The 71,926-nt window shown below is 44.1% G+C and overlaps 5 protein-coding genes across 5 annotated transcripts; 3 read left to right on the top strand and 2 right to left on the bottom strand.

The window, feature by feature from the left end:
* Positions 1-2,724: 2,724 nt before the first annotated feature.
* LOC129346159 (olfactory receptor 1L1-like) lies at positions 2,725-3,660 on the top strand. The gene has a single exon (XM_055003460.1). It carries the CDS (start codon positions 2,725-2,727, stop codon positions 3,658-3,660), a length of 936 nt encoding a protein of 311 aa, XP_054859435.1.
* An 8,347-nt stretch (positions 3,661-12,007) lies between these two features.
* Positions 12,008-12,943, top strand: LOC129346158 (olfactory receptor-like protein DTMT). Its single transcript, XM_055003459.1, has one exon. The coding sequence runs from the start codon at positions 12,008-12,010 to the stop codon at positions 12,941-12,943; it is 936 nt and encodes a 311-aa protein (XP_054859434.1).
* Positions 12,944-21,759: 8,816 nt separating this feature from the next.
* LOC129346002 (olfactory receptor 1L1-like) lies at positions 21,760-22,698 on the top strand. The gene has a single exon (XM_055003252.1). It carries the CDS (start codon positions 21,763-21,765, stop codon positions 22,696-22,698), a length of 936 nt encoding a protein of 311 aa, XP_054859227.1. The 5' UTR covers positions 21,760-21,762.
* A 7,031-nt stretch (positions 22,699-29,729) lies between these two features.
* On the bottom strand, positions 29,730-30,665 carry LOC129346000 (olfactory receptor 1L1-like). The gene has a single exon (XM_055003250.1). The coding sequence runs from the start codon at positions 30,663-30,665 to the stop codon at positions 29,730-29,732; it is 936 nt and encodes a 311-aa protein (XP_054859225.1).
* A 13,568-nt stretch (positions 30,666-44,233) lies between these two features.
* On the bottom strand, positions 44,234-63,072 carry LOC129346001 (phosducin-like protein 3). The gene is made up of 6 exons (XM_055003251.1): positions 62,943-63,072; positions 51,737-51,869; positions 50,176-50,266; positions 48,980-49,123; positions 48,466-48,674; positions 44,234-45,347 (listed from the first exon to the last, which is right to left on the bottom strand). Exons 1-6 carry the CDS (start codon positions 62,946-62,948, stop codon positions 45,202-45,204), a joined length of 729 nt encoding a protein of 242 aa, XP_054859226.1. The 5' UTR covers positions 62,949-63,072; the 3' UTR covers positions 44,234-45,201.
* Between the last annotated feature and the right edge of the window lie 8,854 nt (positions 63,073-71,926).

Genomic DNA, 71,926 nt, shown 5'->3' with positions numbered 1-71,926 from the left:
CAAGTACAAGGCATCAGTCTGCATTCATGTTCTGGCTTCCACACGCCAGGAGGAGAGGCTCGTCCCAATCTAAATGTCAATGACTGTGAGCTGCTCTTCTAACGCTGGAAAGGGCAACTCTGCAGCTCTAGCTCGCTCTCTCTGGTTGTGGCAAGTCCCTTGTGGGTCCCTTGGAGCCAGTCCATGGGAGAACACATTCAGGAGGGCTTGCTGTAGACACTACTAAGCCCTTAAGGTGGTGTCTATGAGCTCATCCCTAGAGCATCTCTCACGGGGATCCCAGTGGTGCCATTCTTCACGCCCCGAGTCCTGCATTTCACAGCCCCCAAGTCAAGTAGACTTCCCATGAGAAGGATAGAGTGAACATTCAGCAAGCTGGTCTCAGCCATTCCACCATCTCTGCTGATAAACACCCAGGGGGTAACCTGCTTCGATGCAGATTTACTAAGAACTCAGTCCCGCTCTGCTCCTTAGGGCTTGCTGACTGGACTGTGCCTCTGGGGGTCCCTGCTGAGCCCAGGAACCAGGGTCTTGGAATTTCATCCCCAAGCACAAATTCAATGACACCACTGATAGGGGCCAAACAGACTTTGAAAACTTCTGGCAGAAGTACCACATGTCCCCTAGCAAAGAGTCCAGTAGCACCTTTAAGACTAACCCACTTTATTGTAGCATAAGCTTTCAAGAGCCACAGCTCTCTTCGTCAGATGTCAGCTGTGGCTCTCAAAAGCTTATGCTACAATAATATGGGTTAGTCCTAAAGGTGATACTGGACTCTTTGCTATTTTGCTACTGCAGACTAACATGGTTAACTCCTTTGGATCTATGACGCACAACCCCTAGACCTTATGCAAGTACAAGGCAACAGACTTGTATTTATGTTCTGGCTTCGACATGCCTGGAGGAGAGGCTCTTCCCGATCTAAATGTCAGTGACTTTGAGCCTGCTCTTCTAACGCAGGAGGGGGCAACTCTGCAGCTCTAGCTCGCTCTCTCTGGTTGGGACAAGTCCCCAACCACAAGGGTCCCTTGTGGGTCCCTTGGATCCACTCCACGGGAGAAAAAATTCAGGAGGGCTTGCTGTAAACACTAGGCTAATTTGCTGAGCCCTTGAGGTGGTGTCTGTGAGCGCATCCCTAGAGCATCTCTCAAGGGGGAACCCGGCAGCGCCATCCTCCACCCTTGAATTCTGGATTTCACAGTCCCCCAGAGCCCAAAGGCATGAAAAGCTGGTGGTGCCGTTGAATCAGCGTCTACTCATGACACAGCAAAGCATGCACCAGATCTGCTCAATAGAAGAAGCTCCCTCTGTGAAGCTCCGTACATCCTTCAGATTGGTGCCATCATCGGCACACAAACAATTCCGCCTCTTGCTTCTGCAAACCTAAAACTTATTTTGGGCTGCATTAATTTGCTGGGTAAGTAGGAATACTTCATGCACTTTAAGGTTTCTCCTATTAAATAAGGGCCAAGCTACACATGACGAATGACACTTGAACAGCAAGTGGATTGAGTGGAGGGCAAGTGAACAGGGAGAAATACACTTGCCGTTCAAGTGTCATTCGTCATGTGTAGCTTGGCCCATAGTCTACCAGGGAACAGTTACCAGTTCCCTATGTGCAGCTCCATATACCTTGGCAGTATTATCAATGTACAATCAATCATCAACAATATCAACATGCATGCAATTCCTGCTCTTGCTTCTGCAAAGAGAAAGGATTTATGGTGGTATTAATTAGCTGGGCAAGAAGAAACACTTGGCACATTTTAAGGTTTCTGCCATCAAAGAAACCTACCCAGCAACAGTTACCAGTTCCATAACAATATGCAGATACGTTCTCTGGCTTGGGCCAGAATTTCTGGGCACACATAAATGTCAGATTAATAACCAATTCAGTGGCTGTTGTTTCTCCCAATGATTTCTGGCTATTGTATTCTTGTGAGGGCACACAAAATTCCTAAGCAAATTTCTAGGTTTACTTAGTTACTCAATGAAAGTTAAACTTGAAACTGGTTTAAGTCTATCACGTAGATGACGCTCTATTACCCAGTCACTCACTACATTAAGCAGGTCAGGTAGAAAATTATACGTTATATGCAAATACTGTAAGGAAGCCTAAACGATACTTAGGGAGAAGAATTTTTCTTTTATTTAGGCTATAAAAAATAACATAAAAGCTATAGACAATAAACAAAGAAAATAAAAAAACATTCTTAAAAAAGACACTAATAATACATAAAAAACGAGAGAGAAAAAACTAGAACTACAAATTGAGTTCCAATTTTATCTGCGACAAATATACATCATTTTCAAAGTCACACTTATTCTAAGTTAAACCTAAGAGCACTCTTTTTTCTATTGTTCATGATTCTTAATCCATAAATCCAGACGTGATCAAGTCATTATTATGTATTGCATGTAAAAAGTCAATAAGCGGTTTCCATTCAGTCACAAATGTAACTAGTATCTTTTCTCTAATCAGTGAGGTAAGTTTTGTCAGAAAGCCTAAAAGATATTTAAACAAAAAAGGTGGACCGAAGTTACAGAGAACAGAGACCTATCGTGTCCCGTTGCATTGCTGCTCAGAACTGCATCCTACCCAATGGATGTGTTTGCTGGGTAGTTGAGCTCCTTCTACACAGAATGAGTAGCTAGTGGGAGGAATGAATGCCTTGGAATCTATCAGCCAAATCTAGTTTACTTGTTATTCTCACCCCAACAGCAATGAATCGCAAGAACATCACCCAGGTCTCTGAATTCCTCCTCCGTGGTTTCACATCCCAGCCAGAACTCCAAAAACTCCTCTTCCCGTTTTTACTCTCCATGTATCTGCTGACCCTCTTTGGGAATGTGACGATCATCTGGCTGATCCGATCCGACACGCAACTCCGCCAGACCCCCATGTACTTCTTCCTCAGCTTCCTTGCAGTAGCGGATTTGGGGTTTTGCACTAGCGTCATTCCCAAGGCACTAGAGAATTTGGTGTCACAGGAAAAAACCATCTCCTACAGTGGGTGTCTGACCCAGCTATTTGTTGCCATCTTTATTGGCAATGCAGACAGCTACATTCTGGCTTCCATGGCCTACGACCGCTTTGTGGCCATCTGCCGCCCGCTGTACTATTCCACCATGATGAGCCATAAATGTTGCCTCCAGCTGGCCGCAGTGTCCTGGACAATCCCTTTCTTCCACTCTTTGCTTTATACATATATGATATCCCGTGTTGAGTTCTGTAACCCTGAGGAGATTCCTCAGTTTTTCTGTGACCTTTACCCTGTTCTGGACGTTTCTTGCTCTGACTCCTACACCATAGATCTAGTACTGATGACGGAGGGGATAGTGGAGATCCTGGGGCCATTTGTTCTCATCATCATATCCTACATATTCATTTTCTACACCATCTTGAAGATTCCATCAGCCGTTGCAAAGCGCAAGGCCTTCTCCACATGCGGGTCCCACATTTGTGTGGTGGTCATGTACTTTGGCGGCATAAGCTTTGTCAATTTCAAGCCAAATTCCCAACTCCCACAGAAGAAGGACACGGTGGCAGCTGTCATGTATACCCTGGTAACCCCCATGTTGAATCCCTTCATTTACACCCTCCGGAACAGCGAGATGAAGGCAGCCATGAAGAGGGTCTTTAAGACGCATTTTCATTAATTCTGAACAGCTGAACTAGGAGTAACTCGGAGATCGGTCGTTGGGTATCCCAAGGGTTGTAGATTCCATTACACACATATGAGGATTCTCCCATCCCACTTTACTGAATGACTCTCCTCCCCAAACCTCTTAACCGATTTCATGAATAGTTTTGGGGAAAAACATGCAATATGATTTACATTTCTTTAAAACATTTTCCATGTGTTGCTACTTAGCATTGCAAAACAGATAACTATCAAAGGTGACAATCGCCAAACCATTGTTTCTTAAATAATAAAATGGATCTATAGGTTTCATGATAGTACAGAGAGCCACGTTCACTGACAACAGACATCACCATTTGGGCTGTTGCTTAAATTTTAACAATATTACTTGCATTACCCATCCTACCCTACCTCATCTTCATAGGGCAGTCAGTTACTTCATAATTTTTTTTTAATTGTTGGAGGACATGCTGGGCTATTATATTGCCATTTTTCATTTTATACCATCCAGGTTCAGGTTATATTATATGCTTCCAGAATGAACCTTCCTATTCAGTTTGGTGTAGTGGTTAAGAGTGCGGGACTCTAATCTGGAGAACTGGGTTTGATTCCCCACTCCTCCGCTAGAAGACAGCTGGGTAGCCTTGGGTCAGTCACAGCTTCTAGGACCTTTCTCAGCCCCACTCACCTCACAGGGTGATTACTGTTGTGGGGATAATAATAGCATACTTTTTAAACTGCTCTGAGTGGGCATTAAGTTGTCCTGAAGAGCAGTATATAAATTGAATGTTGTTGTTGTTGTTGTTATTCTCTATGGTACTTTTCTCTCTGAACCATAAAAAATATTTTTTTCCTCCCTCTAAAAGATTTTTCTCCACCTAAGTGTTAAAATGACCCCCACACCCCATATTTAGATTCCTTTGACAAAAATCTGAGGAACAGTTTCTAAGGCTTTCCCTCTGTTGTCACCCTTTGTTATCCCAAGTAATGTTTTCCTTAAGACATCACAGCATCCTGGTCTTGCAGCTTGGCTCTCCAATTGCTGTCCAGTGGACTTTTCAACTGTCACTTGTCCAACATTCCACAAAGCTGCCTACATTTCCCATCAAACCTTGAGGGAAGCTGACAAGCATCCAACCTGTGTCAGGCATCACTTGTAGTTTGGCCCTAAAAGGAACATGTGAGTGGTGGTGGAACTGGGTCCATGGTACAAGGGAAGAAAGGGTTAATGGTACCCCATACCATCTCTTCAATAGAAGTCCCCTCCAGCTGATATTAACTGCAGAGGGGAAGAACATGTGTAATACGGTACGTGTTGGTTTTCCCCACTATGGGGGATAGAAACATTCATTATTTACCCCATTGCATTTTCCCCATCCCCCCCCCCTTTTCTGGGGACTCCCAGCAGTTTTCCATACCCAACTTAATCTAAAAAGTATATCATATAAATTCTTATAATCTATGATAATAATGTAATAATATAATATATATCTATATTATACCTATCAAATCTCTTTAATTATCTTAACAATCTACACTAACTATGGGCCAAGCTACAAGTGATGAATGACACTTGAACAGCAAGTGTATTTCTCCCTGTTCACTTGCCCTCCACTCAATCCACTTGCTGTTCAAGTGTCATTTGTCATATGTAGCTTGGCCCTAAATTGCTTATTTTAGTTAAAAATATAAAATGGGGGATAGAAATGTTGAGAGGAGATTTGGAGAGATGGATTCAATTCTACCAGCATCTCCTCCCCTTTCAGTCTTAAGGAAAATAGCAGGAGATCCCGTATGGGCCAAATTTTCACAGGCCATAGCCATGGGAGCTACTGGTGCAGTTGATAATTTTAGACATGGGACTTGAGAGGCAGCAGACAAAAGGCCAAGCTACAAGTGACGAATGACACTTGAACAGCAAGTGTATTTCTCCCTGTTCATTTGCCCTCCACTCGATCCACTTGCCGTTCAAGTGTCATTCGTCACTCGTAACTTGGCCCTCACATGTATTCCTCCCTGTTTACTTGCCCTCCACTCGATCACGTAGTGGCCATGTGACCATTTTCAAGAGGTGCCGGAACTCCGTTCCACCATGTTCCCGCTGAAAAAAAGCCCTGGTTATGGGGAAGTTGTCCAGAGCAAGCAGTGGAAAGGAGGCCACATGCTCCACGGACCCTCACCAATGATGGAAGCCAGGGGGTCTCAGCAGGGGCAATTCATTAGAAGTCTGCCCCATACATAGTGTTTCTGCTATATTCTGGCCCAATTCCTAAAGACTCAGAGCCAAACTACAAGTGACGTCTTACACAGGTTGGACACTAGTTGGCTTCCCTCAAGTTTTGATGGGAAATGTAGGCATCCTGGTCTTGCAGCTGTAATGGAGAGCCAAGCTGTAAAACCAGGGCGCCTAAATTTCCCATCAAAACTTGAGGGAAGCCGACTAGCGTCCAACCTGTGTAAGACATCACTTGTAGTTTGGCTCTAAGACCTACTGAGCCCTGATTGGGGCAGGGGGGACCCATGGACATTGGATGGAAGACCACAAACATGGTTTTGCCTTTGGGTCCACTGCAGAACTTTGAAACTGGGACTGTAGCAAAAATTAGCTGCACTGACTTGCGCTAAATCCAAAGAGGTGAGATTCTGGTTCATTGGGAGAATGGAAAATAAAAGCCTGTTTAAACTTCTGGATTGTATATTTTTGTTTCTTCCATTTAAATTTTTGCTTGCACACCACGGACTTTCTTTATAAAAATAAAGATTTTTGAAAATCATTTTCCCCCTCCCTCTTTTTGCTGTGGCCTCTATGTAGATGGGGACATCAGGGAAGCATGCTGGTGCCACTGTGTGTTGACTGGCTACTTCCAGCTATGATTGTCATGGGGGGGGGGGTGTTTGGCATGGAGCTGTGATTTGTGGTAGAGCAAGACTATGGGCCAAGCTAGAAGTGATGAATTACACTTGAATGGCATAGTCATCGAGTGGAGCACAAGTGGAGCGCAAATGAACAGGGAGGAATACACGTGAGTCTGTCCACTTGCCATTCAAGTGTCATTCGTCACTTGTAGCTTGGATCTATTACAGGGCCAAGCTACACATGACGAATGACACTTGAATGGCAAGTGGATTGAGTGGAGGGCAAGTGAACAGGGAGAAATACACTTGCCGTTCAAGTGTCATTCGTCATGTGTAGCTTGGCCCACAGAGTCCAGTGCACTTGCTATGCTTGCCCCACTTATGGGGCTAACACGGGACTAGTTGTACTATTGGTGCACCAGGAGCCAGAGCCAGAGATTGGGCCTGAAGATCCTTGGAGATAAAAGCACTGGGCAAAAGTCATTGTCAGCCTTGCTCAGCAAACCAGAGGAATGGCACACAAACTTTTAAAAACTTCTGGCAGAACAGCCACATGACCTCTAAGCCTTATGCAATTACAGTGCATCAGTGTGTATTTGCTTTCTGGCTGTCACTTCCCAGGAGGGCTGTTCTTGCCAATCCAATGACAGTGATCCCGAGCATGGTCTTCTAAGAGGGTAACTCAGGAGGGAGCTACTCTGCATCTCTCTTGCTGGCGCTCTCTTGTTGTAGCAAGTCTCTTGAGGGTCCCTTGGAACCACTCCATGAAAAAAATTCAGGAGGGCTTGCTGTAAACAACAGGCTAATTTGCTGAGCCCTTGAGGTCATGCCTGTGATCTGGACCCTAGAGCATCTCTCAAGGGGGAGCCCAACTGTGCCATCCTCCACCCCTGAGTTCTGGAGATCACAGTCCCCAAGAGCTCAAAGACGTGAAGAAAAGCTGGTGGTGCCATTGCATCGTGACTTCTCATGCCACCGCAAAGCATGCACCAGATCTGCTCGACAGAAGAAGCTCTCTGTGTGAAGCTCCTTGCCTCCTTCAGATTGGCAACATTGATGACACACACACAATTCTGCCTCTTGCTTCTGCAGACTTAAAGCGTATTTGGGGCTGTATTAGGCAGCTAGGTAAGTAGGAACACTTTATGCACTGTAAGGTTTCCACCGTCAAATGGAGTGCTACCTGATGTCTTCTCTACGAAGGATAGCCTCTTAGAATCGACCGATGACAGAGAAAATCTGGAACAACGTCCCTGGCAATATTCTGCTGGTGAATGGATGTTTTGTGCTGATTAAGGAAACAGGAGGGAGTGAAGGCTAAGGAGTTCTGTTTTGGCTGTGGGTGATATCGGGAGACAACACAATGCCTGTCATACTGAAAGTGAAATGACCCCAGTTCATTTTCTAGGTGGCCTGTTAAATCCCCTCTGAATTTCCTGTCTAGCTTTTGAGACAGGCAAACAGAGGGCCAAGCTACACATGACGAATGACACTTGAACGGCAAGTGGATTGAGTGGAGGGCAAGTGAACAGGGAGAAATACACTTGCTGTTCAAGTGTCATTTGTCACTTTTAGCTTGGCCCTTTGACACTGGAGTTTTCCTAGAAGGATGGGATGATACTACTTCTCTCTATTAGAACTTATTTCTTTAGAAAATGCCCCTGCCGCCTTACTTAGAGACCAGGTTGTGGGACCTCACAGCTAAAACAGTACACTACAGTATAGTTTATTGTTACAATCCGAGATGTGGAAATCAAAGTCATCGAGACATATACATTAAATTCAGGTGAGTTGTAAAAATATAGGATATATAAAAATATACTATACATAAAATATGGTTCTTAATTAAAATTGCTAGGATAAAACCATATTCTTCTGTCTAATTAAGCAAGCCAGGGCACAAAATCTAGCTACTGTAAAAGATATTTCATTATGACAGTCACCAAGCAAGAATGAAATATCAAACTGATTTGATCTACCAGAAGTGGAGTAATATATACGTTCCGAATGTTCTGTTGAAACTGACAGTATAAGAGAACAATGACAGTACGATGAAATACACAATCATTGAAATAAACCTTTAAGAACAAGTCGGCAAACCAGGACTCGCTCTAACTGTTATGTTCCCCCTTCTAGGGGCCAGTGGTATTGTTTGTGGAGCATATAGGAAGCAAATGCTACCACTGAAGAAGATGCCGCCCCTTCCTGCTATGAGCCAAGGTACAAGTGACGAATTACACTTGCCTGTCAAGTAAACAGACTCACGTGTATTCCTCCCTGTTCACTTGCCATTCACTTGCGCTCCACTTGATCAAGGGGAGCACAAGTGAACAGGGAGGAATACACGTGAGTCTGTTCACTTGTCATTCAAGTGCCATTCATCACTTGTAGCTTGGTCCTATGAAAAGGGACCTCTCCACCACATCCTTAATGGTGATTATCATAAGGCAAAGGCAGAGGGAAGGGAGGGCAGATGAAATTAGCACTTTGCAGGGGCATATCAGTTGCCCTGAGCTTTCGCCCTACGTGTTTCCACCCTCAGCTGCCACACTGGGGTGTGTGGTTACCCCTCTGACCCTCCGTTGCTCTTTGTCACAACTACTCTCTTTTAATTGTGTGGTAAAATATGCTGTGTCTTTAATTTTCTTGCTATTTCTCTCTCTCTGGGTATGCAATGCTGCCACCAGAAATTTAATTCCAACCTGATTAATTAATCTTTCCTCTAGTATTATGCCCAAGCGCTAAGACTCCTTCGTTGGACTATGTGAGGCAGTTGTGTAGAAATAGTAGGTAACTCTGGGTTTAACAATAAACAAAATAAAACTTGCTTTGTACAAGAAGCGTATTGGTTTCAGGATGTTTAGCAACTTTTCTTCAGTCAATAAAACAGAGTATGTTAATAAAATTAGACGGAGGTGTCCCAATCTTTCGTTTCACAATCACTCTTCTCTCTCAAATCCTCCTCCTTTCTCTTCTGAATGTACTTTGCTCAATCTTTATTTTATTTTGCTCAGTTAATCTCCCCCTTTTCACTCAGGTTTCTGTCAGCTTCTTCCTCTCACGATTATAATTCTCTGACAGTATTATAATTTGACTCCCTCTAGTCCCTAATATGTTGTCTATGGTTGATTCCGCACATGTTGGATAATGCACTTTCAGTGCACTTTATCAATCATTTGAGGTGGATTTTTTGTTCCGCACACACAAAAATCCATTCCAAATGATCTATAAAGAGGATTGGAAGTGCATTATCCAATGTGTGCAGAATCACTGTATAACGGCCAAGCTACACATGACGAATGACACTTGAACAGCAAGTGGATTGAGTGGAGGGCAAGTGAACAGGGAGAAATACACTTGCTGTTCAAGTGTCATTCGTCACGTGTAGCTTGGCCCTCAGTATTCTACTTTCCTCTGAGAATCTTAATGCCTTTCACAGCACTGTGTGGGATTCTAATCAGAAAACGGCTTTTTCCATGCTCTGTATACTGCTGACTCCCTAACTATTAACAATTACTCTCTTTCTCCACACACGTCTTAGCTCTGCCCATACACTTTCACTCACCAACCAACCAATCTTTCACCCCCTTGTTCTTCTACAACTTACCAAGCATTTAAATAATCACACAAAACTTAAAATAATACACTATTCATCTGACATTTCCCCATTTCCAGGGAGACATATCCCCATTTCTGCTGTTCCACATGGAGATATTTTGTGTCCGAGTGGCAGCAGAAAGGGGGAAACTCTCCTTCCCCACATTGTTTCTGCACTGGGAGGAAAAACGCTTGGGGAAAAGGCAGGAACTATTCCTCCCCCAGAGGTGGCTGTCCAAGCCCATTTTTTAATAGTAGCCAATCCCCAAGATGACGGGTGTCTGAAGGCCAAACTACAAGTGATGAATGACACTTGAACGGCAAGTGGATTGAGTGGAGGGCAAGTGAACAGGGAGAAATACACTTGCCGTTCAAGTGTCATTCATCACTTGTAGCTTGGCCCTGAGTAGAGCACAGGTTGTCTCCGTAGAGAACTCGTAAAAGAAGTGTAGAGTGACTGTTATTAGTTACCACTAACAATAAAGAATTTTCATAGAGTCAGAAGAAAGAAAAAGTGAGAAATTAATGTGATGTCTAGGGCATTCGGAATGGTTTTAAGAAAGAGGGAGGAATGTTTAGTGTGCCTCGCTTTGATGACATGGACATTACCCAATAGGTGCTCAGCAAAGTACAACTGCCCAGTCACTAATTCCACAGAAATAGGCAGATACGCTTTCTTGCTGGGGCCAGATCCCTGGGCACAGATACATGACAATCACAATTCCCAATCTTTGTCATGCTGCTAGTGTCTCGGTTTCCTCGATTACTCGTGGTCATTAGCTTTGAAACTGGATTAAAAGTGCAGTACAGGCAGCCTCCTGATAACCAGTAGAGATGGGCATGAACAGCAATACGAACAAAAAAACAACCCAATCTGCTGTTTGTGAACAAGGTGTTCGTGAGGCCCCATTCTACACGAACAGGTGGTCATTGCAAGCCTCATTCGTTGCTGTTCGTCAAGCCAGACAGGTCTGGCACCTGCAATCTATTCCCTTGGCAACTTAGGCAGCGATTGTCTGAACTCTGTCTGAACTCCTGCTGTTGCCCTGGAAACCCCAATCTAAGCCCAATTTAGCTTGATAGGCAGGTCTTCCTTTCAAGTGGGGAGCTCCAAATTTGTTACAAGGGAGGCTCTGGTTTTGCAGACAGTGCAGAGGGAGAGAAAGTTGCTGTTGGCATTTTAATAGAGTGCATTGAAGCTTGAATTTTCTTTGAGTGTGGTGGGATAGGGATCTACCCCTTCAAGTTCCAGGGCTGCTGCCAGGCTCTAGGGCCAAGCTATTATTTATTATTGGTACCTTTCCTGGTGCCTGCTCAGGTCAGGTTTCTGGGAGTGGTGCAGTAGGCATCTTGACTTGGATGATGGCTGAAGGAGAGCCTGCTGGCCCCCACGAACAGCCAACCACGAACATGTTCGTGAACAGGGCCATGTTCGTGGTTGTTCGCGAGTCCCTGTTCGTGAATGGCAACGAACAATGAACATCATGTTCGGGTTTTTTTCTGTCTGTGCCCATCTCTAATAACCAGTCACTGGAAGGAAGGAGGTTGGGTAGAAAACTATATATTACATGCTGTAAGGAATCCCAAGGGCTGCTTAAACAAAAACAAATAGGAGAGAAGTATTATGATCTGACAAATAGGTATTCAGAGCATGGAAGGGAGAAGGATTTGGAACAAATTAGGGGAGTAGCAAAGAAGGGGAGAAGCACCTCGTGCCATCCCAGACTCTCTACCAGAACTGTCCCTTCTTGAATGGAGATGTTTGCTTGGCAATTCAATTTCTACTATGCACACTGGGTACTGAGATGGTGGTAGAAGGATTCTGTGTCTAGGAATCCATCAGTCAAAACTTTGGCCACAGGCCTCTCTCGTTTTTTTCTTATTTTCATTCTTACAGCTGCACAAGACTAATGAATCACAAAAACTCAACTCTGGTCTCCGAATTCTTCCTACGTGGATTCTCATCCCAGCCAGAGATTGAAAAACTCCTTTTCCCACTTTTCTTCTTCATGTATTTGCTCACCATCCTGGGGAATGTCACGATCATCTTGTTGATCTGTTCGGATAGGCACCTCCTCCAGACCCCCATGTATTTCTTCCTCAGCCACCTTGCAGCGGCTGATTTGGGTTTTGCCAGCACCATCGCCCCGAAGACGCTACAGAACTTGCTTTCTCAGAAAAAGACCATCTCCTACTATGGCTGTCTGGCCCAAATGTTTTTCTATATACATATAGGCAATGCAGACAGCTACCTTCTGGCTTCCATGGCCTATGACCGCTACGTGGCCATCTGCTGCCCACTAAACTATTCGACCATTATGAGCCACAAACGGTGCCTCCAACTGGCCACAATGTCCTGGACAATTACTATGTTCCACTCCTTGCTTTATACTCTTCTCATGTCCCGTGTTGAGTTCTGTGACCCTGGGGAAATCCCGCACTTTTTCTGTGACCTGTATCCCGTCCTGGATGTTTCTTGCTCTGATACCAAAGTCATTGATCTAGTGTTGCTAACCGAGGGGATAGTGGAGATCTTGGGGCCATTTGTGTTCATTATCATTTCGTACGCCTTCATCTTCTTTACCATCATGAGGATACCATCTGCCACCGGGAAGCGCAAGGCTTTCTCCACGTGCGGGTCCCACATCTGCGTGGTGGTCATGTACTTTGGCGGTATAAGCTTTGTTTATTTCAAGCCCAATTCTAATCTTGCAGAACGCCACGACACCTGGGCTGCTATGATGTATACTATGGTGAATCCCATGTTGAACCCCTTCATTTACACCCTCAGGAACAATGAGATGAAGGCCGCTATGAAGAGAGCTGTCAGGAGGCATTTTCATTAATTTTGCAAGGGCTCAACTAGCATTTTTGGGGAGATTTTTGATTGGGTATCCCCTGGGGTACAAATCCTCCTGATAAACATACATCCTTGCTTCTTAAATAACAAGCATATTGGATGAGGGATACACTTCTGGGTAGCAGTACGTGTGAACAAGATCTTGGGATATGGGTGGACGGGAAGCTAAATAGGAGCAGTTAACGTGATGTAGCAGCAAAAAAGGCAAACACAATGTTGGGGTGTATTGACAAAGGATATGATCCAAATCACAGGATGGGAGATAATGTGACACAGATTGCTTCTATTGGTTTTGATCTTCATGAAGTCATAGAAATGCTGGTTTTCTTTAGATTTTGATAGTTTTAGATGTAGGTTTAGCTTATTATTTTATATTTTTGAAGTATCTTCAAAATGCATTGCTTGCCTCTTTTTATTTTATCAATTATAGTATATAGATATGTTAATGTTTTAAAATTATTCAAGAATCAATACATTGTTCTCTTAACATCAAATATCCAATATCTGGTAGTTAATGTTAAATTATTATGTGATTTCAAGCTAACTTCCTTATATAGTTTATTAAATGCCTGTTGATCTAATGGTAGGTTAGGACTGAGAGAGAAAATATTCCTGAATATTATGAATATGCTGCATATTTGAAAAGCATATCTTAAATGTTATTTGTTTTGAATAGTAATATGCATTTTAAATTCTTTTTCTAATTTCTAAATTCTGATCTTATAAATTTCTAATTTTCTCATTTTCTGCTCCCTTTCCTCTTTTTTCTTTCTGTATCCCTATTTTGTTTAAAAAAATAAAAAATATATTAATTTAAAAAATCCAAATCAGAGGATGTCATTGTCCCACTATAAATCATGTTGGTCTGGCCCCACTCAGATTATTGTGTGCAGTTGTGGAGTCCTCACTTCAAAAAGGATATGGATGAAATGGAACAGGTGCAGAGGAGAGCAACCGGGATGATCAGGGGCCTGGAGACAAAGACCAAGGCCATTTCCACATGGCTTACCTTCTTCCAGAAAACAGCATCTTCGAGCGCAAAATCGAGCTAACAAGATGCTGTTATCGCACGAAATCGCACAAGACGACGCTGTCTTCCACGATAACAGACTCTTCTTGCACGATTTTGTGCGGTAACTGTCTTCTTGCACGATTTCGCGCATGAAGACGCTGTTTTCCAGAAGAAAGTACGCTGTGTGGAAATGGCCCAAGCTAACAAGGAAAGACTTGGGAATGTTTAGTTTGGAGAAAAGGAGGAGGGACATAATTGCTTTCTTTAAACATTTAAAAGACTGTCACTTAGAGGAGGGAATGGAGCTGTTCTTGTTGGCAACAGAGGATATGACTAGTAATAATGGGTTTAATTGCAGAAGGGAAGGTAGCGGCTGGACGTTAGGAAACTCTTCACGTTAAGAGTGACTGAGGGCCAAGCTACACGACGAATGACACTTGAACAGCAAGTGTATTTCTCCCTGTTCACTTGGAGCCCTATGAGGAAATACTGAGGGAGTTAGGGTACGTTTAGTTTGGAAAAGAGGAGGTTGAGGGGAGATATGATTGCTCTCTTTAAATATTTAAAAAACTGTCACTTAGAGGAGGGAATGGAGCTGTTCCTGTTGCCGACAGAGGGTACAACTAGCAATAATGGGATTAAACTACAGGAGGGAAAATACCATATGGAAGTTAGGAAAAACTTCATGTTATGTTATGTTCAGTGGAATCTGCTAGGTATTGGTGGGTTCCCCCTCAATGGCAGTCTTCAAGGAGCGGCTGGACGGATACTTTTCGGGGATGCTTTAGGCTGTTCCTGCATTGGGCAATTCTATGACTCTATGAACAAATGAATTGTCAGGCTGCATGAAAATACGTAGACGCGTGTTTGCCGATCTCAGAAAAAAACGTTTTTCTTAAATTTTACTGACATTTTACCACTTGTGTAAAGAAAGCACCTAAGCAGGGTTACCCATCCTACCATAGCGTATTCTAAAAAAGCCGAGGGCTGAGCCAGTGATTTCTTTAAATGGGATTTTTTTTAATGTTGTAGGAAAATGGAACCTGGCAAATTATATCCTCGAATTCCCCCCCCCATTTTATGCACAACAGATTTAAGTGTGTGGGACGAGCTCCCAGCATAAACTTTCCAATTCCTACCCTCTCCCTCCCCCATGCCATTTCTCTTCAACCACCTGGTTTCTTTAGCCATGACACAATCCTTTAGCCAGCTTCCTTCCTGCCGCACTCATCTCTCTCACTATCATGGCTCAAATCCTTGCCCTGTTCCACCCTCCAGTGTGAACACAATCACTACCACATACCCCCCCCCCCCCGTTCCCCTATTCTTTCCATCCCTTGATTGCTGCTTGTGCTGGACTCGAGAGTGACAAAGAATGTGTGACTGGATGCCGGGCTCCAATGTGGCAATAAAACGGCTGGCTGGCTGACTGCCATGCTGGTCTTTCTCTGAAAGGAGTAAGGCCTAAAACCAAAAAGCCTGAAGTGGGGACTTTGGCAGGTGGGGGCAATGTGGATACCCAATCAGGGATGAGAGGTGGAGAGATCCACACCTGGGCTGCTGTAAGCCCATTACCACAGGAGGAAAAGTGACAGTGTGTTGTAGAAGACTGAAGCTAAATTATTACACATGCTTATTTCCTTGCCTTGATGGGTTATCTAGGCCTAGCAAGACTGACTAGAGTAAAAAAAGAAGCCATGTTGGAGCACCTTGAGCAAGTGGCAGCTGCACACAGCTGTTGACACAGGCCCTGTCTGAGTCAAGATGCTTGACTGGAAACCTGCCCATATTCTCTAACTAGGAGCGGTTTCAGAATTCTCTTTCTAAGCTCCCTGCTGACTAGCAAGGATGATAAAATTCCTTAGTTTGCATATATGAAATAAAATATTCTACTCAATTCAATGGCGGGGGGGGGGGGTCCTTCTTGCCCCCATGTGGACACCTAGACCCAGTCATCAGCCCTATGCAGTATGAAGGAATACATTTCCCAACATGCCCGAGGGATCCTATATAGAGTTAGCCAGTTGCTCCTAAGCAGTAATAAAATAAAAATAATATCATAAACCACCTCCCCTTATGTTACCCGAGCATGAGACACACTGCCTGGCTAGGCAGAACGATTCCGAACCTGGCTGGAGTTGGAAAATTCCTGGAATGTGATCTGAGAGCCAAGCTACAAGTGATGAATGACACTTGCCTGACAAGTGAACAGACTCAGGGCCAAGCTACACATGACGAAAGACACTTGCCTGGCAAGTGGATTGAGTGGAGGGCAAGTGATCAGGGAGAAATACACTTGCCATTCAAGTGTCATTTGTCACTTGTAGCTTGGCCCTCAAGTGTAGTTCTCCCTGTTCACTTGCCATTCACTTGCGCTCCACTTGACCACATAGGGCCAAGCTACACATGACGAATGACACTTGAACAGCAAGTGTATTTCTCCCTGTTCACTTGCCCTCCACTCAATCCACTTGCCGTTCAAGTGTCATTTGTCACATGTAGCTTGGCCCATAGTGATCAAATGGAGTGCAAGTGAACAGGGAGGAATGCACACGAGTCTGTTCACTTGCCAGGCAAGTGTCATTCGTCACTTTAATCAGGGACATGATAACTCTTCCCTTCTGCCAATTGTGTGTCATCAATCACCTTTTTATCTATAGTTCCAAGCTGATTGATTGTTGATTGTTGGACTCTTTGTGTGCCTTATACAGGCACCCTATGGGCTTACTTGCATGGAATTGAATCGACTCCTGATTACCAGATTCTTTGAGTGTACACTATTGTTGTTAGCTTTGTATCGTCAATTTGCTTTATTGCACTGGTCACTTTTTATTATGTTGATAGCATGATGCTACATGATATTGTCCTTCTGGGAGATTGGATTTTTGATGTTATAATTTCTACCTACCTTAAGAGTTAATTGTGCACTATCTAATCTTGTAGTGTGATTTATCTATAGTTAGACAGTTATGGTTCCCCCCCCCCCTCGTGAGCTGATTATTGCAACTCTTTTTCTTTTGGGTTCCTCTGGGCATAGAGCAGGGGTCAGTGAGAGAGATGAGGCTGGGATAGCTGTGAATTTCCTCCATTGTGTATTGGCTATACTAGACGGCCCTTGCAAACACCGAGTCATTACCGACCCATGGGGGGACGCGTATTACGATATTTTCTTGGCAGACTTTTTGTTATGGACTGGTTTGCCATGGCCTCCCCCAGTCATCTACACATTACCCCCAGGAAACTGGGTACTCATTTTACCGACCTCGGAAGGATGGAAGGCTGAGTCAACCTTGAGCTGGCTCCCTGAACCCGGCTTCTGCTAGGATCGAACTCGGGTTGTGAGCAGAGATTGGACTGCAGTACTGCGGCTTACCACTCTGTGCCACAGGGGTCCCTTCTAGCTGTATGTTTATATGTCTGGAGATAAGTTGTAGTTCTGGGAGATCTCCAGACTGCACCTGGAGGTTGGCAACCTTATTAAAGATACATTGATGATGGAAATTGAGACGTAATCCCTGCTAGCAGATTTATGTGGACTTGGAATGCATGGGAACCCCATGCATATTCTCCTAGAAGGTACAGGTTGGGGAGAGGACCCTTCCAACCTTACTTGGCAAACCAGTGGGCTGGTGGCAACTTCAGCGACAAAGGCATTTTAAAATAAATGTTGAAAGTTTATACCTTTTGGTACTACTACCATGGCCACTAGATATTATGCCAGTAGAATGTGCCAGGGTCCTGACAACTTGCTGGCTTTTACTGTGCTGGGCCAGTGGGCAATTTGGCTATAACCCCAAAGATGACAGAAGGAACAGGAGCACGGTCTTTTGACCAGAAACTAGCGCGGATATTTTTCAGTACTAATCTGCATTGTCTCTCCGATTGTGGCAAGTCCCTTCTGGAATTCTTGTGTGGAAACTGTTTTTCTAAGGAGGGCATGATGTAAACAGAAAGAAAACGGTGAAGCCCTTGTGGCTGAGCCTCAGGACTACTCCCCAGAGAATCTCTCTAGAGAGAAACTGGTAGACCCGTCCTCCTGCCTAGAGTTTGGGATGTCACAACCCACAAGGGCCCCACTGCAGGAACAAAAGCTTACGTTGCCACTTTTCGACCACTTCCTCACCGTCCAGCAAAGTACCTGCCAGATCTCAGCAGGAAGAGGAATCCTGCAATTTCCAGAAGGAACTTGAAAACTTATCTTCCGGGCCTACTGATAGCTTTGTGTGATATTCCCTTCATTCTTCAGATTAGTAACAGCGACAGCACAAATTCTCCTGCTGCTGCTGCTGCTGCTAGTAGAAAGTAGCTTTTGGACTGTGTTCATCAGGTAGGTAATGGCACTTCGTGCACTGGAAAACAACTTGCATTAATAAGCCTACCAAGACTTTCTTCCTCTGAGAGCCAGTTTGGTGTAGTGGTTAAGAGCAGCAGGACTCTAATCTGGAGAGCCAGGTTTGATTCCCCACTCCTCCGCTTGAAGCCAGCTGGGGGACCTTGTGTGAGGGTGAAGCTACATGTGATGAATGACACTTAAACGGCAAGTGTATTTCTCCCTGTTCACTTGCGCTCCACTTAATCCACTTGCTGTTCAAGTGTCATTCGTCACTTGTAGCTTGGCCCTCAGGGCCAAGCTACACATGACGAATGACACTTGAACAGCAAGTGTATTTCTCCCTGTTCACTTGCCCTCCACTCAATCCACTTGCTCTTCAAGTGTCATTCGTCATGTGTAGCTTGGCCCACAGTCAGAGTTCCCTCAGAGCTCTCTCAGCCCCACCCATCTCACAGGGTGTTTTGTTGTGGGGATAATAATACTTTGTAAACGGCCGTTTACAATAATAACATTAATAAACGGCCGTTTAATAATAACATACTTTGTAAACGGTTGTCACAGAACTTGTGACAACATTTCGGGTATCTGGGTAGGGAAATTCCTGGATATTTGGGGGTAGAGTCTTGCTTCAGGGGATCTGATCTCTGTTGTCCGGAGATCAGTGGTGATTCTGGGAGATCGCCACACCCCACCTGAAGGTTGGCAACCATATGGTGAATGGATATTTTGTGTTGACTAAGGGCCAAGCTACAAGTGACAAATGACACTTGAACGGCAAGTGGATTGAGTGGAGGGCAAGTGAATAAGGAGAAATACACTTGCTGTTCAAGTGTCATTCGTCACTTCTAGCTTGGCCCTAAGAAATAGGACAGAGTTAAGGCTGATGGATACTTTAGCTCTGGGTGGCTAATTGGTGAAGTCTGGAGATGCTGCGTGACCTGTAATATTTTCAGTTTAAAGGACACCAGTTTATATCCTTGGTGGCTGTTAAATCCCGCCAGCTCTCTTTTTCTGCATTTTATCATTCAGCAGAAGGGAAACCAAGGGCCAAGCTACACATGACGAATGACACTTGAACAGCAAGTGTATTTCTCCCTGTTCACTTGCCCTCCACTCAATCCACTTGCCGTTCAAGTGTCATTCGTCATGTGTAGCTTGGCCCCAAGGCTGTTTCCAGACACTGGAGTTTTCTCCGAGGAGACGAAATAGTAACATTTCTTTATATTAAAAACACAACCTTTATTTTTTCAATTAGCTTTTTCAAAATATAACACAATATATGTAACATAAAACATTTCATACTCCCTGTTACAGAAGGGAAAAAGAGGCATTACTCTTAAATCATAAAAAGAAAACTTTCTTACCGTATAATTTTAAACATTTTTATAAACAATACTCAATGCATAATAAATTTATCTGAATTTGAAAATTATTTCTCTGGGACCTTGGATGACATATTAATTTATTTAATAATGCAGTATTCCTCACATCATTCCTCCCCCCCCCCACCATTCACCCCCCCTTCTGACTTTTTCTGTTTTGCTACTGTTCCTAATTGTGATGTAGAGGTTAGAGTGTCCAACTAAGATCTGGGGGATCCAGGTTCGAATCCTCATTCTGCCATGGAAACTTGCTAGATGGCCTTGGCCAAGCAACACACTCTCCGCCTAACATCCTCGCAGGGTTGTTATGAGGATAAAATGGAAGAGAACTATGTAAACTGCTCTGGGTCCCAATTTGGGGGGAAGTAATTAAAAAAAAAATTAGCTGTGGTAAGCTCAGGTCTGCATCTGAAAGTGCAACAGGCGCTTTTAAATATGCCACCAGAATACCCCAACATTTCATCAACAAACTGTTTTGCAAAAATTTTGAACGTGACCAAAGCCACCCAAATTCTTCTAACCGCATGATGTCTGGCTGCAAGAGGAGAGTGCGTTAGTGGCGCTGCATGTGTGGCCTGCAGGAAAAAGTTGCTATCACTGAGCAGGGACCAGAAGGGACCCTATTCCGGTTGTCCTTACAGCCAGATGTCATAATGCAGCTGCAGAAAGAAGGGGCGGTGGGTGGAGTTGGCAGCGTGCAGAGGATGTGTTCATCTAGTTTCTCTCCTGCCTGTACCTACATGGTGTCTCCTCCGGCTGCCTGAGCGACCACAACTGGATTGTGGTGTCTGCTCGTAAGGGCACAGGCAGCCCTTTCCCCCATCAGTTGCTACTCCTCATTGGCAGTCTCTGAAAAAGTTCTTCTCCCAGTTAATTCCTGAATAGTGCAGGCATCGTATAGGCATTCTATAATGTATGTAACTTATATCCCTTTAATGGTGACGCCTTGCCTTGAAAAGTGCAGGCTCCATTATTTCATTTACTTACTTGCTTAATATGTACCCAGTCTTTCTCCCCAAGGGGGATCCAATTGGCTTACCTTGTTCTCCCCTCCATTTTATCTGAGGTAGGCTAAGGGTGCATGACTGGCCCAAAGTTACCCCCATGGCAGAATAGGGATTCGAACCTGGGTCTCCCAGAAAGCCAGAGATCAGCATGAACATGAGAAACTGTGATAGAGACAAGACATGCACATGAAGGATGGAAGCAGGAGACTAACTGCAGTTACGTTCTTTGATGCCTGTTAACTTGAATACACTTAAAAAGAGTGTAACTCTTCTTACAAAGGAGAGCTGCTGTAGCACAGTGGTTAAGTGGCTGGGTTGCAAATCAGCACTCTGCTGGTTCGAATCCCACTTCTGCCACAAGCTCAGCAGGTGGCCTTAGGTAATCCACTCCTCTCAGCCTCAATTTGCCAGCTGTATTGTGGGGATAATAGCAACACTGACCTTCTTCGCTGCTCTGAGTGGAGCACTAATTTGTCTAGAGGACCAGTAGATTAATATAGTTGTTGGTGGTCGTTGTGGATTTTCTGGGCTGTATAGCCGCGGTCTTGGCACCTCTGAAGATGCCAGTCACAGCTGCTGGCGAAATGTCAGGAACTACAATGCCAAGACCACAGCTATACAGCCCGGAAAATCCACAACAACCATAATTCTCTGGCCATGAAAGCCTTCGACAATACATCAATATAGTTGTTGTTGCTGTTGTTGTCGAAAGGGGCATGAAACATATACAGGATTTGGGAGATAAAGAGAGGGGGAGATAAAGAGAGGGAGAGAAGTGCTGCTATAGTGTTTTAAACATTTATGTGGTTTTATCTGTATTTTAAAGTATATATATTTTAATGTATTGTATGTAACCTGCCCTGAGCCTGATGTTGTGGGGAGGGCGGAATATAAATTGAATTAAATAAATAAATAAAAATGAATTGAGCAGGGATCTCTAAAGGGATTCTCCCATAGTCTACTGACTGGATAATTTGTTGGTGGAGTGAGGATTGTATGCCTTTGAATTTATCAGCCCAAACCCAGGTTGCAGTTTGCCCCGTATTCTCACCCTACAGCTGCATCGAACCAATGAATCCCAAGAATACAACACAGGTCTCTGAATTCCTCCTTCGCGGCTTCTCATCCCAGCCAGAGGTCCGAAGATTCCTCTTCCCGCTCTTCCTCGCCATGTATTTACTCAACATCCTGGGGAACGGAACGATCATCTTCGTTATCCGCTCAGACGTGCAGCTCCTCCAAGCCCCCATGTACTACTTCCTCAGCCAACTTGCTGTAGCCGATCTGTGCTCTACCACCACCATTGTCCCCAAGATGTTGGAGAACTTGCTGTCTCAGAAGAAGACCATTTCCTACCACGGCTGTCTGATCCAGATATATTTCTATATCTATTTTGCCAACTCGGACACCTTCCTGCTAGCTGCCATGGCCTACGACCGCTACGTGGCCATCTGTTGCCCTCTGTATTATTCGGCCATGATGAGCCACAGGCGTTGCGTCCAACTAGCCACTGTGTCCTGGACCATCCCCACACTCAACGCTTTGCTTTACACTGTTTTGATGGCCCGGGTGGAGTTCTGTGACCCTGGGGAGATCCCTCATTTTTTCTGTGATATTTACCCTGTGCTGGATATCTCATGCTCGGACACCAGCCTCATCGAACTGCTGTTGATGACCGAAGGGTTCGTGGATATCCTGGGCCCGTTCGTTCTCATTATCATTTCATACATATTCATCTTCTGTACCGTTCTGAAGATCCCGTCAGCCGCCGGGAAGCGCAAGGCTTTCTCCACGTGCGGCTCCCACATTTGCGTGGTGGTCTTGTTCATTGGTACAATAAGTTGGGTCTATTTGAAGCCCCATTCCAAGGAATTGAACTTCCAGGACACGGTGGCAACTGTCATGTATAACATGGTGACCCCCATGTTGAACCCCTTCATCTACAGCCTCAGGAACAGTGAAATGAAGGCAGGTATAAGGAGGGTTGTCAGGCAGTGCTTTCATTAAATGGGCAAAGGAGCATCTAAGTGTGGTGCTGGAAGACCCGTGTTTTCCTTAAGACTGAAAAACTAGTCGTTGTCCCCCACTGGATTGCAGCCGTGGCACTGAGGACGAAGTGGCTAACCCATCCCCTACTCAATAAAATTCCCTTTTCTCCGATACTAGCTGTGATGGGGGAAAGCATATATAATACAATATTTGTCGTTCCCCTTCCCCGTGACTAGGGAGGAGATTTCTATCAGGAATACAATACAAGGTGGTGGTAGAATCATAGTGTTGGAAGGGACCTTTGGGGTCATCTAGTCCAACACTCTGCACAATGCAGGAAATTCACGACTACCTCCCCCCCCACACACACACACTCAGGGCCAAGCTACACATGACGAATGACACTTGAATGGCAAGTGTATTTCTCCCTGTTCACTTGCCCTCCACTCAATCCACTTGCTGTTCAAGTGTCATTCGTCATGTGTAGCTTGGCCCTCAGAGCCAAGCGACAAGTGACGCCTGACACAGGTTGGACACTTGTCAGCTTTCCTCAAAGTTTGATGGGAAATGTAGGCGTCCAGGTCTTGCAGCTTGGCTCTCCATTTAATTGAAGTTTACAGAATGGCAGTCTATGGGAGAGAGAACATGTGGTCAGGAGGGGAGCGCAGGCATTGGACTCTCACTGGGTGCCCCCCTTCCCCTCCGCTGGGTGTGTGTGGGGAGGGGGTTCTGTAAACTTCAATTAAATGGAGAGCCAGGCTGTAAGACCGGGATGCCTACATTTCCCATCAAAACTTGAGGGAAGCTGACAAGTGTCCAACCTGTGTTAGGCATCACTTGTAACTTGGCTCTCAGTGACCCTTAACTCCATGCCTAAAAAATGGCAAAACACCATCAGGCTCCCTAATCAAACTGGCCTGGGGAAAATTGCTTCCTGACCCCAAAGTGGCGGTTGGCATTACCCTGGGCATGTAAGAAGGGGCCACAAGAACTAAGCACTGATAGTATATTGATAGTATAATTGATAGATGTATATTATACTGATAGAATATTTGATAGTATAATTGATAGAAGCATGCTATATTGATAGGGTATTTGATATATATGATAGAATACCTGGAAAAAAAATTAGAATGTGCTTAGACTAAGGGAATTATCAAGTAATAAGAGGGGGTAAGGGTTGGAAAGCTGTTGGAAGTCGATAGAGAGGGGGGAGGAAAAGGGTGGGGGATAGGGTTAATTAGATATTGAGGCAATGTATGTATTGAATTTGAAAAGTATACCCACCAATAAAATTTTCTAAAAAAAAAAAGAACTAAGCACTGATGTACCCTTCCTGCCCTCCCCTCTCATGATCTTCCCAGGTTCACAGAATCCGCATTGCTGTCAGATGGCCATCTAGCCTCTGCTTAAAAATCTCCAGTTCCCACCCACCCCCCAAAATCCCTGATCATACAGATGTTTACAGCAATTACATTTATCTAAGCAACTTATGTACAGTTTCAGTTGTAAGATGTAGAGAGTGCCCTCAAGTCATAGCTGACTTACAGCAACCCCGGCGGGGTTTTCATGGCAAGAGACTGACAGAGGTGGTTGGCCATTGCCTGCCTCTGCAACCCTGGTCTTTGTTGGAGGTCTCCCATTCAATTACTAACCATGGCCAACCCTGCATAACTTCTGAGGTCTGACGAGATCAGGCTCACCTGGGCTATCCAGTGTAAGAAAGAAAGAGTAATTCCTTTAGCTCTCTTGTTATTGCTTTTCAGTCTTAAAGAAAGTGCTGGATGCTCCATTTTACCCAAAATCAGAGCCAATGATATGCCTGAGTAACTTTAAACACTGGACTTAATAATGCCCCACTTAAGTTAGCAACACACGGGGCTTTTTTTCAGGGGGAACACGGGGAAACGGAGTTCCAGAACCTCTTGAAAATGGTCACATGGCTGGTGGCCCTGCCCCCTGATCTCCAGACAGAGGGGAGTTGAGATTGCCCTCCGTAATGCCAAGCGGCGTGGAGGGCAATCTCAACTCCCCTCTGTCTGGAGATCAGGGGGCGGGGCCACCAGCTATGTGACCATTTTCTGAGAGCAACCCACTGAGTTCCACCACCTCTTTCCCCAGAAAAAAAGCCCTGGCAATACATATTTGCAATGTGAAGCAGCAAATGATGACTCAGCAGTCTTACCCATCCCACCCTCTCCACTGATAAACACACCTGGTATAATCTCATTCTGTGCTTAACAGAGCCGCCTGGCTGCTACCTGTATTTCAGGGCGTTGGAGCAAAGGTGACTCAGCATGCATGGAGCAGGTTGCATGTGTGTGGTCTTCTTACTAAACAAGATGCCTCTCCTTTTCTCTCATACCATTTTCTAGGCTGGGTGTTCTGTTGGAAGAGGAGGATCCAGCGCTGTCCCTCTTCTCAGATTTCAGAGGGGAACAAACCAGAGTTAGAAAGATAGAGAGGTCAGGGCACTCTGTTTACTGCTCTGACTGTCCTTTAATAAGCGGATTGCTATTCTCAGGATTTCCTCCTCCTGACTTCCTCCCTCTCTCCCCTTCTCTTCCTGGCTTTGTTCCAGGAAACACCTCTGTCTTTCTCCTCACTCCATCTTGGCAACATGGATGCAGGCCTTGCCCTGCAATCCATGTCCATTCTTAGACTAGATAGGTAGTTAGGACCTGCCTCTCCTCCTTTCCTTTCAGAGTATGGAGTTCCTATAATAAAGAACTCTCATTTCTTTTCTAAATATAAATCAAGTGTATGCTTTTGTTATTTTCACTCCTGCACACTCACCAGCTAGCAGAACAAGCTCACAACCACCCATAATCACGCTTCCTATGCCACATGATAGACTTTGCTAACGGCCCAAACATTAGGTTTCTGGGGACTACGTAATGATTTATTTATCAAGTTCCTCTGATGACTCCTTCACTTCCTGTCTGTCTGCGTTCTCCCTACCTCCCGGTGGACTTGCAAGAGGCAAGATGTCTCGTGGGGCGTCTCCTAGGACTGGCCATACTGGTGGATCTAAACATCCGTTACCGCATCAGACTTGCATTCACCTGATGCTAGACAAGCTAGCGGGTTGTTTTCTGGGATAGTATTCTTTAGATTAGGTTTGTACTTTCTACTGTAATGAACATGAACCTAGTTCAATAAAAGTAAGTTGTGTCTTTTGCTAACATATGTGCCTTGTGCATGTTTGCTATGCAAACACACCTTTACGCCTTTCCGGTGTGATTTTTTGCTGTAGTAACTAATATTTTAATTGAGAGCCAAGGAATGGGTTTCTACATACGCAGCAGGTGCACTGGCCGCTGAGATACAGCTTTTTCCTCTTCTCCCCTACTGGTCTCTCAGCACAGTAGAGGTAGGGCCAAGCTACACATGACGAATGACACTTGAACGGCAAGTGTATTTCTCCCTGTTCACTTGCCCTCCACTCAATCCACTTGCCGTTCAAGTGTCATTCGTCATGTGTAGCTTGGCCCGTAGTGAATTAAGGCAGCAACCAGAAGGGGTGTCCTTGAGTTAGTTCACCACGAGAGCTAATTCACGTGTCACAAAGTCCGCATGCCATGAGGACACACCACTATATAGGCTGCTTTTGCATATAGATCAAAGAATCGTAGAGTTGGAAGGGTCCTCACAGACCGTCTAGTCCAACGCCCATCCCACTGCAGGACATGTTGGATAACACCCTTTCAATGCACTTTAGCGGTAGTTTGCAGTTGCAAATAGTTGCTAAAGTACATTGAGAGGTTATCCAACACTTGGGAAAGAAGCCATGTGCCTGGAGGTCTGTTGTTGGAGCTGAATTCTCTGGTACTCATAACCCTGATTTGGATTGGGGCCACAGCACAGTCTTTCCTCCCCATCCTTCATTTCCCAGACCCAAGGGAGAAACTATTTGCCCTATGGGGGTAACTTACATCAAATCATCAAGAATGTAAGATACCCCAGTGGGCGGAATGATGGCTGCAAGTATCTCCAATGGAGTTTTCTTTCATTTTTTAAAAAAATAATACTTTTTATTTTTTGTAAGATTAAAAGCCCAATAAAAAGGGCAGAGTAATGAGAAAGGAAAGAAAAAGGTATTTAAAAAGAGAGAAAAAGAACGAACAAAAAAATAAAGACAAAAAAACAAAGAAAAATAATGCATATTTCATTTTCCATTTTTCTCTACAACACCTATCAATAGCTTTACAAACATTATACTTGTAGTTTTGATCCCTCCAAAATTGACCTTTTCAATACTGCTCCACTTCTATCTATTTTTCCCAAATTTATCTTCTTAAAAATTAAATCCACAAATCATTAGTGCATTTTTTCTCATCTCACGCAGAAAGTCAATAAGGGGTAGCTGTCTGCATTGCCATAATATAGACTGGGAAACATGGAAGGAGATGATTTTCTTCTGAAATATATATGTATAGGTAACTTAGGACATGGGGTTCTGGAGAAGTTATGTATTAGAGCCAGGGGTCATTTCGTAGAAAAAGAGCTGGAGGAACTCATTAGCATAACTCATTAGCATAACTGATTTGCATATGCCACACCCCTTGACATCACTGGAACTGTGTCATTGGCATGGCTGATTTGCATATGCCACACCCCCTGACATCACCTATCCTGGCTGCTTTGGACCCAATCCTGGCCATTCAGGACCGAAATTGGGCCCAAAATGGCAAAAGGGGGCTGAAAATGGCCAAAAAGGGGCCCAAAATGGTCAGGATTGGGCCGTTGCTGAGGGCCAAGCTACACATGACGAATGACACTTGAACAGCAAGTGTATTTCTCCCTGTTCACTTGCCCTCCACTCAATCCACTTGCCGTTCAAGTGTCATTCGTCATGTGTAGCTTGGCCCTAAGTGGGAGAGTGATCCACCACCCATCAGAGGCCCAACCTGGGCTATTTCGGCCCCAATCCAGGCTGAAACGGGCCCAAAATGGCTGCAAGTCAGGTGGACAGGGCCACTCGACATGTGACCTCTTTGGGGCACTGCCGGAACTGCGCGTTCCCCCTCAGAATGAGCCCTGATTAAAGCCCATCAACAAGATGTTTGTTACAGTCCCTACGTGAGCAGGCATATGGAGAGGAACAGAGGGAAGAAATGTGGGATGTGAAAAAGGAGTAAGAAATCACCCAGTTGGGGTCTCACGTTTCGTTCATTCAATGTTGTTGTATGGATGACGTTAATGGAGAAACTAGAGGCCTGCAGCTGATTTTTTTTTAATGCTTAGAAACAGGCAGTTGATTTTTTTTTTAGAAATGACATCAGAAGATGCCTTTTTTAAAAAAAAATGAAACCACAAAAATGACACTTTTGTCTGTTTCAAGCTGAATTCCAGATGTGCGGAACAATACTCCTGGGTAGCTATGGCGTATACCAGGAGTCCCAACTCAGTCGCTGACTAGGAAGTGAAAAAAGAAGTAAGAACTCATCCAAGTGATGTTCTTGTGTTTCATTTGTCCAGCGTTGCAGTATGGATAACATTAATGAAAAAGACTCCTGCAGCTGAAGTTTTTAAGGCTTAGAAATGGGCAGCTGAAACATTTTAAAAGAAATGACAGCAAATCAAATCTATGGCCGTTTTCACACGACTTACCAGCTGACGAAACGTTCCACAAAACACCCGGAAGAGAGCGTCTACTCATGCAAAATCGCACCAGGAAGACATTTTCATCCAGCAGTTTTGTGCGAAGTAGCATCTTCCTGGTGCGATTTTGCACGAGTAGACGCTCTCTTCCGGGTGTTGTCCAGCAGTAATGCCTGTGCTTCCTCTGTGTGTAGCCTATGAATATGCAAAGCCTTGAGATTATTTTACCTTACTTTGCAACATCGGGCCGTTTCCGCACTACTCATCTTCATCTGGAACGCTGCAGAACGTCACGAAAAAAATGCGGAAGATAGCAACTTCTCACGCGAGTTTTGCACGACAAAATCTTCCGCGTTTTTTCTGCAACGTTCTACAGCGTTCTGGATGAAGGTGAGTAGTGTGGAAACGGCCCTTGTTTTGATAGCCTGGAGGTATACTGAACATGGAGAGAGCAGTAAGGCAAAAGTAACAGTCATTGTGCAGTGATTAGAGCACATGATTTGTATACAAAAGCCTCAGATTTCATCCTTTGGCATCTCTAATTAAAAGGACCTCAGCCAGGAGGCAAGAAGTATGCCTCAACAACATTGTTGTTACATTTTGAGTATAGTACCTAAGGAAAAAATATTACTAGAGAATCTTGTCCACGTTTTATCTTTTATTAAAACATATTTACACTTTTAACATTAGCGAACAAAAGAATATGTTGATATCATGGTTTGAGTCTACATAGATAATTAAAGGAAAATGATTATACAAATTCCAATTATTTTATCTTACCTCAAAGAAAGGAGGTCTCATAGGCAGGGGGTCCTGTCTATGCATCTCTTCTACTGGATAAAAAAACATGGGGTAGGGGATAACTTCTTGTACATGGCCACCACTCTACTTCCCCCCACCCCCAAATTACTTTTTAGTCTTAAAGAAAACGTTGGGATACTCGGTTGGTATCTGTATGGAGATTTTGCTCCCTGTCTTCCCACAACCAGTTGCACACCATCCAGTGTTTTTCCAACTTCTCTGAAGGCTTTCCCAAACCTGCTTTGCTATGAACTTTCTGGGAAGATCAAACTCAAAAGTGGCTTTGGGATCTGTGTGGACAGAAAGGAGTTTCACATCTTCTCATCCACAACTGGTGCCATTTCTCCGCATACCCATTGTTGCCCCCCACCAACACCACAGCAGGCTTTTTGCAAGCTACTTTTTAAAAACCCATAGTACATATATCACATTCCATGATAGTGATAAATCTACTGCGAAAAGGAACTCCTGTGGGCAAGGGGGAAAACAGTGGATGCAAACACATAATGTAGGGAATATCCTGTGTGGAAGCTCTGTTGCCACAGTGAATACTTGGACAGTTGCAGCACCAATGAGAACACAATGGGGTATTGTCCCTGTGATGGGGCTACGCTAAACACAGATCTAGCTTGGTCCATGTGAATTCAGTGGAAATGCTTCCTGATGACCCTCTTCATGGCTGATTTCATCTCACTGTTCCTGAGGGTGTAGATGAATGGATTTAGCATGGGGATTGCCATAGTATACATCACAGTAGCGACTGTGTCCCGGAGGCCTGGGTTCTTGGCCTTTGGCTTGAAATAGACCCAACTGACACCACCATAGAACAAGACCACCACACACAGATGGGACCCACACGTGGAGAAGGCCTTGCGTTTCCCAATGGCGGATGGAATCTTGATGATGGAGTCGAAGATGAATATGTAGGAAATGATAATGAACACAAAGGGTCCCAGGATCTCCACTACTCCCTCTGTCAGCAGTACTAAATCTAAAACTTTGGTGTCTGAGCAAGACACGTCCAGAACAGGGTAAATGTCACAGATAAAATGGCGGATCTCCCCGGGGTCACAGAACTCCACACGAGCCATCAAAACGGTGTAAAGCAAAGAGTGGAAGAAAGGGATAGTCCAGGACACTGCGGCCAGCTGGAGACAGCGCTTGTGGCTCATCGTGGTGGAATAGTACATTGGTCGACAGATTGCCGCATAGCGATCATAAGCCATGGAGGCCAGAAGGTAGCTGTCTGCGTTGCCGAAATATATATAGAAGAACATCTGTGTCAGGCAACCACAGTAAGTGAAGGACTTTTTGTGAGAGAGCAAGTTCACTAGAGTCTTGGGGACAATGGTGGTGGCAAACCCCAAATCAGCTAGGGCAAGATAACTGAGGAAGAAGTACATGGGCGTTTGTAGGAGCTGCATATCAGAGCGGATCGACAAGATGATTGTTATATTCCCGAAGAGGTTGAATAAATACATGGAGAGGAAGAGCAAGAAAAGGACTCTTTGGACTTCTGGCTGGGATGAGAAACCATGAAGAAGGAATTCAGAGACCCGAGTTGTGTTCTTTTGATTCATCAGATGCTACTGTAAGGAATAGATGAGCATAAGAACATCAGAAGAGGCCTGCTGGGTTATACTGGCTCCTTTGGTTGCCAACCTTCAGGAGGAACCTGGAATTCTCCCAGAATTACAGCTGATTTCCAGACCATAGAGATTGGTTTCCCTAGACACAATGGCAAATTCAGGAGGCAGCCTTCATGGTAAACCATGGACTCTCAGTGAAATTCTTCCCCAGACTGCCCCCTTGGTAGCCACCACCCCCAAATCTCCAGAAATTCACCAAAGCTGGAGAAGGCAAAACTACCTACTCCCACCTCTTATGTGCATGTTTTACCTCTTTCTCTGTTTCTCATGTGTATCCCCATCTCTGTCTCCCAGGATTTCTGAATCTCTCCCCCACCATCCATTGCATACACTGCTTCAGAATGTACATACTTGGGTATGTACTTGGAAAAGATCCACGTTGCCTCATTCACAAAAAATGGTGGTTGTACTTCTGAAGTGGGTCATGCATAGCACAAGCTCCTCTTAGGAGAAATTGGAGCACCAAAACAGAATGTCTGAAAAGGGCTTGGCTCTCTCTTGTGGATTTTTCTCACACCCTCTTTGGCTAGGTTTCGCCATCACAAAGACAACGCATTATAAATTCCATAATGGAAAGCTGTCCATCAAATGCCTGGGAGACAAATTGGTGGGATTCTATTAGGGTTGCTAAGAGAAATGTTCTTAATTCCTTCTTCACCCACATTCTCCTTGGAATCTAACATAACATAACATAAAAGTGTGTAACATAAAAGAACAGCAAGGGATGAAGTTACAAAAGGGTGCCTTGATTTCTCTTTGCAAAGAAATGAAAGAGAAATCCTATTCTTAGAATAAAAGTGAATATCTGTATCTAAAAAAGTGAATGGGGGGGATTCCCTGCCCCATAACAACCCTAGATTCTACTGAAAATATGGCTTTGGACTGTATACTTCCTACCTATAATATAGATATATTATACTATAATATAGTCTACACTGAAGTGATGCCTCGGAGGATTTAAAAGTACAGGTGTTAGTCTGTTTTCAGAGTGAAAGATACGGATTCATATTCTAATCTCGGTGTATATGCAGTCAGAACCCCTCACACTTAAAAACGTTCTAGGCAGAGTGGTTTTCTGCTTTTGGGAAGGGAGTACTATACAATACAATAGTACAGGAACCCCATACATTTCAGAGAGAATATTTTTGAGTTGCTGTAACTGGAACTCCAGAGCATTTGACCCTTTCTCTGCTGCCTGTTTTTTTCCCCCATTCCAAATCCACATCTAAGCTCTGTTCGAGGCTTCCGTCCACTCAAAACAGTGGACATGGTTGCAAATTTTCTCTTGCATCCATAGGTTCCAAATATATTGCTTTTGGTAGCGATTGTATGAGGTAGCATAAGAACAGGAGGAGACTTTGATAGTTGCATTGAAAGCTTCCTCGTGCTGGAAGGATTCTTATTTACCCAATTAATACATGCAGGGATTCGGGGGGTGGGGGGGGAGATGCTTTTGGTTTGCAGCAGAAGCGGAATTTATGTACCTGTTGCTGATGTCACCAGTCTGAAGGATGTAGAGAACAACACAGAGAGAAATTAGAAGGCAGGGAAACAGACCTCCTACTTCTGCTGAACAGATCTGACGCACACTTTGCAGCAGCAAGAGAAGGGATCTTTTAATGGTATCACTGGCTTTTATTATGTCTCCAAGCCCTTTGGAGCTGTGATACCTAGATCAGACGATAACTGAGCCAGGTGTCCTCTCTTGAGATTCTCTAGAGAATAGTTCTGAGCTACCCCTCAAGGGCTTAACAATTCAGCCTCTGTTTACAGCATGCCTTCCTTAGAAAAAATATATTTCCCATGGAATTGCTGCAAAGGATCCACCTGGGATCTGCCACAACCAGAGAGCGAATGCAGAGTGATGGAGGGTTCAATCCAACCTAGTTTACTTTCAGAAGAACCCACCGAGTGTTTTGATGCCATGTTTGCAGTCGGGAAAACTGTCTTTTTAATGTTGGGAAATATATTCCTTCATACTCCATAGGACTGACGGATGAGTGTGTGGATGTCCACATGGGGGCAAGGAAGACTCCCCTCACCATTTTATTTCATATAAGCAAAGTAAGGAATTTTATCATCCTCCCTAGTCAGGGAGCTTAGAAAGAGAATTCTGAAACCGTTCCTAGTTAGAGAATATGGGCAGGTTTCCAGGGTAACTCCAGCTTCCAGTCAAGCATCTTGACTCGGACAGGGCCTGCCACAGATAGAAAAGCTTCCATTGAAAACTACACAAAGTGTTCGGGCAAGAATCTCGGCCCCATGGTCTGATTCCCTTCATTGCAACTCCCACGATCATACTGGCTTTGGTGGCCAATTTGGAGACGCCCCCTGGCTTCATTTTCTGATGTCTGCTACAGACTGACAAATGGATCCTTTTATTATGAAAGATTTTTCCAAGGATTATACTATGTGCACTACTTAAATATGTCAGGCACTAAGAAGGGTCCTGGATTAGCCTTCTTCATGAAATGCTAGTTTTATATGAGCAAAGACAAACTATGTTTTGTTTATTATGTCATGTTTATACTTTACGCTTTATACCTAGAGTTCCCTGGAGAAAGGGTGGGATATAAATATATAATAAAGAGCAATTTTGAGGAAGGCCATAGTACGTCTTCCATTTTTTTAACATGTAGAGTGACTGCAGAAGAAGCTATCAGCTTTGGCTGGGCTTCTTAGCCTTGCCTTACACCACTGCATAAATCCAAGCTGCCAATAGCTCCCACTGAGCAAGTTTGCAAATGAAGAGGACCTTTGATGGCTTCTTTAAGGGTTCTCCTGTTGTAGGAGTTGTATATTTAGGGTGGTAGCTGGAGGCATGTAGATATGAGTATCGGTTGGTGGGTTTCCAGTATAAGGTAGTATTTACCTGTCCATTATGTAGTTGTACAGTGGTGTCCAGGAAGTGTACCTGTTGTGTAGAGTGGTCCAGGCTCAGGTGGATAGTAGGGTGAAAATGGTTGAAGTCCTGATGAAATCTCTCAAGGGCTTCCTTCACATGGGTCCAAATGATGACAATGTCATCCAAGAACTTTAAGTACAGGAGTGGCTTCAGTGGATCAGAGCTGAGGAAGCCTTGCTCCAAGTCTGCCATGAATATGTTAGCACACATGGTTTTGCCCATGGCTGTGCTGTTAACCTGTAGATATAAGCTGTCACTAAATTTGAAGTAATTGTGAGTGGCAAAGTGGCAAAGTTCAGTGGCGAGGTGTGCTGTGGTTTTTTTCCGGCATAATATTTCTGATGGCTTGCAGTTCATCTACATGTGGGATGTTGGTGTACAGGGCCTCAACATCCATAGTTGCTAGGATGGTGTCGTCTGGTAGGTTGTCAATGACACTTGGTCGATTGTCTACAGCAAAGCCTTACATTACAATTGTATCTGCTCCAATGCTCTTGATCAGGACTTCTCCCACTTAAGAGATTTACAACAAGCATTTGGGGGGCTACAGTACCCACCAAATGAGGTGAGGAAACAAATTGACAGGGCCAGACTAGTACCCAGAAACAGCCTGCTCCAGGACAAACCTAAAGGAACTAACAACAGAACATCACTGGTTGTCACTATAGTTCCCAGCTCAAACCCATCCAACATATCATCAGTGATCTATAGCCTATCCTGGAAAATGATGCCTCTCTCAGAAGCCCTGGGTGGAAGACCTTTCCTTGCCTACAGATAGCCCCCCCTTACTTCTCACTAACAATCATGAATTGGCTAACTGAGTCACCAGCACAGGTGCCAGACTCTGCAACAGATCCAGATGCCCTCATGTCTACCCAGAAAATACGATTATAGGACCCAATGGCGTCAACTACACTATCTCTGGCTCTTACAGCTCATCCTCCAACATGATATATGCCCTCGTGCGTCAACAATGTCCATCTGCTCTGTACATTGGACAAACCAGCCAACCTCTGTGCAAAAGAATAAATGGATACAAATCTGACATTAAAAATGGCAACGTCCAGAAACCAGTGAGAGAGCACTTCAATCTACCAGGACATTCCATCAAGGACTTAAAGGTCACCATAGTTCAAGAGAAACATTTCAAAAACAAAATCCAATGGGAAGCTGCTGAATTGGAATTCATATATAAATTTGACTTGATCAGACTTGAATTGAGTAGAGACTCTAGATGGTTATCTCATTATAAGAAGTAACTGCCTTTCAGGCGTTCTATTCAGATTCAGCTATGGAGGGGAGGTGTCACACCTAGCCTGGATTGTGCACTCCACCTCTTTCATGACTTTTGCAACTGATTTGCATCAGCACCTATATATACATGGCCAATTTCTTCATACCCTCCATACATCTGACGAAGAGAGCTGTGGCTCTCGTATGCTACAATAAAGTTGGTTACTCTTTAAGGTGCTACTGGCCTCTTTCCTTTTTTGCTACTACATACCAACATGGCTAACTAAGTGACACTCATCACAGAATGGGCTGGTTCCTACTCAAGAATTTCAGTTCTTAGTTCCATTCATTTGAGCCATCCTCAGGCACTGTAGTATCTGTTGCTCGGATGCTGTCATTTCTGTATGTTCTGCATGTATCTTCCACACCTTCAGGTACTCCCGACTGTTTCTCTCGGGAGTTTTAGTCTCTGCTGCTGCAATTTCATTGGCTTTCCTCCTTCCTGTATCTGTTCCAGATCCCATTGGCTCCAATTCAGAGGATGACATTTTACCTCATTATGAGCTAGGTCCAGTATGCCCTCTGATCCATCCCCCATTGAAGTGGTCGGAGACTGGGCTCCAGTTTCATCCACACAGGAACTCAGCATCTCTTCTGAACAATTGATTTGAATGGCTAAGTCACTGGACTTGGATGTTGTCTGCTTGGATCGGAAACCCTCAGATCCATTCCATAAGCTTCTGTATTTGGATACCTTTGAGATAGGGTTGCCAGCTCCAAGTTGGGAAATTCCTGGAGATCTGGGGGGGAGAAACCTGGAGAAACTGCTGTTTGAGGAGGGGAAAGACCTTGGCTAGGCATAATTCCATAGAGTCCACCCCCCAAAGTAGCCATTTGCTTCAGGTGAACTGATCTTTGTGGCCTGGAGACCAGTTGTGATTCCAGGAGATCTCTAGCCACTACCTGGAAGCTGGCAACCCTACTTTGAGACTATCGCAATTTCAGTATTACAAGGGCTTTTAGATATTGCCGTCAACATTTGGCCCAACCCAAAATAAAAGGAAGAGTGCTACAAACCCGGACACACCACCAATTTATATGATATAAATTGGTGGTGTGTCCCGGATTGTAGCACTCTTCCTTTTATTTTGGGTTGGTTCCTTTGTGTGAGGAAGTGGGTCCCCCCTTTTTTGGCTTAACATTTGGCCCAAAACAGCTTCTGTGCATTCTTCTATGTGGAAGCTTGAAAATATGTACAAAGTGCGTAACGATGGTTGTTGTGGGTTTTCCGGGCTGTATTGCCGTGGTCTTGGCATTGTAGTTCCTGACGTTTCGCCAGCAGCTGTGGCTGGCATCTTCAGAGGTGTAGTGCATAACGATATGAATTGTTTATTCATATACCAGCCAACTCCCTAGCCACAGAGGTCATACTCTCAAGAAACATGCAGGAGCCCACTCTTCATCTTTTTACAAAGAGGGCTGCAAGTTAGAGAGTCTAAGGAGAAAAATTTACTCTTCTAGCACCCTGGCTTTCAGCGCTGCAAATTTTAATGCCGTTATGCGACATTACCAGATGTTTATTTGGGACCATATATTCACCTTCCTGGACCTCTTGCCATATAAAAAGGCATTAGCTAAGGTAATCCAGGTTGCAGACGTTAAATCAGGCAAACAGCAAATCAATGCTGCTGATTATTCAAATCACACTATGGCATTTTCTGTACACCTCCGACATCCTCTTGGCTGCAGTCCACTGCCCTTCCTAATGAGACCAGAACCAAGGTTGGAAGAGCTCCCTGTATGAGAGAGAGGATTTATTTTGTGCCCAAACTGATTGTCCCACTTATGGAGCTCAGCAACAGGGTAAAAAGCACCATCTGGGGGAAGTGCTGTTGGGAAATGCTTGTGGAGTTTACAATGCAGGGCCTCCTGTTTCCTCCAACCCTTTGCGGATGCCAGATTGGTGAGGCACAAAACTGCACTCCTCACCAGGATGCTGCAGGAAGAATTTATTTGATTTGTGTAACAGAGGTGTGGTCGGAAGAAAATGATATGGTGCGCCCGTCCCAACTAACTCCGCCTGGTTATGAAATCCTCCACCAACCTCACAGATTTGGCGAAGAGGATCCAGCTCTGTTCTTAGAGAAGAAAGTTACTCAAGTTGCAAAAAAAAAAAAAAGCCTTCTTCAAACTCAAGTCTAGCTTGCAAGATGGCACCCAACCTACGTGGTAACATCAAAACTAAACTACTGTAATGCACTCTACATGGGTGTCCCCTCTAAGTCAACTTGCAGCCTCCAGTTGGTGAAGAAAGCTGCAGTTCAATCACTATCAGGAGCTAGACAGAGCATGGATATTCCTCCTGTTCTACAGTCACTCCATTGGCTGCCCATCAGGGACTGGGCTTAATTCAAGGTTTGGGCTGTCACATACAAAGCCCTTTGTTCCTCCCCAGGGCACTATGCCACCTTTGCTTATCTGAACAGGGCATCCTGCCGGTGCCACCCTGCAAATGGGCAAAATCATCAGCTGCTTGTACATATGCACTATCCCCACTTTATAGAACGGCCTAACTGAAAACGTTAGGAAAGCTCCCACGCTCCTGGTTTTCCAGAAATGTGTAAAACCTAATAATTTTTGTACAAGCAATAGGCTGTGCTGTAAGGAAATGGTTCGGAGAGATGCTTTGATAAAGGGATGGCTACGGTAGATGACACTACTGTTGCTGTAATTATGCTCCTATTGGATAGTTTCTGCATTGTTTAGTATGTCATGTTAAATCACTTCTGTTTTGTTTCAACAGTGCTTCAGCTCTGTATTAGATTTATGCTCCCCCTGCCCCAGTTTCTGTAATCCAACACCCCATTGTATTATTGAATGTCCTAGGCATTGATCGTATTGAATTTCAATAATCAATCTGCCTTAAGTCTGAGGGCCAAGCTACACATGACAAATGACACCTGAACGGCAAGTGGATTGAGTGGAGGGCAAGTGAACAGGGAGAAATATACTTGCTGTTCAAGTGTCATTCGTCATATGTAGCTTGGCCCTCAGTGAGATGGGCAGAGTATAAATAACATAAATGAATGTGAAATCCAAGCAGAAACAAAGTGCTCAATCTTCTAAAGACCGTTCCAATAGCTCTAAGTAATTTTCATGACTTATATCCTCTAGTACGGTGAGTAGTACTTAAAACGACCATGTAAGTCCAGAACTATTTATCATCCCCCCCCCCCCCCATATTAGAGCTACCTTTCAAATGGAAGAAATTTTTCTAGCCTTGATTGATGGATCAAACTAAGATTAATCTTACTCAGGATTCTGCTTCCCACAGTTTTTGAATAAGCACTTCCAGGAACCCACAAAGAATGCATGAGGGTTACCAGTGGAGTACCGGATCAGGCCTTGTGTGGACTGGGGCCAGCATACTTGAGGGATCATCTCTCCCTGTATATTCCCTAGAGGACCCTCCGATCAGGAGAAAAACAAATGTTATCAGTCCCTGGCCCCAAGGAGGCCTGCCTCACCTCAACTAGAGCCAGGGCTTTCTCAGTCCTGGCTCCTACCTGGTGGAACACTCTGTCTACTGAGACCAGGGCCCGGCAGAATTTACGATCTCTCTACTGGGCTGGGAGGCAGAGTTGTATCTCCAGGTTCATGGCTGAGATTGGGCCCTCGCTGGCTGGAGGATGCAATATCTACCCCCCTCCCTGGCCGTCGTCACACGGGCATCTCTTCCGTTAAATTTACAGCATATAGCGTCCTACCTGTTATTGGCACAGTAACGTTTCTTTGGGTCACCTAACGGCTCTTCGCGCCACCAGCTGTCCACACCGAAACACTCTGTTCTGGGCCGTCGTCACACGGGCTTTTGTTTAGCGCTAAAAAGGCACTTAAATGGCGCCATTTCCCGGCAAAAACCCACCTTGAAGCGATTTCCTCATTGCTGTTTTTTGCTTGATAGTTGCGATATTTTGCGCCTCAGTGTGAATGCCTCACATTGATGTATTTCGCCTCGCAACGTCCTATGCCCTCCCTTCAATCCCAGAATCCATTTCTTCCTGCGACTCCCCTTTTTTTAATTTTATTATGTCCTTATAACGCCATAACGACATAACATAATGTAAACTTTCTGCTGAAGTAAAAATGACTCACTTGCCATGGCAGAGTCTTCAGCGATGGGGATCACGTCAGACAGGGAGTTTTCTGCGGGCAAAGGGCTATTTATATAATTTCAAAGTTGGAAAAACAAAAGGGTCGTAATGTTTATATGCTGTTAATCTGTTATAGCGGAATTAAACGCCAGAATAAAAAAAAAGGGGGGGAGGAGCTGCTTCTGTGCGGTTAGAGAGAACAGAACAGAGTGCTTCGGTGTGGACAGCTGGTGGCGCGAAGAGCCGTTAGGTGACCCAAAGAAACGTTACTGTGCCGATAACAGGTAGGACGCTATATGCTGTAAATTTAACGGAAGAGATGCCCGTGTGACGACGGCCCTGTTCTCTCTAACCGCACAGAAGCAGCTCCTCCCCCCCTTTTTTTATTATTCTGGCGTTTAATTCCGCTATAACGGATTAACAGCATATAAACATTACGACCCTTTTGTTTTTCCAACTTTGAAATTATATAAATAGCCCTTTGCCCGCAGAAAACTCCCTGTCTGACGTGATCCCCATCGCTGAAGACTCTGCCACAGCGATTGAGTCATTTTTACTTCAGCAGAAAGTTTGCATTGTGTTATGTCGTTATGGCGTCATAAGGACATAATAAAATAAAAAAAAGGGGAGTCGCAGGAAGAAATGGATTCTGGGATTGAAGGGAGGGCATAGGACGTTGCGAGGCGAAATACATCGATGTGAGGCATTCACACTGAGGCGCAAAATATCGCAACTATCAAGCAAAAAACAGCAATGAGGAAATCGATTCAAGGTGGGTTTTTGCCGGGAAATGGCGCCATTTAAGCGCCTTTTTAGCGCTAAACAAAAGCCCGTGTGACGACGGCCCCTGTGAAAGCTGCCTACCACTGTTTGTTTTTCAGCTGCTGTTACTGTGCTGCTGTAACTAGTTGTACTGCTGTATTGCTCGTTAATAGTTGTATTGCTGCTGCCAGGCAAAGAGTGCTGCTATTTTTATATGATGTTTTAATGTTTTAATATGGAATGTTTTTAAATGATTTTATGGTTGTTATCCACCCTGAGCCCGCTTGTAGGGAGGGCAGAATACAAATGTGATATAAATAAAATAAATATTAAGTGAATATACCAAACATGTTCAAAATATACTCTGTAGAGGCTCTACTTAGCTAACACAGCATTTCCAGATCCATTCTGTACAAAGATAGTTTCAGGTGGGTAGCTATGTTGGTCTGTAGTAGAAGAGTAAGATTTGGATTCGGTAGCACCTTAAAGACCAACTAGATTTTCAGGGTATAAACTTTCAAGAGTCACAGGGGACATCTGACTTTTGAAAGCTCATACCCTGGAAATCTAGTTGATCTTTAGGTCGCTACTGAACCCAAATCTTGCTCATCCCCTATGAAGTTGTCTCTTTTCTTAAAACTTTCAAGCCTAACATCTGCATCTTACATTCCCTAAACTAGTTGCATAGTGGAGGCCACAATAAAACTCCTGACTGAAGACAGATTTGCATCAGGGCTCCGGCTTATAGCACGTTACTTACTATTACAAAACCCCATTTCAATACCCCTTCACCCATCCCATGATATTTGTGTGTGACCATACTACAGGCCATTCAAAAATGACATTCTTCTCTGCTATCACCTGCTCTAAGCTCTAAGGACAGGAAAAGGCTATAAAAGGAGTGTTATCACCATGAGAGAATAAAAGTGCATTATCAGTTGTAAAGTATTTATAGCTTGTAATGAATCTTCTGCATGCAGTTTTCCACATCGTATTCGCAGTCTTTCAGTTCATTCTGAAGAGAAAAGCAGAGGCATATTTATGTCCATTCATTCAATGGGAAATTGCTAGGCAAACTCTCCATTTCTCCCCCAAAGTCAATGAGACTTAATATTTAACTTTGGCTTGATTGTTATTACTTTAGAACTGAAAAATCACTTAACGTCCCCTGCCCCACCACTCCCAATGGACAACCATCCCGTTAGACTGCAATTTGTCTCCTTACAAATTAAGGATACTGATTTAGATATTTCACATAATGTGGCATTGTCTCAGTAACAACGTTAATTAACTATTTTGATTAAAACAAAATGGTTGTTGACTTGGCTGCCTGGTTGCCTGGCTTGTTACCAGAACTGCTCTTTATTATAATGGGGAATTAGCTGTAGCAGTCTGTAACTTAAAATTAGCGCGGATCTTAACCTATGTCTACGGAGGTCCCGATCCCAGACACTCTAGTGAAAAAGAGGCAGACTACAGATAGGTTCAAACACGTGTATTGTCTAACAATGTGGCGTAAGCCTGAACTTGCACAAGCATACAAGAAACACACAAGATCTAGGAAGTACAGAGTATGAAATACAGAGATGTTCGCATTAGCTGGTTCCCAACGATGATAGGGGGAATACTCACTTATCCTGAAGCGAAGCAGAGACACAGCAGCGAGGGTGGCCCAATGCCAGCACTGGGACCACAGACGGACAGCGAGGGGTTCTGGATAGGATGGCACGCGCACCATGCGGTCTGAGAGGCCGGCTTAAATACCCCAAAACGTACCCTGGGGCTGGTGCTGTACTTGGTGGTTCTCACAGATTAAAACAAAGGGTCTGATGGGCTACTGAATGGCTTGGATGGGCCACTTTGGTAATCAGATTGTGATAAGTGACACCTCAGGAAGAGGGGACAAAAGAGGGAGGGGGAAATCCAAGTGGGCTGAAAGGATGTTCCAGCGGACAGGGCTTGTCCTGATGTCATCAGCTCTGGAATGCGGAGGTTTCTTTGAGATGCATTCTCTAAGTGCTTGGGATGGTCGGCACTTAGTTCCTTCTCCGGGGCGGCTCCTAAGATATGCAGAGCGGGGCGAGGTACTCTCGCTGCGGACGTGGTGTGCCCGCTTCGCCGAAATGGCTTCCCAAAGCAGTCTTCTTCCCAGGGTCTTCTGGCTGCCTGAGAACATGGATGCCGGCTGGGCATAGCTGGGGCTGGATAGCAGGCTGCCCGGTAGCGGGGGCAAGCTCGGCGACCTACCCGCGGGAGGCTCCAGGCGGGAACTGACCAGGGAGCGCCTAGCCAGGCTCGCTGGAAGTTTCCCCGGCAGGCGCCCGGCTGCTAGCAGCGGCTTGGGCCCATATGAGGCAGGCTTCCATGGAGGCAGGGGAAACAGCACTTTAAAACACAGTCCAAGGCAGGGAACAGGCACGGTCCGTGGCAGATGGCAATGCAGGCACGGGGCACACTTGTAACACAGTCCAAACGCACACTAGGAAATCCAGATACAGGTCTGGGCAGGGTTGCCCAGGAAAAGAGTCCTTTGTGCAGTTATCCAAACATGGAGTCAGTAAACTACACAGTCTATTACAGCAGCGGGGTAATTGACACGCAGGCAGGAAACTGACACGTGTATCAGAACACACACGTGTAAAGCAATCTTTGGTGTAGCAGTAAAACAGCGATGCAGGAAACTTTAACACAGTCCATGGCAGGCTTTAAAGCAGGGGAGGGGGCCTGCTTGGCAACAGGCTTCCTCTGTGCCACAAGGTTAAACTGATCTCATTATTTGTATCCTGTAGAGATACAATTTTTACTAAATGCCTCTGAGGGCCAAGCTACACATGACGAAAGACACTTGCCTGGCAAGTGGATTGAGTGGAGGGCAAGTGAACAGGGAGAAATACACTTGCCATTCAAGTGTCATTTGTCACTTGTAGCTTGGCCCTGAGGGCGAAACTACAAGTGACGAATGGCACTTGAACGGCAAGTGTATTTCTCCCTGTTCACTTGCGCTCCACTCAATCCACTTGCCGTTCAAGTGTCATTCGTCACTTGTAGCTTGGCCCTAAGTCAGTCAACTGTGATTGAGAAGAGAGAAATGAGCACAATATGATGAAAAAGAGGGGGTTTTACACAGATGCAAAAGCCAAGAAGCAGGGAGGACAGAGAAATGCAGTCCACATAAGCGTCTTAGCACAGCCAGATAATTTTGTCTTGTCACACGGAGTACAATCCTGTTCAACTTTTTTTGTTGTTAAATCAGACATTGTTTTCATTTCCCCATTTTTAAATAACAATCCACATTAGAGAGTTAAGAAAAATTCCAGAATTTTTCCCTTTACAACTGTGTAGAAAATATAACAGCAAATTGAAAAAGTGTATGTCATAATCCTGCAACCCCCGGGTGCAAACGTGTAATAGCAGTTTGATAGTCTTCTTAAAGCTGGAAATGTTACTTCCAGTTGGGGCAACTGAAACCGCACCTAAGAAGTCTACTGTATTTATGTGAAAGGGAACAATCCTGAATGTAAGACAACCCCCCCGCCAACTAAAAAGTTATACACAGCAAAAATTTCATTACTGAGCATATTTGTGTGCAAATGTAAGATGACCTCCCCCCGGACACACACTTTTCTTGACTGCACTCCTGGGAAAAAAACTATCCCTCCTTTTAGGTACCTACAGTAGCTCTTTGCCCACCTGACATTTCTCCAGTTTAAAACATTTCTTCAGCAGCATGCTTCTGCCATGGAGCTACCAATTCAATGTTCATTCTCATGGCACACATTTTCTCTTGAGATATGAACAATCATTACTGTTTGCAAACGTTTTTAAAAGTGCCAGGTTGTCTAAAATATGTTGCCAATTACACTTGGCCTTTGCATACCAAACATTTTTCCAAATTGAAAAAAAAATTACATTTTGATATACAAAAAGTACCCCACTGTAAACACTGTTAATGGCAAATGTTTAAATAGTTGAGTTATGACACAACAAAGTTTCACGTGGTGGCACAATCCTTCCTTAATATCTACTTTCTTAGTATCACATCGACCCTCCTTAACATTATACTTTAACCTAGTTATTTCAGTGCATGCCACTGCAGTGTGCATATGTGTTCATACTTTACATTGGCTCTTGGAGTTAGGAAATTTTCACATTGTGAGAAATAGCAGGTAGACTTTTTGGATTATATCACCTCTGATTATGGGTAGTCTGAATGCTTAATCATATGAGCAAAATGTCATGCACCTGGAAAGCGAGCATGTCAAGGAGAAGGTTTCTAGCCTCGCTGCAAGATCTTTTAATTTTTTTTCAATGTAGGGCAGCATTGCAGTGTGCAATTCTCTCACCTGCTGTTTGAAGTGGCATAGTTTAGAAAAATTTTATGCATGTTTTAATAGGCCATTGAATTTAAACATAGCCCTTAATAAAAAGGTACACAAAGTAGAGGATTTCACTGTAATGCATCATCTTTATTACAACTTTTATGGAGAACCTAAAATATGGTTACAGCTGTCATAAATTAGCCCCTTATAATTCAAGACAGCATTATATTGGCTCTCTGTTCAGGAGAGAGAAGAGGAAAAGACAATAATTAATTTAGTCATTTATCAAAATAAAAAAACACTGAAAAAAGTTACTATTTAAAAATATCCTCAAGTGGAGCTTCAAAAAGAGATTGATATCCTATGTTTGTCCTTTAGACTGTAATTAGCTTCCTAAATTTTCAGAATTATAGACACAGTTTGTAATCCTGAATATATATTCTATTGCTGTGATTCAAAAACCGTGGTAGCAATATTAATGTACCAGAGCTGCAGATGGACAATGAAGTATTTGCAATATTCAGTACAGTCGTATAAAAATTATTTGATCATTGGGTTTCATTTCACAGCCTTTTCCCCAACTGTAGCTGAGCTAACTTCAAAATAATAAAGATGACCATGCAAAATAGCTGCATCTGTCTGCATGTGGAGGAAGGGAGAATGCAATAGCACTACGTGGCACCAGACAAACAAGAAAAATACTATCCACTACAGGAATTCACTCCTGTGCACAGAGCGTGCATAACCAGTGCTTCCCATTTCCTGTAGAAAATTTTATCATGAATCGAACAACACTGCTCTCCATTACTTACTCCTCTGCAGACTTATATACAAGCAGAGTTTCTTATTTAAAAATGCAACCAATTGCATTTAGATTGCAACCTGAGTACTCTCAGGGCCAAGCTACACATGACGAATGACACTTGAACAGCAAGTGTATTTCTTCCTGTTCACTTGCCCTCCACTCAATCCACTTGCCGTTGAAGTGTCATTCGTCATGTGTAGCTTGGCCCTTAGTTGAAAGTCCCACAGCACTCAATTAGACCTCCTTCTGAATAAGCACAGATTGGGTTGATTGTCAAGTATAGGAGGTCTTAGTCGTCTTCCGAGTCACTTTCTTCTCTCCTCGTTGGAACAGAACACTTAATTGATGACATCAGCTGGTCCTGGATCTGTTTCCTGGGGTTTTCCTCCAGGTCTGTCTTGATGGCACCCGACTCAGAAATCTTCCACTCCAATTCTAAATGTAAGGGAGGGGGGAAATGACATATTATGAAGGCTTGCAAAAGTGGGAAGAAGGGAAGTTTCACAGTGCTCTTGCCCTTTGGGGCATAAATGCATCCATCTGCTTTCTTCTATTCCATTTTGACTAAGTTATTTATTTTATTTATATTTCAATTTATATACCGCCCATCCCCAGGGGCTCTGGACGGTGAACAGTTAAAATCGATAAAAACAAGAACTAAAATCAATATACAAACAATAAAACAAATTAACAAAGTGCAGTGGTGGGGAGAACCCTCCCCCACCCCAAAGGTGGGAGGCCGACATGGCACCGCCCCCTTCAATCACCGAATGCCTGGCGGAACAGCTCTGTCTTACAGGCCTGGCGGAACGATAATATGTCCCGCTGGGCCCGGGTTTCCATTGACAGAGTGTTCCACCAGGCTGGGGCCAGGACTGAAAAGGCCCTGGCCCTGGTTGAAGCGAGGCGGGCTTCCTTAAGGCCGGGGACCACAAGTAAATATTTATTCGCTGATCGAGGCGATCTCTGGGGAACGTACAGGGAGTTCCATACAATCTTTTTGAACATCTCGATGTGCTAATTGCTAGTGCGCTCCAGCTGTTCAGAGTACTTTAGATGGAGAGAAGCAAGTACAGCTTTATACTTCTGCTGACAGGGGAGGCACAATGGTGGCTGTTCCAGAATAAAAGATGCACAGGAAACATTCAGAGCCTTACAGAGGTCTTAAAGATGTGTACAGCCCACTCCACATTACTTCTTGCTTATTTCTTCACTGGCAAAAACCAGGAGCACTTCCCACCCAGCAAGCAGGCTTTTTATTGCAAAGGCTCAAATTGGCTTCCACCCCAGACACAGAAGAAAGTCAATGCTGAACATTAATCAGATGTCTCACTGTTGGCAATCTAATCATCCAAACTCATTTATCTAAACTCTCAAGGAGAAAATTAACATGATTCTCACCTTCTATTAAGTCTGAAGAAAGCTGGGTTTCCCCCCCTTAAGACTGAATAAAGAAATCTACAGTGAGTGTTGCTTGTCGGACTTGATGGTGGAGTGAAGGGAGAGAGAAGAGCTAAACCAAATGAACAATATTAGGTGATTTCCATTAATACTGCCGGTGCACCCCAGTTGTCCAGAGAGCCAGTTAGGTGTAGTGGTTAAGAGCGTGGGACTCTAATCTGGAGAACAGGGTTTGATTCCCCACTCCTCCCCTTGAAGCCTGCTGGGGGACCTTGGGTCAGTCACAGCTTCTAGGAGCTCTCTCAGCCCCACCCACCTCACAGGGTGATTACTGCTGTGGAGATAATAACATACTTTGTAAACCTCTCTGAGGGCCAAGCTACACATGACGAATGACACTTGAACGGCAAGTGGATTGAGTGGAGGGCAAGTGAACAGGGAGAAATACACTTGCTGTTCAAGTGTCATTCGTCATGTGTAGCTTGGCCCTGAGTTCATGAAACCTGGGAGTCTACCAACTATGTGTATTGGGAGCATGTGGTCCCAGTGATGCATCTAATGTGTGTGGCTGGCAACCTCCCAGTTTTCATGAACTGCAGAGGCTTCATGTGCTGTTTTTCCTCATGTGCAAAGGGACGCTCAATAGATTGGAAATGTGACGCAATGCAGCATTCCTTAGCTAACAGGACTACAAAAATCTATGGAAGTGAACAGGAACCATATTATCTTTGTGTTGTGACTGTATGCTTTACCCAAAGACAACCAACCCCTTTGATACTATTTTGCTACTTGTTCTTTTCTCTTTCTTGTGCTTTTTGCCCCTTTTCCTAATTTTCAGTTTGGGTATTACTGGAACACAATACTTACCAGATTTTTTTTAAAAAGTCACTCTTAGTGGGCGAATGAACATGCACACTCTACAGGAATCAAAGATGGTGCTTGCATTCAACTCCATGTTTTTAAAACATGGGGTCGTGCAGGGCTCTATTTTGTGTCAGGTCTGGCATATGTTTCTTATGTGTTCTAACCAGAGAGACTCCATTTTAATCCTGTCAGTGTTTCAAGCTCTTCCTTTGCAGGTGACAAGCAGTCCAGCAACACTTATCTCAAAGAAGAGGAACGTTTTGACTACAGCCCTTCCAGCCTTGGGAAAGTTTCGTTCTCTCAGCTTCAAGCCGCTTGTTTTGAGAACTGTGGGGAGAGGATGGGACCTGCTGGGCTATGCTAGTCTGTATCTGAACCCTTACCTTCATTCGTAACAATATACGTGTACCAGCCAGGATATTGAATCTTGGCCAGTGGACTATAATGGTTGTTTATATTCAGTAAAGTCTTTTGAAATCAATGGACTCATGTCTAATTGCAAGAGATAGTCTGGATTGCAACTTTTAATAAGCCACAGTCTGACATTTTGTCCCTCTACACAATTAACATCAACACAAAACCATTGGGAGGTGTTACCTGGAATTGTGGGCTGAGATGCTCCCAACATACAGATGACAGCCAGCTGTTTTTCTCCTTTTTGACCAAATCATGCAAGATAGCAGACTTCCCAGCCCAGGCTCTGAAATTTCCTCCCCATGGACGCTCACCCGACTTCACACTCCTTGTGGAATTTTACTAGAGGCCCAGATTTTATCCAATGTTGTTTTAGAAGGTTGCCTCTGATTTTATGGCCACCATATTTTTAGGGCTTAAGATCTTTCCAGTTTTTTATCTGACACTTTTAAATTGCTTTACCTGCAGTCTAAGTTTTTTTTTTTAAATTTGTAAATGTTATTCAGTTTTTGATGCTGTTTACATATAAAATAACAAAGGGAGATGCTTGTGGTTGTAAGCTGCTCCAAAGATAATTTATATGGAGAGGAAGGACTGAAAACCTAATGCATGCACGAAACAAAGTGACCACATCAAATATTCAACCGCTATGGGCTTTGAATGGATATTTTGGATACATACGGGGAATACAGCAGAGAGTTTTGAGACCTAATCATCTCAAGGATCCAATTTGCTTTCCATTTAAATCCAGATTGGATTTTATATATTTCCTATAGAGAGAGAGCCTCTGTGAACAAAAAGTAAATGCACAGGAAGAGAGAATGGTACAGTGACTGCTGCAAGTCCGGGTCGTTGGCAGGACCTAAGGACTTACCATCTCTGGTCAGATTCATCCCTCCAAACACCAGCGGTCCAATAAACTGGGCCTTGATATCCCCTTCAAGGTAGATGAAGATTGTGGGGAGATTTCTGTCAGGGTAGTTGGGTATGCAAGTTGTAGAGATGGCTTTGACAAACTTGACCTCAGGGAACTTCTTTGCAAGTCCATTTAAGTGTTGATTTATCAAGGCACAGAGAGGAATGCTTTATGAAGAAGAAAAAAAATTTCACTTCAAGAGTCATGCCTTCTATGAGTCAATTTAGAATCGCTGCTCTGCAAAAAGTACTATGTACAAAAATTTCTGTAAAGACCATCAGGAGACAGCATGTTTATACCAGCCTCACAAATATATTACGGGAAGCATTGGAATGTTTAGTTTATTTATTTGACTTATATCCTGCCCTTCCCACATGTGATGACGTACAATCTTACATATAAAGAGCTCAAATAAGACCCATTTGCTAAAGAAAAAAAATGCTATCAGAAATATTTTTAAAGGCTTACTTACCCCTGCTTGTAAAGGTGCAATATGACCCATATATCCTTGCCAGCTTTAGTAATTTCTTGGACATAATCTTGTCCTGAGATCTCTAGAAGTTCTCCAAATTTATTCTTTAATTGAGTCGCTTTCCATTCAGCTATTCTTTGCTGCCTGAACCACAGGGAAGAGTCAGAAAATATGGCACATATGAGAACATCAACATGAGTGCAAGACCAGAGAGATCTAATCTGAGAGATCTCTGTCTTTCGGTGCTACACCTCTGAAGATGCCAGCCACAGCTGCTGGCGAAACGTCAGGAACTACAATGCCAAGACCATGGCAATACAGCCCGGAAAACCCACAACAACCATAATACCATACTTCTCAGCTAATTAGATGGTACCACGTGAAAAATTATGAAAGGTCCCCCATTATCACAAAGTGGATACTCTACCAACCATGTAATTTACTTGTAATTTTTAGGCTTGGCATCCTCAGGCAAAACTTATGAAGCCTGGTTAAAACATTTTAAAATATGGTCAAATTCACCGCCTCACTCATAAGGCTTTTTTAAAAATTTCACAATTGTACAAGTTACTACTCAATTAGATTGGTAGCATCTCACTCACCCAACATCTCTCCTCTATGGGAAAAGTATTTATTTACAACAGTAAGCTACCTTTTACAATTGAAGACCCAAACTACATCAACATTATGGCAAGGGATCGACAACGAAGCAGTATAATAAAGCCCATCTGCATAACTCATTAACTGCACAGCTCAATATTACTGATAACTGACATGATGATTAACAATCCATAAAGTTTCTACTGCCCAAGCTCTGGCAGTTGGGAGTCTTTTATTAGGAATTAGCACACACAAGATCTCACAATAAGTAGCAACTATACAGAGGAGTACCATACATGATTATATTAGCGCACTGGCACAATACTCTGCATGGTTTACATTTGGATTATGGCAACTTTTCACCTCCATCTATTCAACTGGACTTACTTCCAGAAAAGTATGCTTAGGATTGTATTGTTAGGGCTAAATATAGTTTAAATTGTTATTACAGTCTGTACTTTATTAGCAATAGTGACTGACTTCTGTGTTTCCCACAGACTAACCCTTATAAAATCAATTAGCCCAGCATATACTAGGATTGAGTCCCAATACTGGGGCATCCAACTGTCCATGCAATTTTTACATATTGCTCTAACCTGTACATTTCAACAGCACGTTCATCTTCCTCGTTGAATTCGTCTTCATTTTCTTCTAGTTCCTCTAGGGTCATATCTTCATAGGTTTTCACTGATATATGAGAAATACAAGACAGACAACATATGTTTGGAAGAAAAATGATAACTTTTGGAACCAGATGCATACATAGGTCTTTAGAATTTAAAATTATTTTATATGCAGATGATCTTTTATAATTTATTTCAGAACCTCAGGGCCAAGCTACACATGACAAATGACACTTGAACGGCAAGTGGATTGAATGGAGGGCAAGTGAACAGGGAGAAATACACTTGCTGTTCAAGTGTCATTCGTCATGTGTAGCTTGGCCCTCAGTCTTCCATTCCTATATTCATGAGCTTAATTAATAATTTTGGTGATTTGTCTAGTTATTCAATTAATTGAACAAAATCAGAGTTGATGCCACTGGGAGACAATATGTAATGGAATGTATTTGCGGATGGACATTTTCAATGGTGCCCATCAGTGCTTATCTTGGAATACTGTTTTCTAGAGATATTAAGTAAAGTGTTAAACTTTAGCAAGTTGATTGCCGATATCTCTTTCGATTTGGACAGATTGGCAACACTAAACTTGTCATCATGGGGTAAAGTAAATACACTCGAAATGAATATTGTACATTGAATTATATATGTTTTGCATGGAATTCCTTTTCATATATCCATAAAATTAATACTTTTGTTTTGAAAATTTATGTGGGGATCATCACTACCTCAGATTTCTTTAAAGAGGATGCAACTTTCAAATAATGGAGAAGGATTCCATTTTCCTGATCTTAATATCATAAGTCATATTTGTTAACTTGTACTAATTATTGTGATTGCTCCTCTCAATTGGATTATCCATCTCGGGTTCTCTTGGAGGCTTCTTGTTTGGAGTCACTCTTTAAATGGAATATATTAGGGTCTACTTATGTTAAAATGGATCATATTCCTCCTGCAGTTGTATGGCACGTAATATCAAGACAATATCAGTTTGTCTCATTCTCAAATAAACAGAAAATACCAAGCCGTGAAATCTAACTAATGAGTGTCTCTATTGTAAATCAATCAAATTAAAGCAACATTATAGTCAAATAAAGCAAAATAAACAGAGAATATATATACACACAGTGTAGGTGATTACAGAAGGCAAAGCATCATATATAAATAATTAAAATATAATTCAACAGGCTTTCCTATACAGTATTAAATTGCTATGTGCCTAGAATTGACCAGAGGTCTTTTGGCATCTTTTGGTAGCAGCAAAAATCATTTGGGAACACCGAGGAAGTCAGGAAGATAGGAACCATTATAGACGTCACACATCAGGGGATAAAGAAAGTGGGCAAAATGTTACATTTTCTTTCTGTAAAGCATCTCTAAGATGCCCTTTAGTCCTGTAAGTATCTCTGCCTGCCATCCCCCTCACAGACTGGTTACTGTAGTATGCCAAACCTTAAAAGATTTCTTTTTCTTTTTAAAAGAGCCATAGGCTGCAAACCACTGGATTATGGGGGGGGGGGCAGATTATTTATTTTACCAATTGACTGCTGCTGTAGGATCTGTTGTTCCCTCTCCTCTTCTGCCTGCTTTTGCTCTTCTATCTTCTCTTTTGGAGGAAGGATGCCCTTTTTACGTAGGATGTCATTCCATTCCGTGTCTGCATTAGGATCCTAGAACAATCAGAATTATGAGACAAATACTATTAAGTTCTACACTTACAACTATAGCTCCACAATCTCAAAATGTGATTACTTCACTTGAAAGCCGACACCGTTCTTATCTATTTGAAAGTAATAGTGGTCCATAAATGGGTAAGCCTTGCTTTTGGCAAATCAGGGGTGCCATAAGCCCTTCAGTCCAACACCCACTCTTCTAGTTGTGTTACTAGCACTATCATGAGGCACATGCTGATCTACAAACTCCTTAACAGAACAAGATCAATTACCAGAGACCACTGCTTCCCTAAGTCCCATTACAATATGTGACGGCGCCATCTTGTCTTTGCTATCCATACACAGGAACACATACTCAGGGCCAAGCTACACATGACGAATGACACTTGAACGGCAAGTGGATTGAGTGGAGGGCAAGTGAACAGGGAGAAATACACTTGCTGTTCAAGTGTCATTCGTCATGTGTAGCTTGGCCCTAAGTGCTGCACCACAATCCCTGAAGACTCACAGACAGACCATCTTTCAAAAGCTTTGACAGGCCTTTCTATTTGAGAAAGTTTGAGGCTAAGGGCCAAGCTACACATGACGAATGACACTTGAACAGCAAGTGTATTTCTCCCTGTTCACTTGCCCTCCACTCAATCCACTTGTCGTTCAAGTGTCATTCGTCATGTGTAGCTTGGCCCTAAGAGGGTTAAAGCTGGGTTTATGTATAGGTGAGGGTGTTTGGTTAGTTTCACTTAGCTATATATTAGATTTTAAATTCTTCTCTTCAGGTTTCAAGCTGAAGTGACTAAAAATCTACCCACTGTTCAACAATTTCACCCAGACACCTGCAATTTCCTACACTGTACATTACTAAAGTGGCAGACAAAAGGCAAGCCTCAGGGCCAAGCTACACATGACGAATGACACTTGAACAGCAAGTGTATTTCTCCCTGTTCACTTGCCCTCCACTCAATCCACTTGTCAGGCAAGTGTCTTTCGTCATGTGTAGCTTGGCCCACAGATGGACCTATGGATAGATTTGTCTCTGCTGCAACATGGGGTATTTTGGGCACGTGGGATAACTTTTGTCTTCAAGATTCCCACGTGATAGTTTTGGATTATATGAATCAGTGCAGTTCTATCCTTGACTTACACCTGGATGTAAGGATCTGCCAAGTAACCTTCAAAAGACTCCACTGTTTGTTAGTAAGAGCTTCATTGAAAAGTTGCTAGTTCATAATCTTACTGGGTTCATTGTCAGGAATGTGGCACAACTAAATATCAAGAACGTATATCATTTACATTCCCCCTCCCCCCCTCCTTCCTAGAGGCTGCAGAGGGCCAAGCTACACATGACGAATGACACTTGAACGGCAAGTGTATTTCTTCCTGTTCACTTGCCCTCCACTCAATCCACTTGCCGTTCAAGTGTCATTTGTCACGTGTAGCTTGGCCCTAATTCTGCTGGGAACTATCTGCATAGAGGAGGGGACAGGGTTCAAGGTTATATTCTAACAACAACAACCGATTTATATACCGCCCTTCAGGATGACTTAACACCCACTCAGAGCGGTTTACAAAGTATGCTATTATTATCCCCACAACAAAACACTCTGTGAGGTAGGTGAAGCTGAGGGCCAAGCTACACATGACGAATGACACTTGAACAGCAAGTGTATTTCTCCCTGTTCACTTGCCCTCCAATCAATCCACTTGCCGTTCAAGTGTCATTCGTCATGTGTAGCTTGGCCCTGAGAGAGCTAGAAGCTGTGACTGACCCAAGGTCACCCAGCTGACTTCAAGTGGAGGAGTGAGGAATCAAACCCGGTTCCCCAGATTAGAGTCCCACACTCTCAAATACTACACCAAACGTGCTCTTTGTGGGCTCTTTTCCCAGTGACTAGGAGCAGGAATTCACATCCTGGGAGAGTAAAGAAACACAGCTGCAGCAGATAATCATAACATCATAACCTCCAGCCCCAACCCCCCAGGTACGGGTATGGCAGATGCAGCCAAGGAACACTGCATCCAAGCTCCCTTTCATTGGAGAAACCTCAAAGATGCACAGGGGGTGGAATGTTATAGTTATATCATCAGATATTGGAAGCGAGGAAGGGTCGGTATTTGGATGGGAGATCACCAAGGAAGATTTTACAAAGGAAGGCAATGGCAAACCACCTCTGCTCCTCGCTTGCCTTCCGAGCCCCTTGCCAGGTTTACTGTAAGTCAGTTGTAACTTGACAGCATGTGTGCGTGCACACACACACACACACAGAAGATACACTACTGTTAGGAGTCGATACTAGCCACTGTACCAGTGTAACTATAGAATCTGTAGAACTCCAGCAATGTATGGTCAGTATTGGATGAGTGGGACTTAGGGCCAAGCTACAAGTGACGAATGACACCTGAACGGCAAGTGTATTTCTCCATGTTCACTTGCCCTCCACTCAATCCACTTGCCGTTCAAGTGTCATTCGTCACTTGTAGCTTGGCCCTTAGAATCCTGTTCTCTCACACAGGTCAATCCTGCCAATTCTCGAAAGCTTATGCTACAATAAAATTGGTTAGTCTTAAAGGTGCTACTGGACTCTTTTTGATTTTGCTACCACAGACTAACACAGCTTACACCTCTGCAGCAATGGACATAATGTAACAGTACATCAGAAAAGAGATGGTATAAAGTTAAAATATGGTTAGTACAGTAAACTGAGAACCCAAAATGACTCTCACCTCATTCCTCTCTGCTTTCAAAGCCACACAAAGGACAGAATTTCAACTAAATATGCCTACAAGCATGGCACACCACCAATATTCAGCCAGGGTGCATGTATCTCGGACTGTACAAAATATGTATGACAAAGGGCTACATCACAATGCCCCCATGCCTAGAAAATGAATGCATATATTTTCTGTTTATCCCTGTCTCCCATTTGTTAGCTGTCTGAAGTTTTGGATTATCAGTTTCCTCTCTGTATAACTAACGTGCTCAACTGGTGGGTGGCAATGGATATGGGCTGCATTATCTCTCAGGGCCAAGCTACAAGTGAGGAATGACACTTGCCTGGCAAGTGAACAGACACGTGTATTCCTCCCTGTTCACTTGCGCTCCACTTGTGATCACGTAGGGCCAAGCTACAAGTGACGAATGACACTTGAACGGCAAGTGGATTGAGTGGAGGGCAAGTGAACAGGGAGAAATACGCTTGCCGTTCAAGTGTCATTCGTCACTTGTAGCTTGGCCCTCATTTAGTATCATTTTGCTGACCCTCAGGCCCCATAAGAAAAGCAAGTCCTAAAGTTGGGGAAGCTGTATTTCCCACCCTAATCTGCAAAAGGCAGTGTTACATTAGTTTGCCAGTTTCACCTGTCTCCCTCCGCCCCCTGCAACCTAAGGATAATAATCTTAAAACACTTTTCTTATCAACCCTCTTAGAATCCAATTTGCAGTATAAGCACACCACCTCTCATTCTCTCTCACCATCTGTAATAGGACAATACTGGCCCGTTTCCTCCTTTCCTTCTAGCACTAAAAGTACTTGCGAGGCATTTGGGGGGCGGGGAATCTGAACTATGTGGGATTTCCCTCTATACAAAAGACCCGCATTTTGGAGGGTAGTCCCTCCCGGCTTTTTGCGCGAGGAAAAAGGGAGGGGCGTTCCCCCCCCGTTTCCTATGAACAGCTGTCACTTCTACCGGGGTTAAGAAGGACAGGAAGGGCCAGTCGAATCTCTGCCTTGGTTCTCATACTCTACTCAGGCCGGCAGAAATGCAACCTCCGGCACATCTGCCACGTGAAACTTTGCCAATACCCGGGAAGTAGAAAGCACGCCGGCCATGGCCGTCTTCCGGGTTGGGAATGGCGCGGGGCGGGGGGGACCCCACTTGTCTCTACACTGAGAGCCAAGCTACACGTGACGCCGGACACAGGTTGGACACTTGTCAGCTTCCCTCAAGTTTTGATGGGAAATGTAGGCATCCTGGTCTTGCAGCTGTAATGGAGAGCCAAGCTGTAAAACCAGGACGCCTACATTTCCCATCAAAACTTGAGGGAAGCTGACAAGTGTCCAACCTGTGTCAGGAGACACTTGTAGCTTGGCTCTGAGAGCCAGACCAAACGAGACGAAATGCTCGTGCAGGGCACGAGAACAAACATACACGTGCTTATCTGTTGCTTTGCTGTCCACTCGGCCGGAGCACCTTTCCGTGTGTTCAAGATTCCACGAGTCTCTTCCAATCACCTCCAAGACGGGAGACAGTGGCTGATTCCACACACGTTGGATAATCCACTTTCAATACGCTTTAGTGAACATTTGTAACTGATTTTCCATGTGTGGAACAAAAAATCCACTTCTAAAGGATAACTAAAGTGCATTGAAAGTGCATTATTCAATGTGTGTGGAAATGGCCACTATCCCATCATGCTCCTCCATTTTGCACATGCTCAAACCGTCTCCGCAATAATTTTCCTTTCAGAAAACCTTTTCCTTAAATAACCACCAGGTGGAGCTCGAAGTGGTTTTTCCTCTAGATAGTTCCCGTTTCATTCAAACGTTTATCATTGAAAAGCCCATCAATCCCCCTTGTTGAGTGTAGGGCGGGGTGGTAAGAGAGTGAAGGGGAAGCGGAATGGACATCATAAAATTTGCAAAAAACTGGATTATATTGTGGAATGTGGAGAAGAACGTGGTTTGGGGAGAAGAACGTGGTTTGGGGAGAAGAGCAAGCTCGCCGGGTTGTACTGCTCTTATTTGGTTACTGAATTCAATGCTGGGGTGGGGGGGACGGAGATGAAGAGAGACAGTAGCTCAACGTTTTTGTGTGCTGTTCCCCTGGAATAGCGGACTGTACCCTAAGCATTGCTCGCGTATTTATAACTAGAAACACAGCCCGTTGTGCAAATAAACACAACGGGCTCTAGAAACCTGTTGTGCTTTTTAAAAAATTTTATGAAACATAACATTCAGTGGTCAATGCTGAAAGATTTCTTTATATACAATGTTTGCGTATGTGAAGTACTTCCAGTTTCAGCTCTCTGGGGGCCAAGCTACACATGACGAATGGCACTTGAACGGCAAGTGGATTGAGTGGAGGGCAAGTGAACAGGGAGAAATACACTTGCTGTTCAAGTGTCATTCGTCATGTGTAGCTTGGCCCAAAATCTCCAGGAATTTCACTACCTGGAGCTGGCAACCACACACGGGGACTACTGGTTAGATTTGTAAATGACTCTGCAGCCGTCGCCCCCCTTCCAGTCACCCACAGGTTATCCCAGCCTCTCCCGCCTGATGGATGGTTCTCTGGATCTCCTCCCAAACCCCCAGCCCTTCTTCATGCCCCCAGCCCTTCAGGTTTCTCCCTCCCCTCACGCGGTCCAAGCAGCGAGGGGAAGGACAGCGTCTGCCCCTCTTGCTGCCAGTTTGCGGGATGTACTAAAACGAATGACAGGATTGCCCATTGAAAATAATGGGAGTGTTGCACAAAAAAGTGCTCTTTCCCTTTGCCCCTTCCAATCTTCTGAGCAAAAGAGAGATGAGACAGACAAGGGCTGTTGTAACAGAGTATATTTGCAAATATAGGGTACCAGCTTACAAAATGAGCTTAGAATGTACCACAGAACAAAGGAGCACATGCTTCTTTTAAGGGCTTGTGACATCATTTTGGAGAAACGAAAGTCACATTCAGAATAAGGCACCTGATCACTTTTATACCTTTACATTGGACTATTGTCCACCATTCAGTCTCGCGACAACATCATGTACCATCCTTTCTTGGTCTCCATAGCAGCATCTTCCTTCATTCCACAACTGGTTACTTTTCTACACAAAATTCTCCCTTTGTTTCTAGCTTTGCCCTGTTCATATACTGGCAGGAATGTCCAGTTATCTATCTTCAAGGATAGACATTCTTTCTTTCCACGTACAGCTAGGGAGAAGAAGGGGGGGGGTGGCCAAAGACAGAGACCAGCCACTTCAAAACACAAAGAATCCATCTTATGCCTCTTGCTAGCTCACCATTATTGCTATGATTAATCCATAGTCTTTACTAATATTTGCCAATCCCACAGGAGAGGCCTGAATGACAATTGGAAATAATGGGAAATTGGAATGCCCATTTACTTGCATGGGCTCCATTGAAATACATTAGAGCAAAAAAAAAAAAAAGGAGCAAAGAAAACGTGGTATGGTTTTTGGCCCAGATAGACTGTTCTGGGACTGGATTGACAGGCCCCTGAGTGCAATGACAGCCTCTGGGTGGGACAGAAGGGGTCTGGGACTGGAATGACAAGCCCCTGATTTGAATGACGGCACCTGGGTGTGACAGAAGGGCTCGGGGACTGGAATGACAAGCCCCAGAGTGCAATGATGGCACCTAGGTGTGACATCAGAGCTCGGGGACTGGAATGACAGGACCTTGACTGGAATGAAAGCCCCTGGGTGAGACAGAAGTGCTCTGGGACTGGAATGACAGGCCGCATGCCGGAATGACGGCCCCTGGGTGTGACAGAAGTGATCGGGAACTGGAATGACAGGCCCCATGCTGGAATGACGGCCCCTGGGTGTGACAGAGGGGCTCTGAGACTGGAATGACTGGCCCCATGCTGGAATGACGGGCCCTGGGTGTGACGGAAGGGCTCTAGGACTGGAATGACAGGCACCATGTTGGAATGACAGCCCCTGGGTGTGACGGAAGGGCTCTGGGACTGGAATGACAGGCACCATGTTGGAATGACGGCCCCTGGGTGAGACAGAAGTGCTCTGGGACTGGAATGACAGGCCCCATGCTGGAATGACGGCCCCTGGGTGTGACAGAAGGGCTCTGGGACTGGAATGACAGGCCCCATGCTGGAATGACGGCCCCTGGGTGAGACAGAAGGACTAGGGGACTGGAATGACAGGCCCCTAACTGGAATGACAGCCCCTGTGTGTGACAGAGGGGCTCTAGGACTGGAATGACAGGCCCCTAACTGGAATCATGGCCCTAGGGTATGTCAGAAGGGTTGTGGGAACAAAATGACACGCCCCTGATTGGAATGGCGCCCCCTGGGTGTGACAGACGGGCCCTAGGATGGAAATAACAGGCTCAAAACTGGAATCATGGCTCCTGGGTATATCAGAAGGGCTCTGGGACTAGAATGACAGGATGCACACTGGAATGACGGCCCCTAAGTGTGACAGAAGGACGCAGGGACTAGAATGATAAGGCCCACACTGGAATGCCACAGGCAGCAGGCCTGCAGCCTGATCATTCCAGTCATTCCAGGCCCCAACCCCTCCTGTCACACCAAGAGGCCATCCTTCCAGTCAGGATCTTGTCATTCCAGTCCCTGAGCCCTTCTGGCACACCCAGGGGCCGTCATTCCACTTAGGGCCCTGTCATTCCTGTCACAGACCCCTTCTGTCACACCCAGGGGCCATCCTTCCTGTCAGGGGCCTGTCATTCCAGCCCCAGACCCCTTCTAATATACCCAGGGACCATCATTCCAATTAGGGGCCTGTGGTTCCTTTGGAGGTCAGGGCCGATCTGATTCAGTTTGTCCATGAGCAAGGGCACCGCAGCAAGGATCTGACTCTGGAGATGGTGAAGGAGGTCGGCTTGTGGCATGGCATGCGCAGCGAAGTGGCGCAATCCAGGCAGCGAGGGAAAGTCGAGCGGCTGCCCCTCTAGCTGCCAGTTTGCAGGAGGGCGGGTTTGCCTCCCCTACCGTGCTGGCTTGACAGGGTGGTGGTTTCCTCCCTCCCCTCTAGCCGATCTGGAAGGCGAGCGGCTGCCCCTCTTTCATCTTGTACATCCGGATTCGGCCAAGCAGCTTCAAATTCTGGACGTTTGTTTCCCCAGCCTATCAAAGTGAGGAAGGGCTTCCTTCAGGCACCCAAAAGGCGCATGCTCCAGCTATTGTTGTGAGGTGACGGATAGACGCTAAGACCATAATGTTATAGGATTTTATATTTATGGATGTTTAAGCCATTCCTATCTCAACAAAATGAAAAAAAAAAAGATGATGGTTTCTAAAGCCGGATTTGTCAAAGTCAGGTCTCTCTCTCCTTTCGTGCGCTAATAGTTACACAAGACTGCATGGCCAGCCCTCCCACTTGCATTTCAACACACAAATAAATTGAGATATTCCTTGCCGCATCTGCACAGGGGAAATTAGAGCATTACCTGTTCCTCGCCACTGTGTCAGGTTCCTAGCGGCATGGACGGTCCATGCAGAGCGACCTGCTGTCTGAGAATATGGCAATTATGTACATAGGTGCGTTATAGGAAAACATATTTGTACATGTTCGCCACACACAAGAAGCAGTGATCCTCATTTGCATAACAAACCCCGTCAAAATAATTCCCTTTTCCCCACTACATAAGCAACAAGAAGGGGGGGGGGGAATAATACTAGAGTTGCGCCGCGCCAGTCTTCCTAGTAATGGCAACACAAAAAGCCACTCCAGACCTTTGGCTTGCTTTGGATTTTTCTCCTCTTTCTTTAACTAGGGTATCGGGTATCCCGAGGGAAACCCACCAAAAATTTCCAATTGGCCCAAATAAAGACTCATGCCAAACGACCAAATTCGCAAGCCACAGAGCAATACCAGATAATAGCTCCTTTTCGGCAAGTATCAGAATAAGATAACAGCGAATAGCTGACTGGCTAACAACATGATCAGTGCTGTCAGCCTGACAGGTGCTGCTAGACTACCGCTCTTTTCCTCTTCAATCTGACAATGTATGCTGCGACCCATGTTCTCTTGAACGATGAGCTGCAGATTTGGAAGACATTAAAACCATTATCCATTCTTATCCTTGCGGTTCCCATGATTTTTCAAATATGGAAACAACACAGGGAAATTCAAAGTACATGGCACAGCCAGGTCCACAGCAGAAATAGTTGTGTTGGGTTTTGACTATTTCCTGCTCAGTTTTGATCTCATTAACCGCTGCTCCTGGGGATTGTTCAACTGCCTAATGGCCCCCCAATAGACTGCCAGGACGATCAGATAGCTAGCTTCTCCTCAATGTTTCCTCACTAGAAACATGCAGATACATGCAATGTTGCATGTCTTCTAGGTGCTACAGGTATCATGTTATTTTCTGCGGCTCACATGAAGATCAGAGCTGTGATTCAATGTACCTCCTATGTTGGCAAGTTTTTAGGTGACACTGGACTATTGCTTTTGTATACTGCCAGTTCATGAATGGTGCAAGTGTGCACTAGATGGTGTGTGTGGGCATACTTCTCCACATAACAGTAGAAACGAGTGCGGGAGAGACGCAAAGGTGGCTGCAATGAGTGGCATTTAAAGAAAATAGCCGGAGCAAGGTTGAAATGCTGTGCATGAGATCTCTTGGGGGGGGGGGCAAAACACAGAACAATAACATGTGAGCTGCTACAGACTTTTCCCCACAAGTCATCCCCCATCCTTCAAACCTATGGATCCACATAGATCCATTCGATTTTTAAATTGCGCTTTCCCAAACTCACCACACAGTTTGGAATCATGTCCCTTGCTGAAGATGGCACTAAAAATTTCTTGCGGACAGTACCATCTGTCATTGCAACGGCAAAATCAAAAGGAGTCAGCAGCACAGCTAGACCATCCAATTCCAATGCAGTTCTAATGTGTTTCAATGGAGCCCATGCAAGTCAATGGGCCATCCAGTTTCCCATTATTTCCAATGTGCATTCAAGCTTCTCCCATTATTTCCAATGGGCAATTCTGTCATTCGTTTTAGTACATCCCGTTTCAATGGAGCCCATGCAAGTCAATGGGCATTCCAGTTTCCCATTATTTCCAATGGGCATTCAAGCCTCTTCCATTATTTCCAATGGGCAAACCCTGTCATTCGTTTTAGTACATCCCGTTTCAATGGAGCCCATGCAAGTCAATGGGCCATCCAGTTTCCCATTATTTCCAATGGGCATTCAAGCTTCTCCCATTATTTCCAATGGGCAATTCTGTCATTCGTTTTAGTACATCCCGTTTCAATGGAGCCCATGCAAGTCAATGGGCCATCCAGTTTCCCATTATTTCCAATGGGCATTCAAGCCTCTTCCATTATTTCCAATGGGCAAACCCTGTCATTTGTTTTAGTACATCCCGTTTCAATGGAGCCCATGCAAGTCAATGGGCCATCCAGTTTCCCGTTATTTCCAATGGGCATTCAAGCCTCTTCCATTATTTCCAATGGGCAAACCCTGTCATTTGTTTTAGTACATCCCGTTTCAATGGAGCCCATGCAAGTCAATGGGCCATCCAGTTTCCCGTTATTTCCAATGGGCATTCAAGCCTCTTCCATTATTTCCAATGGGCAATTCTGTCATTCGTTTTAGTACATCCCCTTCCACTCTTTCAGAAGCCGGCCATTTAAGTGCTGAATGGTCGACGATGAGGGGAAGACGGAGAGCACCCGTGGTCTTCATTTTCAAATGGAGCCAACATCTGTTCCATACACCAGCTTCTCGAAGCAGGCTGACATTTTCCAACAAGGTTTAGCGCCCCCCCCCCCAAAGAAGCCCATACGTCTTACAATTGTGAGCTTTGCTGTGTTCTTGCCTATACAATAGCAAACTTTTTACAACAGCGCCACCTATCCGAAACAGGGAAAATAACAGGCAGGAAAAACTGGCAGAGAAAGCGGAAGCCAAGAAAAAGCCGTGGCTCTTTAACAGCAACTCAATGATCTTCATCGCGGACACTCACCGTCGCAACTACAATAACAACCATGCATGACATGTGCTCACAGAGGGGATAGGGACACGAGAAGGTGAGAACAGACGTAATTACTGCCACTAGCACCTTCACGAGTATTTCAAGGACTGGGGGCCAAGCTACAAGTGACGAATGACACTTGAACGGGAAGTGTATTTCTCCCTGTTCACTTGCTCTCCTCTAAATCCACTTGCCGTTCAAGTGTCATTCGTCACTTGTAGCTTGGCCCTGGGACTAGAAGCTCGGAGAAAGAACCTCCATTTTCTGCCCTCCTGAGCCCCACTAAACTGAGTGCAGCAGCAGGTGAGGCCACTAGACCAGCTGGCTTTCTCTCTGGCGTATCTCACGCAGCGTCCCCTGAAGCTGCGCGGCTCACCTGCATGTTGGGGCGCAAATGTGTCTTGCTCCCAAAAAAGAGAGAGGGTCCTAATCATGCCACGGAGATCGCGGACTGGCTGACCGGCCGCCTCCCCCGGAGCAGAAATCTAGTGACACCCCTGAGCTGACGCGCCCGACTCCTCCCTGGTTTGTCCTTATTAGGACTGATCCGGGTGTTTTTCCTTGTATGGCAGAAGGGGAGGGGGCACGGAAAGGCCAAGCTAGAGCAGAACCACAAGTGACAAAAGGCACAGGTTGGACACTTGTCAGCTTCCCTCAAGTTTTGATGGGAAATGTAGGCAGCTTGGCAGAATGTTGGACAAGTGACAGTTGAAAAGTCCATTGGACAGTAGTCAGAGAGCGAAGCTGCGAGACCAGGATGCCTACATTTCCCATCAAAACTTGAGGGAAGCTGACAAGTGTCCAATCTGTGCCTTTTGTCACTTGTGGTTCTGCTCTATGTGCGGGTAGTACGCGCAGTGTGGGGCGGGCAGACAAAAACCTGTTCAACTGGAAATCCCCACATGCAGTTCTCAGATGGACGTATATAAACTGTGGTCTTTGGAGAATTAAAGGGGAGATAGAAACTTACTTAAGGTCAAAAAGGGGTATATTTTACTGTATCTTATTGGATTAGTATGGAGTTATAGTATTATAGTATTAAAAAGTTAAGAGTGAGATAGTATATTTACAGGGGAGTATAAGTTTGAGTAATAAGGTTGAATAGGTTATAGGGAGTATATGTGAACTATAGATAATAGGTATTTAAGGAATAGTATGTTACACATATATATGTATCTTTTTTTTAGTTAGTATATGTACTTATATACTTATATAATTTTTATATTTTTAATTAAGGTAATATAGTAAGTGTAGATAGTTAAGATAAGTAAAGAGATTTGATTAGTATGTATAATATAGATATACATTATAGACTTTAAGAATTTATATGATATACTTTTTAGATTAAGTTGGGTATGGAAAACTGCTGGGAGTCACCAGAAAAGGGGGGGGGGGGAAGGATGGGGAAAATGTTATGGGGTAGAAAATGATGATTTTTGTGTATGTTTGTGAACCCATCCAATAAAATATTTTTAAAAAAAAAAAATCAGATGGACGTATGTAACGCGATACCTGTAAAATAAGGGATAACCTGGGAGATGCGACAGTGCCGGTCTGAAAACGCGTGGGGAGCGGTGTCCAAATAAAAGGCATTACACAGATCCTGTTTTTGCCAAATCTGGACGGTGTACTTTGCAGATGATACAAATAGGTTGATAATTGTGCAAATCGCAATATAAATTTGGCATTGGCCTTTACTTGCAAACTGGGTTGCTGGGTCCCTCTATCCTCTCAAATCCCCAGGAGTTTGCCCACCACTAGCGGGCACTATGTAACCCTATAGAGCAAGATCCATTTAGCTGACAATTTATGCCAAGAAAGGAGTAATCTCTTTCACTAGCTCTTCATGCAGAAACGAAGCTGCTTCCAGCCGCAGGGGAGCCCAGGATTCTTGCCTCAGCTATGTAAATACAGCTACTTAGTGCACTTTCAGAAGGAGGATGCACGTATGTGGATATGTTAAGGGATAACTCCTGCATTCCAGGGTACTCCTTTGTTTAAACAGTTAAACCCCACTTTTCTCCCCAGTAGAAATTCAAAGCAGATTAAAACATTGTTCGCCTTTCTTTGATTGTATTGTCACAAGAACCCTGTGAGGTAGGCTAGGCTGAGAGATTTTTAAAAAAACAAAAAAAACCCCTCTGCTGTTCTTTTAGATGCCAAGCAGCAGAACACAAACCACATACGAGGTGATTAAGAACTGGTTAAGATACTATTTTTCAATTTCATGTTTAATGTCCATCGCTTCTTTACTTCTCCCATTACAAATATGGCTATGCTTTAGAAAGACAGTATGGTGTGGTTAGAGGGTTGGTCTAGGATCTGGAAGACCCCAGGTTCCAGCTCCATTCTGCCCATGGAATCTCTGTGGAGGCTCACTGGGTGACCCTGGCCAATCATTGTATCTCTCAGCCTAGCCTACCTCTCAGAGTTGTTGTGACAACCACTACAATGGTCCAGAGCATCTTGAGGAACACTCTTGCAAATAACATTGTTCAGCTGCTTTGGTCCAGCAGAACGGCTCCGCCTTCTAGGACCTAAATTGTGCAGTGCAAGAAGATTCCACACAAAGGCTGGCTTGGTCCCTGGGTGGGTCTGGAGAGGCAGCAAGAAAATTTCCTAACTCAATCACACAGGGAAATGTTTCTTCATCGGTCATATGTGGACTTGTGGAGAAATAAATGAGTAAACATTACTGTACATCAAGGTTAAGTCGACAAACACAGCTTAGGGCCAAGCTACAAGTGACGAATGACACTTGAATGGCAAGTGCATTGAGTGGAGGGCAAGTGAACAGGGAGAAATACACTTGCTGTTCAAGTGTCATTCGTCACTTGTAGCTTGGCCCTTAGATGATCTTTACAGGCAATAACTAGATGTATTTGGATATATTATCTGAATGTATTTGTATTGAGAGCCACCGTTCTTGTGTAAATCTAAGAAGTAGATGACTGTGCAGTCTACATTCTATTTCATCGTCTACAGCATTTAACACATAAAAATAGAGACATTACTAAGCATGGAAGTAGCCCATTTTTACCAGCTATAAATGATTATTTGTGAGGCCAGTTCACACTGTGTTTATTTATTTAGTAGATTTTTATGCTGCCCTTCCTCTAAAGAGCCCGTGGTGGCATACATTGGCCAAAGCAGATTGAAATACTATCCTGCACTCCTCTCTTTTATCATCACAACCACATGAGGTAGGTTAGGCTAAGAGAAAATGATGGGACCAAGTCCAGGTCCTAGTCCAGCATTTTAATTACTACAAACTGGCTTGTTAATTTGAGTTTTTTAAAAAATAGAATATTTAATCTTGTAATGGTTCTGATTGTACTTATTACAGAAGAGCTACAATCCAAGATTATTCAAACATTTACTGTTTAAACCAGGCACTTGTGGAGCTTTTCAGAAAGTGGTCAGGTAAAGTCGGGCTTATTTTCGGCCACCCTCATTCAAATTAAAAGGTTTTTCATCCGTCAGGGATGATGTTCTATAACCTCACTCCAGGAAAATGGACCAATTGCTTTCGAACTGTTCACGTGATATATCACTTTGATGATGTTTCCTTATATTGCAAAATCGAAATAACGGAAAAGTGCGCTTAAAAAAATAAAAAAAATGGGCGGGGGAAAAAAGGTCCCGCCCCCAAAAGCGGTTTTCGAGCGGCCGTGTGACCGGAGGGTCGTGCGAGAAAGACGGATTGGAAGCAGGAATGTGAACAAAGAGGAAAAAATTGCGGATTGGAGGCAAACGGAAGATATCCAATAAACATGCGGGTAATGGGTGAATGTGGATTTGACCTATGTTTTATTGAATTGTTTTATATATCATTTTTAATGCTGTTTTGGTGTTCCAAGTGTTTTTATGGTAGCTTCCTTGGGGACCCTATTTGGGAGGAAAAGCAGAATAAAAATTTTTAAATAAACCTACATATTGCAAAAGTAGGACTGAGAAAAAAAGTTTGCTAAACATTTTGCCTTCTTGTAGAATCATGATGTGAACCAGGGTACTTCACTACACTGCCTAAGGACTACACAACATGCTGTACTGAGGTCCTGTCGGATGTGTCATAGGAACCAGTGGGAACTTTAACACTCAGATAGTTGGAGACACCAATTTGAATGGGGACTGGGGTGCCTTGGGATAGGAACCTTAAGCTTCCCCCACCCAGACACACACCCCGTTTCCTGAGGAGTTAGCCGTGTTAGTCTGTAGTAGCAAAATCAAAAAGAGTCCAGTAGCACCTTTAAGACTAACCAATTTTATTTCCTGATCATCTGAAACAGCCCCAAGGAGCTGTTATTTACTCCCCTGGTAAAACTATGTATGCTGATGTGCTGTATGTAAGTTTACCCATGGGGCAAATAGTGGCTTTTGGCTGGAGAGGGACAGCGTTAGCCCTTCCCCCCACATTCCATGATCTTTATCCAAATCAGCTTGTACCTGAAGTTTCAGCTGGGGATTGCACATGAATGGCTGCTTGACGGGATCTCGGAACAACATGTAGTGTCGTTAAACCCTAAGCTGTCTTGTTCACCATTAGCTTGTTGCTGCTATTTCCTGTGTGAATTATTTCATTATTTTCCCCGTTAATTTCAGGAGGCATAAACATCTGTGTTGTTAAGCCATAACCCTAAATGAGTGTTCACACATTGCAATGTAACTTTCTTTAAAGGTGGAGTGTGAAAAAGCGACTAGAGAGAACAGTTGACCCTCCTTGCCCCATATCTTGACATAGCTTCTTTGGGGGTAATGCAAGGAGCCCCAAGTCACATGGGTGAAGCCTTTCTTGCAGCTTTTCCCTTCCTAGGAAAGGAAATACTGGCATGATGAGGAGCTGCATTCTGGACTGCTTCTATGGGCCAAGCTACACATGACGAATGACACTTGAACGGCAAGTGTATTTCTCCCTGTTCACTTGCCCTCCACTCAATCCACTTGCCGTTCAAGTGTCATTCGTCATGTGTAGCTTGGCCCACAGTTTTCACAGAGGGCCAAGCTACACATGACGAATGACACTTGAACGGCAAGTGTATTTCTCCCTGTTCACTTGCCCTCCACTCAATCCACTTGCCGTTCAAGTGTCATTCGTCATGTGTAGCTTGGCCCTCTGTGCCATAGAGTTGCTCCTGTCTCTCTGCTTCACATGTGGAAAAATGCAGTACAGTAGCAGTGCCCTTGCTGCCAGTACGTACAACACTAGAAGCATCATTAGAACTCCAAACCTTGCTAGTGTGTCATAAAAGCAATAGTGCTGGAGTATCTCAAGACAGTTGTAAGTTGTTTTAGATTACTCTGGTGGTTTCCAGTCCTTATACATCATTTAGAAGGTATGGATGGCTAAGGAAACCCTGTTCGACAATAAGGGACAAATCACATGCGACTTATTTGGCCAAAACATAGTTTGGGAAAATTTAGGTGCGGGCTGTAGTGCTCATGTTTGATTGCTACATCAAACATGGTATGTTCAACTATCTAACATGCTTGCTGCAAAAGCTGTGGCACCTCTACTTTTTACGACCAAACAACACAACTGAAATTAAAATCCTAGAACTTCAGTATTGCATGTCGCTGGACCATTGTGTATCATGTAAGGAACACTACTGATGTTCTCCAAAAATGATTGGGTCTCAGTTAAAGAGCCTTGCAAAAGAAAAAACACTTATACAATCAAACAGCTGAAGACTAAGAACAGGTGTGGCTCAGAAAAACAAATGCAGATAAATGCTTGGTCAACCTGGACCGGATACAGATACAGGTAATATTCATTCATTCTCTCTCCCCACTTATATCCTACCTTTCTGTCCAACAGGAACCCAAAGCAGCATGTGGATCATTATACCACATGTGGTGGACCTGTGAGGTAGCTAAGCAATACTGGGGAGATATAATTGAAGTAATTAATGAGGTTTTGCAAACCCAAATAAATAAGAACCCAGAACTGCTGCTACTGAACTTGGGAATGGAAGATGTTCCAATGCAGTACAGAACATTGTTATTTTACATGACTACAGCAGCAAGACTTTTATATGCGCAGAAATGGAAAGTGCAAGAAATACCAACTATAGAAGATTGGATTTACAAATTGCTGTACATGGCTGAGATGGACAAAATGACAAGAAAACTCAAAGATCTTGATCCAGGAGAATATATTGCAGATTGAGGGAAATTGAAACAATATTTAGAAAAAAAATGGGATGTGAAAAGAGGACTGTGGAAGTTTGAGAACTATTAATTTGTGACGTTTTAAATAGAAGAGAGAAGTAACTTTACCATTAATGGGAAAATTTAGCTATTAATTAACCTAAGCTAGTATTACTATTAAGGAGACTTTATCAAAAAATATAGTTTAAATAGTGATGTAGAGAATGGATATATTAGTGGATTTGATATAGTATATATAAGAGAATTTGAATATGCTTAGAGTAAAAGATATAATACACATATGATTTAGAAGAATATAATTGAAAATAAGTTAAGTAATAAGATAGGTTAAGGGTTGGAAAGCTGTTGGAAGTCTACAAGGAGGGGGGAGGGAAAGGGTGGGGGTTGAAATAAATTAGGTATGATGGGGAGTGTATGTATTAACTATGTACTCACCAATAATTTTTTTTTTAAAAAAAGGAACCCAAAGCAGCTTAAATCCTCCTCCTCTATGCACATACACACGAGGGAGCATTCACAGTGGAAGATAAATCCCATCTCTGTCTCCCAAGCCATGTTTCCTTCTACCTTGTGTTGTTTTCCTCCCTTACCTATCCACTTAAGGGTCTGCTTCCCTCATCCTCCACCTGCCGATTTGCTTGTTTTCCTTTTCCTGTGCAGTCAGCTGATTTCCCATATCCCTCGGCCAGTCTTTTCCCTTTTGAACTTTTTTTGGGGGGGGGGGAGGTTGATATCTGCATAAAGACCCTTGTTATAATTAGGGGTGGTTAGCTCCCCCTCCCAATATTTTATATTTTTGTGTAAATCTGAGGTTTTGCAGAACATTTACCCCAGTCCTAAGTGTGTCTCCACCCTCCTGACATATTTTTCATCTGTATAGTGAGGCTGACCAATGCTATAAGATATATATGAAATTGGATGTACAGGTGTAATAATCAAATCATGAGTCTGCTAAGAAGGGCAGCAATAACCTCCCTCTTTCTTCAATAGTAGTAGTAATAAAAAATGTACGTACCACCCTTCAAGGCAACTTAACACACACTCATAGTGGTCTACAAAGTGTATTATTATTATCTTTGCAACTATCACCCTTCGAGGTGGGTAGGGCTGAGAGACCTCTGGAAGAGCTGTGACTGACCCAAGGTCACCCAGCTGGCTTCAAGCAGAGGAGTGAGGAATTGAACCCGGTTCTCCAGATTAGAGTCCCGCTGCACTTAACCACTACACCAAACTGGCTCTCAAGCAATATGGAAAAGAGATTTGTCCATCTGTGTTTGTCTGTGCCTTACAACCTAAACTGAAAGCACACATCCTTGAGTCCAATAGAATTCCTAGCATATATGCTCCTGATTATTGGCTTTTTGCAAACTCCTTACGCTTTATTGTCGAAGGCTTTCATGGCTGGAGAACGATGGTTGTTGTGGATTTTCCGAGCTGTATAGCCGTGGTCTTGGCATTGTAGTTCCTGACGTTTCGCCAGCAGCTGTGATGCCTGGTGAAACGTCAGGAACTACAATGCCAAGACCACGACTATACAGCCCAGAAAATCCACAACAACCATTCTTATGCTTTGTTTGACATATGATGTGCAGGCATGGGGTGTGATCCAGTGATCCATCAGCAGAAGGTGCTGGGGGCCATGGATTCTATCCATGTTTTTCTCCCCCGGCAGACCTGCATTGATTTGAATCAGTGTAAATTAGGGCAGGGCTATTAGAATGTGGGGGATGGGAGGAAGTTATCTTTGTCCCCCATTGCATCAGATGCACTTCCATAAAAGAAATGGTGGGCAGCTTTGATCTCTCCCCCTACTCAAGGCCAAACTAGGCACAAGCGCTAGAACTGGACCAGTGAAAGCAAGCAGAAATCCGAAGTATGCTTCAGATGGAAGATGTGTTTGAAATTGGAATCCACTGAAAATACAGCAAGGAGTGATAAAGCCAGACTTAACTTCATAGTGCCTAAGGCTATGCTACAAGCCCACCTTTCTCATGAGTATTATGACTAAAAACGGCACAATAAAAACAAGGTGATATACACAGCCGCTCATCTTCCCCACTCTGTGAGGCACCCAGCTCCTTGGTTTATTGGGAAGCTGGGCGATATAGAGCGGACTGAAAGATAACTAGAGCGATGCTCATGGAAGACTCAAAAGGACAAATCAGATAGAGCATATCACAGAGCCCATTTGCAAACAGTGAGGTGGTAGAGAAGACAACTTTCTTCTCTGCCACCATTGTGTCAACAGAATCTAGGCCAGCTGAATGATTTAAAGTGCTCCATGACTTGATAACCTTGACCTTGTCAACAATGGAAATTTGGTCTCCAGCTGAAATTTCTCTGCGAGGTTCTTTGCTTTCATGTCTCTCTCATCAATTCCAGCTTGGACGCCAAGTTGAGAGCATATCCAATGTCTAAGGTATCAGAAGTACCAACTTGTCCTTTTCTTATGGATGGTTTCGGATTGATCCTGTCTATGGTTCCGTATCATATCTGGTGGGAATGCCCGGTAATTCAAGTCTTTTGGAGGGAAATTTATAAGGAGATGATAAGGATAATAAGGATTGTTAAGGTTTCTTTCCCTTATAATGTTAAAGTGATGTTATTTGGTGCGCTGGTGCAGAGGGCAATCTAAACTCCCCTCTGTCTGGAGATCAGGGGGCGGGGCCACCAGCCATGTGACCATTTTCAAGAGGTTCTGGAACTCCGTTCCCCCGTGTTCCCCCTGAAAAAAAGCCCTGTGTATTGCTAACAGAGGGCCAAGCTACACATGACGAATGACACTTGAACGGCAAGTGTATTTCTCCCTGTTCACTTGCCCTCCACTCAATCCACTTGCCATTCAAGTGTCATTCGTCATGTGTAGCTTGGCCCTTAGGTGGGGCATTATTAAGTCCAGTGTTTAGTTACTGAGGGATATCATTGGCTCCCACCCTGCCATAGGCTCTGCTTTGGGGTAAAATGGAGCATCCAGCATTTTCTTTAAGACTGAAAAGCAATAACAAGAGAGCTAAAGGAATGACTCTTTCTTTCTTACACTAAATAGCCCAGGTGAACCTGATCTCGTCAGACCTCAGAAGCTAAGCAGGGTTGGCCATGGTTAGTAGTTGGATGGGAGAACTCCAACGAAGACCAGGGTTGCAGAGGCAGGCAATGGCAAACCACCTCTGTCAGTCTCTTGCCATGAAAACC

The sequence above is a fragment of the Eublepharis macularius genome, chromosome 19 (genome assembly GCF_028583425.1).
Source record: "Eublepharis macularius isolate TG4126 chromosome 19, MPM_Emac_v1.0, whole genome shotgun sequence".
In the NCBI taxonomy this organism is placed as follows: domain Eukaryota; kingdom Metazoa; phylum Chordata; class Lepidosauria; order Squamata; family Eublepharidae; genus Eublepharis; species Eublepharis macularius.
The sequence above is the reverse complement of the archived record's forward strand: the minus strand, read 5'-3'. Positions and strand labels throughout refer to the sequence as shown.

Excerpts from the sequence above, each read along its gene's own strand:
- LOC129346001 (XM_055003251.1), bottom strand. Across the intron at positions 49,124-50,175 it reads CGTGCTGTTGAAATGTACAG|GCAGCAAAGAATAGCTGAAT; the intron begins GTTAGAGCAATA and ends CCTGTGGTTCAG. Across the intron at positions 48,675-48,979 it reads TTGCACCTTTACAAGCAGGG|CATTCCTCTCTGTGCCTTGA; the intron begins GTAAGTAAGCCT and ends TTCTTCATAAAG.
- LOC129346002 (XM_055003252.1), top strand. The coding sequence starts at position 21,763 with ATGAATCCCAAGAATACAACACAGGTCTCTGAATTCCTCCTTCGCGGC.
- LOC129346158 (XM_055003459.1), top strand. The coding sequence starts at position 12,008 with ATGAATCACAAAAACTCAACTCTGGTCTCCGAATTCTTCCTACGTGGA.
- LOC129346159 (XM_055003460.1), top strand. The coding sequence starts at position 2,725 with ATGAATCGCAAGAACATCACCCAGGTCTCTGAATTCCTCCTCCGTGGT.
- LOC129346000 (XM_055003250.1), bottom strand. The coding sequence starts at position 30,665 with ATGAATCAAAAGAACACAACTCGGGTCTCTGAATTCCTTCTTCATGGT.